The sequence below is a fragment of the Euprymna scolopes genome, chromosome 30 (assembly GCF_053919585.1).
Source record: "Euprymna scolopes isolate OS-2025 chromosome 30, ASM5391958v1, whole genome shotgun sequence".
Classification (NCBI taxonomy): domain Eukaryota; kingdom Metazoa; phylum Mollusca; class Cephalopoda; order Sepiida; family Sepiolidae; genus Euprymna; species Euprymna scolopes.
Genome location: NC_136511.1, coordinates 45,362,589 through 45,434,677, shown reverse-complemented (window position 1 = coordinate 45,434,677; position 72,089 = coordinate 45,362,589). Strand labels below are relative to the sequence as shown.

The 72,089-nt window shown below is 32.8% G+C and overlaps 1 protein-coding gene and 1 pseudogene across 2 annotated transcripts; one reads left to right on the top strand and one right to left on the bottom strand.

Annotated features, from left to right (window-relative positions):
* Positions 1-31,018: 31,018 nt before the first annotated feature.
* LOC145254781 (negative elongation factor B-like) lies at positions 31,019-65,789 on the top strand. 2 transcript variants are annotated; one of them, XM_080113558.1, is made up of 9 exons: positions 31,019-31,086; positions 31,197-31,373; positions 35,876-35,920; positions 40,677-41,568; positions 47,191-47,293; positions 48,578-48,673; positions 56,433-56,801; positions 58,937-59,059; positions 65,345-65,789. In XM_080113558.1, exons 2-9 carry the CDS (start codon positions 31,334-31,336, stop codon positions 65,468-65,470), a joined length of 1,794 nt encoding a protein of 597 aa, XP_079969684.1. In that variant the 5' UTR covers positions 31,019-31,086; positions 31,197-31,333; the 3' UTR covers positions 65,471-65,789. The 2 variants fall into 2 exon arrangements, with proteins under 2 accessions (XP_079969684.1, XP_079969683.1); XM_080113557.1 differs by having other exon boundaries at positions 31,019-31,373.
* LOC145255079 (5S ribosomal RNA) lies at positions 44,539-44,657 on the bottom strand (annotated as a pseudogene).
* Positions 65,790-72,089: the final 6,300 nt, after the last annotated feature.

The following is a 72,089-nucleotide window of genomic DNA, read 5'->3' as shown; positions in this document are numbered from 1 at the left end:
GTTATTTTAATTTATCTATCATCGGTAAAGCCATTTTTTTTCCATGTCGTCGCTTAGCAACAATGATAGATCAATGAGGCGTGAAAATTCTACAGTGGAGAAATTGATAGCATCTTTTTTGTTTATTTGGTTTTTTTTTTCCTTTTCATGGTGTGGTCTTTAGGTTCAAACTCCACACATAAATTTCTTAATTTTTTTTTCATTAACTGCAAAGAATTTTATAAAACTTGAAAAGTTACGTTTTTTTTTTTCGTTTGATTTTGCATGACGTGGTCTGTAAGTTCAAATTCCGCACATAAATTTCTTAATGTTTTTTTTTTTTTTCGTTTACTTGAATAAGTTTATATAAAATAATTTTATAAAACAAACAGGTTCTCTAGAGTGCAATGTAGAATAACATATTTTCAACTAAGTTACTGCATGGAGGCATGTGAAGCTTCCTCCCGGACGATTTTGCGGATTTTGATGAAAATAAAAAATATAAGAGCATGAAATATCGTTGATCATCATTCAATCCTGATCAACGTCGGGTCTTCCTGCTAGAATATATATATATATATATGGAAGTTTTAAAAGCCAAAAACAATGCGAAGAAAGACCGGCATCTTGAAAGTAAAGAAAAGAAAAACAAACAAAAGTAGACGGGTATGTTTGAGTAGAGAAATGTCTAACTGTTTATTCGTTATAAATATATATATATATATATATATATATATATATATATATATATATATATATACTACCAGGCTGCCCGGCATTGCTCGGTCGTAAAATATGCTTACCACTGAAAATCGAAACTCTATATATATGCATATATATATATATATATATATATATATATATATATATATATATATATATATATATATAGATATAATTTATGCAATATATATACACGTATATATAATAACTGATGAAAAAATATGTCAATTAGTGCTCCATAGAATTCTAGCTGGACGATTTCCTATGAAATGAAACGATAAATTGACGTATTGAGTACCATTTAAGTAAATACACAAAATATTATATCCCCTTCCTTATAACATAATTTCAGGAACGCCAGCAACCACTATAAAAGAGTAATAAAAAATGCAAGAGAGCTATATGCTCAGTCCATTAAATCCAAAGTAGCTGAGCAGCGGCTTGGTTCCCACCAGTTTTGGCAAATAGCAAACAGAATCCTGAACAGAAGCGTGTGCTCTATCCCAACTATCATCAATGGACCTGAGGTAATCTTGTTAGCATTAGACAAAGCCAAACTCTTTGCCAAGAACTTTGGAACTAATTCTACCCCTTGCGACCAAGGCCGCTAACCCCCAATATTTCCTCCTGTATTAGAAAACACGTTATGTGATATACATATATCTGTACGTGATGTTGCCAAGCTAATCAAAAACCTTGATTCCAGTAAAGTAACTGGCCCTGACGGTATTCCAATTATAGTACTCAAAAAACTTCAACCAGAACTAGCGCCCATACTTACAAAACTGTTTAAACATTGTCTTAAGGAGAATAGCTTCCCATCACCCTGGAAAATCTCATCAGTATGCCCTGTATTTAAGAATTCAGGTGATCACTCATCCCCCTCTTAGTACAGGTCAATAAGTCTCCTGTGCATCATGAGTAAGTTGCTAGAATCTGTGTTAAATAGAGAAGTAATCAACCATCTCAACAAAAATAACCTTCTTAGTGACACTCAATATGGTTTCCGTTCTGCTAGATCTACAGTAGATGTGCTTACAGTTATATCTCATAGGATTAGCAAATCTCTCGACGGAGGCAACCTTTCTAGGGCAATTGCTCTTGACATATCTAAGGCCTTTGATAGAGTATGGCATAAAGGTTTACTTCATAAGATCTCTAGCTATGGTATAGCTGGAAATGTCTTCTCAATTATTAAATCATTTCTTTCTGATAGGTTCATAAGAGTAGTAGTTGAGGGGCAAAAATCAGAAGCTCACAGTATTAATGCCGGTGTCCCTCAGGGATCCATCCTGGGCCCAACTCTTTTCCTGATCTACATTAATGATCTTCCAAATCACATCCTTACATCATTTGTAGACATTTATGCTGACGACACTACCATTTATGGTAGCACATCTAAGACAGTAAACGACCAAGTTCTCTCCAATTCTCTCTCTTCTGATCTTGAACACGTGGTACAATGGGGAAAGGAGTGGCTGGTTACTTTTAATGCATCTGAAACCAAGCTTCTCTCTTTACATCATCAACATTCTGATCCATATCTGACATCAATTAAAATGAATGGCTCTCGTCTTCAGGAGGCCTCAAGTTTTGAAAAGCTTCTGGGCTTGACCGTTACTCCTGATCTGAAATGGAACACGTACATCAAATCTGTTGCCAAGGCCGCTGGAAAAATGGTGGGATCTTTCTATCGATCCAGTAGATATCGCACTGCTGATGCAATTCTCTGTCTATATAAGAGCCAAGTACATCCAAGGATGGAATACTGTTGCCACATCTGGGCAGGAGCTGCTAGAAAGGACTTGTCCTGCCTTGATAGAGTTCAAAATAGACTTCGTAGCCTCGTAGGAGATGTCCTTTTCTCTTCCCTGCAACCTCTATCTCACAGAAGAGATGTTGTGAGTTTGTCTCTGATGTATCGTTACTTTCATGGAAAGTGTTCGACTGAGCTTCAGTCTATGGTCCCCCTTTGCCAAACTTTCACAAGAAACACTCGTCCAGCTGAAAACACTATCACTAATTTCCCCCACTCTTTATCTGTGCCTAAACCTAAAAGTAGATTCCGTGAACAAAACTTCTTTCTTAGAACTGGACGCCTGTGGAATTGTCTTCCATTTTCCTGCTTTTCGATGACTACAATATGGTTGTCTTCAAGTCTAACGTAAACAAGTTCTTGATGAGCCGTTCCATATAAGTTAACGAATTTACTGAATTTCCATTACTAATGATTACTATATTGTCCAATTTCTATTGTACACTCTTTAACCCTTATCCTTGAATGCCCTCCTGGCCTTGATAATGTGGTGATGCTTGTGTGTGTATATATATATATATATATATATATATATATATATACATATATATATATATATATATACATATATATATATATATATATATATATATATATATATATATATATATATATATATATATATATATATATATATAGGGTGGTTCACAAAACATTCATTTTCTGTTTATAATTTAAAAATTATTGTCTCACTGAAACTGACAAATTAATGTTTCACTTCCAAAAGTATTGGTTGGTTGATTACAAGTTTTATGTAACTGCTCCCCCCCCCACCACCACCACAAAAAAGGCGCCAAATCATCTCTGCGTGTAAAGACACAGTTTCTGCTTTTTAATTTGAGGCTTGTTCACATGTTCGTTGCACATGTAGTGTGTGTGTGTGTGTGTTTGTTTGTGTGTGTGTGTGTGTGTGTGTGTGTGTGTGTGTGTGTGTGTGTGTGTGTGGCTGCACGAATCGCACCAGTAACTACAACAAAAAAACAGGGATGGTTTAACCCACTTCTGTAGTCATATGCAAAACTGGGTTTCTATGAACTAAGCCCGTCTTTGCTTTCTAAAATCCAAAAAAGAATAGGAAATAAATAAATAAATAAATAATACTGACATAAGAAGAAGAAGAAGAAGAAGAAAAAAAAGCAGAAAAAACTGTAGCGGAGCGTCATACTTTGTGTTATGCTAACTGAATCGGCGGGAATTCCAACTGTCTATTTTTTCGGATGTGGGTGGAAAAGGGAAACGTGGGACGACATAAGAAAAAGGTCGTATCGCAAAGTTCTTCAAAATTGTGCCCTCCCTCGCGTTCTTTCATCTCAAAACAATCTATGTACTTTTGTACTACTGAAACTCTGTGGATCTTGTTAGTCATCGTGCGCACTTGGTGACGTCACTAAACGATAACGTCACAAATTATCCACTAAAATGAGCGTGGAAGACAACATGAATATCAGAGTGTAATATCTGTTATACTACACTTCACTTTTTTTCGGTTCTCGGTCAGTAAAGTAACGAAGTGTTTTGTGACGTCATCCAGTAAAACTGAGAGTGGGTGGAAAACATCAAAAAAAAGGATGACAACAATTAAATTATGTGCAAAGTAACCGTATAATAATAATGATGATGATGATGATGATGATGATGATGATGATTAATAAATAATAATAATAATAATAATGATAATAATAATTATAATAATAATGATGATGACGATGATAACAACAACAATAATAATAATAATAATAATAATAATAATAATAATAATAATAATAATAATAATAAATAATAATAATAATAAATAAATAAAAAACTAAACTAATGTAAACAAAAAAAATATCTCACTACACCTAGATTAGAACAAAGTCACATTTTAACGCACAAAAAACTATGACTAATCCTTTCCAAAAATGAGCAAAGAATAGATGAAATGGATACTTGTCTGAGAAAAGCCAGGCTATTGGTTGGTGTAAACAAAGGTGGGAATAACAAGGTATTGGTTAGCTAGAAAACGTAATACCACATTTATATATAAAAACATGTGATAACATCAATTCATGTATTAGCCTGACGAGTACTTGCGAGGATGAAGGGCAGAAAATTCTTTGTAGTTTAATTGACATGTATATATTTCATAGCTTACTATATATATATTTATATATATATAATAAAACAAAAAACAAAACAAATAAAACAAAAATAAATATATAAATAAATAAATAAAACAAAAAATAAAACAAAAAAATAGAACTAAAAAATAAAACAAATGCTAAAACAACAACAACAAGGTTTATTTTGATGACAGAAAGTGTTCGGGTGAGAAAAAGGAAGACTAGAAAGTTCTTTGGATGTTACAGGTCGACCAGCAGTTATCTTTCAGCGAAGATCGTTGATGCTGAATAGGGCCAGTGGATGGGGATAGGAGAGAGAGAGAGAGAGAGAGAGAGAGAGACAGACAGACAGACAGACAGACAGACAGACAGACAGACAGACAGACAGAGACAGCGTGAGAGACATCTGTCTGCAATGTTTATATGGTTCTCTTTGTTGACTGACCATGATCCTCAAAGAGACTAAAGAAGTTCCTTTGGAGACAAATGGAATCAGTGTGTCCTGCCAGCTGATTGGTTAGTGTGTGGCCAAATCACTTAGCATGGGTATTAATCTACGAGAGAAAATAGATCTTTATTTGTGACTCGCTCAGAAATCTGCATAAACATGGGTAAGGGAGTCTACCAGTAAAAATGCGCCACCCAACTCAATTCCATCGAGTGAAAACCTATGTGGGAAAATTCACCACATGATACCGAGCTGTGCGTGGGCTAATGGTCCTTATACTCCCTGAGCAGTGACTCCCTCCATTTCTTGCCTAAGTCTCTGTCACTTTCAAATGTTCAAAGCATACAGAAATTTCAGTACAGCTTGATTGCATGGGCAAGAGAAGACTGACTCAGTGGGGAATACAAGAATTCCAAAACCCAATAACAATATATCCTAGTTCCAGGCCCCATATTACAACTTCGCTCAGAAATCTGCACAAACATGGGTAGGGGAGTCTACCAGCGAAAATGTGCCACCCAGCTCTATCCCATCAAGTGAAAATCTATAGAGGAAAATCTCCACATGATACTGAGCTGTGTATGGACTAATGGTCCTTATATTCCCAAAGCAATGACTGGAAGTGTTAGTGGCAGATTGGTAAGAAGTATGCATATCAACAGCAGAGGAAAATGAAAAGAGAACACGAATCTGGAGTCAAAATTCTATTTTATATATTTTTTGTTTTTATTTTGTTTTTGTAGAAATCCACCAAGTAACAAAGAAGGAGAAAAAAAAGGAAGAAATGAATAATAGAGATATCACAATAATGATGAGGAGAAATGAGAGTCACTCAAAGTTTTTGATTATAAGATGCAATGTCGAGACGCAAGGTTCTTATGGCTTTGAAAAAAATATGCATCACCACATGGGCTGATGCATGCCAATTTTAAAGTCAATCAAAATTCAAATTATAATTTCAGAAGACAAGTTCTTCAAAACATCTGATAAAAGTATCCCAATTAAACCAAGAAAAAAGATAATTTCTTCAACAACATTTTCCCTGATTGTACATCCAGATGGATAAAGTCTTCATATGTTCGATTCTAAAATACATAACAGTTTGTGCCTTCTGTGTTGAATGTCTGATGCTCGAATTACATGGCCTTATACCTTCCTTGAATAAGTCGTATGCATGATGCTCAAATAATATGGTCTTATGCCTTCCTTGAATATGTGGAATTTGCAACGTTTGAATGATATAGCGAACCCACTGTCCTCAATGGATAATCTTATATTGCATTTTAAACGTTGCTCATTTTAAAAGGGTAGCACTCCCGTCTTTGTAGATTTTCAACGTTTTTGAGTAAAAAAAAAAAAAAAAAAATAGGAGACCTTACTTTTGGAACGACCCTCGTGCATAAATAAATATATGTAGTTCCCATTCCATCACACAAAAATTAGTGAGTAAAACACATGCCTTTTTAAATGAACATGAAAGAAATAAAAGAACGAATTAAAGTCAACAATTATAAAATGACTCTATATAAACAAGACGAAGCAATGGGAGTGTAAATGGCACTGTTGTTTAACTCTCTCCTACTGCAAGAACTGTGACACCAGGATCGGAAGGTAGGATTCAGAATTCAAAGCCACCAATGAGGACGGGTACTTTGATTGGCAAAAGTGCCTAGGCAGTTTCATCGACATTCCCCGGGAAAGGCGCGTTAGGCGATTAGCAATAAACCAACCACCTCTCAAAGAGAGAAGGCAAAGCCTGGGAGGGTGGACCTCTGAGAACTGCACATAACTGAACTCTCACTGCAAAATCAACAGGGACAGGATCATTACAGAAATTGTCTAATTGTTAGGGTTAATTAATAACCTGAGCTAATTGTGAAGTAAAAAAAAAGAATGTACCTTTTGTTATTTAAATTTGTGGAAGGCATATCTTGAAAATTGCAAAGAAACAAATAAATCATCAGCATAACATTTTATCTCAAAAAGAGACGCGTCTATTTATTTACAAGTTTACATGAAGAAAGCTATGCACCAAAGAAGAAAAAACACTGTGTCCCTTCTATAGAAAAATCAATCAAAGGGAGATTTAAAGTCCACGGAGATACTGAACAGCTTAAGTACATTAATACGCAATCATGCCATCCACCTCGTGTTTTCAAGAACCTCGTCCCCAGCATCAGCAGAAGAATCTCCAACCTTTCATCCAGCAGAGAGATTTTCCAACAAGCTGCGCCATATTATAACAGAGCGCTCCGAGAAAGTGGATACCAGGAGGATATTTCATATATGCCCAATCCACCCACCAGACAGCGCAGACCCAACAGATCCAGGAACATAATTTGGTTCACCCCTCCGTTCTCCCTCAACGTCAGGTATAATATAGGTAGACAATTCCTTCTTCTAATAGATAAGCATTTTCCACCCACAAACAAACTCCATAAAATCTTTAATAGAAACACCATCAAAACTAGCTATTCCTGCTCTCCCTCAGTCGGCTCTATCCTGACATCTAAACCCCCAATCCCTATTAACCCCCCTAACCCTTGCTGCTCATGCAGGGGAGGATTTACCTGTCCTCTGGGGGGAGGCTGCACAATCAAATCTATCGTTTACCAGGCCAAAGTCATTCCTGAAAACAACCCAGGTAAAGAAGAAATCTACATTGGAATGACTCAGGGTACCTTCAAGCAGAGGCTGTATGCACATAACTCCACTTTCAAATATCCCCAAAAGAAATTTGACACATCTTTAGCCACCAAGATTTGGTCGCTTAAAGAATCTAATACTCCATATAAAATAAAATGGTCAATCATGGATATTAAAAAATCTTACGACCCAACCTCCAAGACCTGCTCACTTTGCACTACTGAAAAATTTAGGATCCTTCAGGCTATCAATAACCCATCCATAGCCTGTATGAATATTAAAAACGAAATCTACAGACGATGTCCCCACAAAAGAAAATTCCTCCTCGCCAAATGGCCTAACAACAGCATAACTTAACCGATTCACACTCCATTTACACAAAGACTCCTAATTCACACATAGACACCTAAATACCACATTCACCTCTCACTCTAAACCTCAAACCATCTCTCTTCTAATCCTACCTCAACATTCCTCGCCACCTTACCTCCTTAGTATCACACACCCTATTTACACAAAGACACCCTATTCACGTATAGACACCTAAATTCCACATTCACCTCTCATTCTAATCTCCAAACCAACTCTCTTCTACTCATATCTCAACCTTTCTCACCACCTAATATCCTTAACTTTACCATATAAACCCCCCCCAATAATAAGGATAACCTTTATAGAGAAACTATTCCCCCCCACAACCTTCGCATCGGCATCTGATAGTTGTTAAGTCTTTTAATATTTATTAATTTCCTTTAATTATTTTAATTATCTTAAATTTCTCCATTCACTATTATTCTCTCATAATTAAAATATTAAAATTTAAAAAAAAATTAAAAATTCTTTTAAAGTTCTTATTTTTTATTTATTTATTAAATTTACCTTATTTATCTTTATCCTTATTTTATTTAATTTAATTAATTTAATTAATTTAAATAATTTTAAAATTTTTATAAATCATATTAATATATTCATGCCTTTCTCATTATTTATTACCGTTAATTGTCCTACTTTTATTTATTGATATGGCTTTAACAGGATCTTTATATTTTTTAGAGAGTTTTCCATCGCACCTCCTTCCCCGCTATGCATGCATGCACACACACACACACACACACACACACACACACACACACACACACACACACACACACACACATTCTTCCTTTCTTTCTTCTATAATCATAATCTATTAACGTCGGTTTTAAAACGATATTTTTTTAAATATGAAATTCTGAGTCTTAAACGCTCGTCTAGCGTTTCTTCTATGTTCGTTCATTTTGCATTAGTTCCAGATTTTTCTTTGTCGCCGAAGAGATTATACCGATTTTCCACAGTATATTATTACTGTTTTCGGTGTATCGAAACCAATGGTACGACCTTGAAATATGTATATATAGTGTCATAATAAATATTATATATATATATATATATATATATATATATATATATATATATATATATATATATATATATATATATATAGTCCAAATAATTAAATAAAAAATTATACAAATTACTCATCTCAAAAATAATTCCAAATTAATTCAATAATATATATATATATATATATATATATATATATATATATATATATATATATATATATATATATATATATATATATATAGGCACCGCCAAAAATGGCCGAAAAATGAAGTTGTTGTTGTTTTTTTAAAACGAAATTACATTTATTATAAACCATGATTTCTGAGTAACTTTTTTTTTTCCAGAAAGATACAACCCTGAATTTTATCATATAGAAAGCTGAATAATGTAAAACTTTTTCTACTATTTTTAATTAAATTTTAAATGTTAAAATTTCCCAAAAAGTTAACAATTGACATTTTTTGTCTTACACAAAAAGCATATATAAATATTTTTTAAAAAAGGTTTTTGAAAGAATTAAGTTGTTTATTTTTAGTCTAACTAAGATTTAGGGTGATTTTCTATGAATATATGCAAGAATATTATAATATAAGTACCTGGATTTCAAATAATTCCACTTATTCATATAGGCAACCAGTTACTTCGCGTCCATATAGAGTCCATATCGAGAATATTTACGTTTGTGTTTAATAAAAAGCAAACTATGGAAGACCAAACAGGCCAAATAAAACTTATTTTTCAGTGACGAAAATTTCAATGTATTATTAACGCTGAGGCTGGCCAGTACCAGATGGGTGACCATTTGTATGAGTTTGGTTTTTAATGTGTATGTGTGGGGGTTAGGCTCCCAAAAATGGAGGGGGGGGGGGGGTAAAGCAGAATAAAAATTAAAATTGACCCAGTTTAGAAAGATTTCTCCTTCATTGAACGAGGAAGAACTGTAGGGTTTTTTGACTACATAAGCAACCCCGAGGCTGGCCAGTAGTACCAGATGGGTGACCATTTTGATGAGTTTGGTTTTTATGTGTATGTGTGTGGGGGGTCAGGCTCCCCTAATGGGGGGGGGAATTCAAAGCAGAATAAAAATTAAACTAAACTACATAAGCAACCCTGAGGCTAGCCAGTACCATGGGTGACCATTTTAATGAGTTTGCTTTTTAATGTGTACGCGTGTGGGGGGTGGGGGGTGGGGGGGCTCAGGCTCCCCAAAATGGGGGGGGGGCTTCTTTCTGACAGGTTTTTCAAGAGATTCACGCATAATTCACAATTTTAAGTGTGATATTCAGTCATAACACCCGAAAACCAATTTAAATAAATTTTTTAGTGGTGAATGCTCTGATGAACTGCAATCACTTGTGCCCCCACGACGCGAGCACCCTCGACAAACCCGACAGGCTACTAGATCCCACCCCCACACTGTAGAGGTCCCTAGATGTAAAAGATCTTTTTACTCCAATAGTTTCTTCCCCAGAACCGCAAGACTCTGGAATTCCATTCCAGGTCCCTGCTTCCCCAACAGTACTGACGTGCAGAAGTTCAAGTGTAACGTGAACCGACACCTTGCTGCCCAAATCCCTACATAGTACCCCAGTAGATGTTGCCCCTGATAGTAGCCCCCTACACCAAAGTGGCAATTTGCCTTGTTTGGGGTGAAAATGTAATAAAAAAAAAAAAAAAAAAAAAAAAAAATCAACTTTAGAAAAACAAGTGCATCGTTGGACAACATCGGCAATTTGACAATAATTTATTCTAAGCTTCCTTTTGTGTAATTTTGACACTGCAAGTGTACGGGCCATACTAAAATAATAACTTTATTTAGAATGCCATTCTTAACATGGGGGGTCAACTATTCTGCACTTTCACCTAAGGTTTAACCATTTTTTTACGGTGCGTATTTTTCGCAGTATAAAAAAAGTACTGTTTCTAGTTTAAAATTAATTTTTCACTATAAAGTTTCGTTTATGGCAGACGGACGAACAAATGTCCGCTATAGTTTCGGTAAAATAAAAATAAACACGTGTAATAATAAAAATAAATTTTTATTTACCATCCATAATTTTGTCTCGCAATGAAAAGAGAAACGTCTCGTTTCTATGTGAGTGTTGACCAACATAAATTGTACTGATTCACGCTTGCACCGGTTTTGGCAGTCATAGAGATTCAACAAAATTATTTCAGCGCGTATGATCCACCGTAGTCGAAAGGCGGCAAACGTTATCAAATGGGATCGAAAAACTGATGATATTTTTTAACACAAAGGGCACAATATTTATCGATTTTTTTTTGTATCGATTCTTCAAAGAATTCCCTGTTTAATAATGGTCATGATGCATTATTCGGCTCGCTAAAAAAAAATTATTAATTTATTTATCAAAGATTTTAAAATGGCTTTTTTCGTATAAATATTTAAAAAAATTTTTTTTTTTTTTTGCTTAGCTTAAATTAATTATTTTACTTAACATATTCACCGAATTTCACACTCCAAAAGTCAAAAGCGGAATAATTAAACACAATCAAAGTTCTGATATTCAGACGTCAAAATAAGGTATGTAAATAATTGTTTTTTTTTTTGTTTTTTTTTAATCTATAATCCTGTCCTTTACAACAACGGAATATGTTTTGTTTAGTTTCAGATGATTATTTTAAGCATATTTGTTCCCACTTCAAAACAAGGGGGGGTTTGTAAGCAAAATATATATATATATATATAAATATCGTTTATGAAAAATAAGTACACTGTTATAAAGTTCATTCTTCCCTTAATAATCGCTGAAAATTTCGTATTGATTGGATAATTACCTGATTTTTGGTAGATTTTTAAAAAGACGGTCCGTCAAAAAGTACTTACCTGCCCCCCCCCCAGTTTTGGCGGTGCCTATATATAGAGAGAGAGAGAGGAAGGGAGGGGGGGGAGAGTAAACGTATTTCCTTTTATGAATGCAAAGCGCGAACAGTTCATAACAATGTTGTACCAGTTTTGTTGAAAATATCATGCACTTATCTAAGTTCCATGGTTTATGTACTTTTGGAATATATGATTATGTGAGTTTATCTACAAAACTGTAGGAGAAATTCGTGAAAAAATATCAGGAACTACAAATTTACTTGGGAAGAGATTTTAAGCTTTGAATGATAATTCAAGGTAAATAACTTATAATTCATATGAATACGAGTTACCTCCCTTAATAACTGGATCTAGGCACCGCCAAAAATGGCCGCAAAATCAAGTTGTTGTTGTTTTTTAAAACGAAATTACATTTATTAAAATCCATTATTTCTGAGTAACTTTTTTTTTCCAGAAAGATAAAACCCTGAATTTTATCATATAGAAAACAAAATAATGTAAAACTTTTTCTACTATTTTTAATTCAATTTTAAATGTTAAATTTTCCCAAAAAGTTAACAATTAACATTTTTTGGCTTGCACAAAAAACGTACTTAAATATTTTAAAAAAAGGGTTTTTGAAATAATTAATTAATTTATTTATTATCTAACTAAGATTTAGGATGATTTTCTAAGAGAATATGCAAAAATATTATAATATAAGTACCTGAATTTCAAATAATTCCACTTATTCATATAGGTAACCAAATATTTCGCGTTGACGTAGAGTTCAGATCGAGTCTGTTTACGTTTTCTTTTGATGATAAAAAAACTATGGAAGACCAAACAGGCCAAAAAAAACTTATTTTTCAGTGACGAAAATTTCAATGTATTATTAAGCTGAGGCTGGCCAGTACCAGATGGGTGACCATTTGTATGCGTTTGGTTTTTAATGTGTATGTGTGTGAGGGGCAGGCTCCCCAAAATGGGGGGGGGGGCAATTTAAAGCTGAATAAAAAAAAATTATTTCAGTGCGTTTGGTCCACCGTAGTCGAAAGGCGGCAAACGTTTTCAAACGGGATCGAAAAAAATGATGCTATTTTTAACACAAAGGGCACAATATTTATCGAATTTTTTTTTTTGGTATCGATTATTCAAAGCATGCCCTGTTTAATAATGGTCATGCATTATTCGGCTCGCTAAAAAAAAATTGTTAATTTATTTATCAAAAATTTTAAAATAGCTTTTTTCGTATAAATATTAAAAAATTTTTTTTTTTGTTCTGCTTAACTTAAATTAATTATTTTACTTAACATATTCACCGAATTTCACACTTCAAAACTCAAAAGCGGGATAATTAAACACAATCGAAGTTCTGATATTCAGACGTCAAAATAAGGTATGCAAACAATTTTTTTTTTTTTTTTTTTAAATCTATAATTCTGTCCCTTACAACAACACAATATGTTGATTTCAGTTTCAGATGATTATTTTAAGCATATTTGTTCCCACTTCAAAACAAGGGGGGGTTTTGTAAGCAAAAAAATATATATATATAAATATCGTTTATGAAAAATAAGTACACTGTTATAAAGTTCATTCTTCTCCTAATAATCGCTGAAAATTTCGTATTGATCGGATAATTACCTGATTTTTGGTAGATTTTTAAAAAGACGGTCCGTCAAAAAGTACTGACCTGCCCCCCCAGTTTTGGCGCGCTTGATCGGTAGTCGCCCTACAAGATTCCTAAATCATGTTTTGTTCGTTTTTTTTTTTTTTGCAAACGATAAAATTGTATACTTTTAAAATATGTATAGCAGCTTAGTGTATGTGTTTTATTCTCTGTAATATTTCATGAAAATACGACAAATGTATAAAACTCTAATAATGAAAATTCAAAAGACTACTCTGACTTTAGTTAATTATAGGGGTGAGCGCGAACGCAGACCCCACACTTAGAAATAGCGCACCCGAGTCATCCACATTTCGGACGATCGCAAAGAAGGGCCTCGCTCTGGGAGAACGGCCTAGATGGTCACCGTTAAAACTTTTCCAACATAAAACTACTATTTTTATACCATATTAGTCATCACAATCTCCTCTGACATTTTCAACTAACAAAACATCGTCAAAATAAAATTTCAACATCAACACCTTTCAACTTTTACATTCTGTAATAACAGCATTTTATAACAAATCATTTACAATCATTTAAATTTACCAACATTTTCATATAATATGAGATTTCTTTAATAAACTTATATTTTACACTAGATTTTGTAATGTCAAGGTCGTTTTGACGTTTACAAACAATTGTTTAACAAAACAAAGACAAAATAATGACTTCAAGAGTTGCTTCCCTTTGAACGTTTTAATTTTCAAATAATTTCTTTTCTCTTCAATTTTCATAACATTAACCAGTTCTAAATTAACTTGTTTTAATTTAGAAATATGTTAATGGACAGTCGTTTAGTATCTACAATAAAATGCGTTTCAGTAGGCTGTCATTACTATTTAAATCCATATTTTAGTCTACAAAAATAATTTATTTTTATAGAATCACTCCCGGCCAGATCTGTACGAGAGTGCCCACACCCTAAAAATGCGTGTTTCACACGTTTCTTTTAAGTTTTTTTTTCCGACGATTATTATAGATTAAAGACTTAAGTATCATATGAGCAGAAAAAATAAAATAATAATTTATGACTTTTAAGAAGGGGGTTATTACGTTTTACTTCATTGCTACCTTCAATAATAGGTAAATATTTCCTTACGCTACAACTGAACACTAGGGACTGCCAAAATTCACAGAATTACCCCACCCTTTGGTGGTGCCCGGAAAACTCGTCCCGGGAAAACTCGTCTCCGGAAAACTCGTCCCCTTTCGCTAGGTAGGAAAACTGGTCCCTTATTGAATAAATATCGGTTGAAAACACATTTTATGATCGGTCTTGAAGGAGATATTGTTTTTTAAAATAAACTATAGCCCCCCCCCCCCCTGATATTTTTAAAAAATATTTTTACTTGTTTAATATTTTTTTTTTTTTTTTAAATAAAATCGATTTTGTAAGTGTCCGGCTAAGTTCTTAGTGGCTTGACTTCACTTATTTTAAAGCGTTTATTATGTTCATAAACGAGACCGTATTTTTTTTATATTATTATAAAAAGAATTTACTTATTTACTGTTGTTTATAAAAGGGTAAAATCGATTTTTCTACCTCGCCGACTATGTTGTTTGTTGTTTAATTTATTTGGAATCATTTATTCGGTAAAGAAAAAAAAAACACAGAAAACAAACAAAAAACAGGGTTTGTATTACTGTACACATAGATTCGAAAAAGTTGTCAAAAAACAAATATATAACAAATAAATGTTATCAAAGGCAAGATAAGTTACTTTTCTACCAAACTGGATATATTTTTCGTGTTTTTATTCAATGTAACATATTTATTCAGCTCGAAAAACATACAGTGTTTACCGATGTATTGGAAAATTCAAGATGGCGTCTGGTTCTCTCTTTAACACGGTAAGTTTGGGAAAAGGTGTTATAAATAAAAAAAACTATACAAAATACTATTAAAAACCCGCCGAATATATGTCAACCTATGTCACGGTAACATATATTGAGCGTGTTTTTAATAGTATTTTATCTGGGTTTTTATTTATAACACCTTTTCCCAAACTTACCGTGTTAAAGAGAGAATCAGACGCCATCTTGAATTTTCCAATACATCGGTAGGTGTGTCAGAAATTTCGTGAAAATAGTGAATAATTCCACCCCATCTTTCCAAACTTATAACTCCTCGAAAAATGTAATTCAAGCCCTAATTTTTTTTTTCAATTAAAGGAGCAAGGACCAAGGTTTCATTAAAAAAAACAAAAAAAAAACGAGTTTTTTTTTTTTTAAAAACAGGTTTTAAACTTCGGACTTTACAGGTAAATTTCTAAAAAACAGTTCTTTTTTTTTTTTTAAATTTGAATATATTATTTATTGACCTTTTCTCTTCAATTTGTGATATATAAGACTTTGGTACATAAATTAATTATTTACTTTTTAATAGACATTTCAAAATTGATATCAAGTAGGCATAACCAAAAATGGTAGATAAATCAAGTTTATTATTTAATCAACTGGAATTCATATTAAGATGAGCAATTTGTATTATTTATTCATTTATTTATTACGAACTATTATCCTCATCTTTAAGTTGTTTCACGTTTCGGCCAACTATTCCTCTGGACTATGTCAGGTGATTAGGGATAGGAATGCTGAATCTCCTAACTGCATCCTCAGCAATTACTGCCTTCCATAGTTGTTGTTGTCTCACCACATTTTGGCCAACTAAGCCTCTGGCCGGCTTTGGGTAGAATTGAAATTGCTATCTTCAGACAACGCTCACCTGGAACCGTAGAGGTGTATCAGAATTTTTGTAGGCACCGCCAAAACTTTGGGGCAGGTAAGTACTTTTTGACGGACCGTCTTTTTAAAAATCTACCAAAAATCAGGTAATTATCCGATCAATACAAAATTTTCAGCAATTATTAAGAGAAGAATGAACTTTATAACAGTGTACTTATTTTTCATAAACGATATTTATAAATATATATATATATATATATTTTTTTTTTTGCTTACAAAACCCCCCTTGTTTTGAGGGGGTTCCAAATATGCTTAAAATAATCATCTGGAACTGAACACAACATATTGTGTTGTTGTAAGGGACAGGATTATAGATTTAAAAAAAAAAAAATTGTTTGCATACCTTATTTTGACCTCTGAATATCAGAACTTCGATTGTGTTTAATTATCCCGCTTTTGAGTTTTGAAGTGTGAAATTCGGTGAATATGTTAAGTAAAATAATTAATTTATGTTAAGCAAAACAAAAATAAATTTTTTTAATATTTATACGAAAAAAGCCATTTTACAATCTTTGATAAATAAATTAACATTTTTTTTTAGCGAGCCGAATAATGCATGACCATTATTAAAACAGGGCATGCTTTGAAGAATCGATACAAAAGAAAAAAAAAATTCGATAAATATTGTGCCCTTTGTGTTAAAAATAGCATCATTTTTTCGATCCCGTTTGAAAACGTTTGCCGCCTTTCTACGGTGGACCAAATGCGCTGAAATAATTTTTTTATTCTGCTTTAAATTGCCCCCCCCCCCTCATTTTGGGGAGCCTGGCCTCCACACACATACACATTAAAAACCAAACTTATACAAATGGTCACCTATCTGGTACTGGCTAGCCTCAACGTTAATGATACATTGAAATTTTCGTCACTGAAAAATAAGTTTTTTTTGGCCTGTTTGGTCTTCCATAGTTTGCTTTTTATCAAATACAAACGTAAACATTGTCTAGATCGACGCGAAGTAACTGGTTGCCTATATGAATAAGTGGAATTATTTGAAATCCAGGTACTTATATTATAATATTTTTGCATATTCTCATAGAAAATCATCCTAAATCTTAGTTAGACAACAAATAAATAAATTTTATTATTTCAAAAACCTTTTTTTTTTTTTATATTTATGTACGTTTTTTGTGCAAGACAAAAAATGTCAATTGTTAACTTTTGGGGAAAATTTAACATTTAAAATTTAATTAAAAATAGTAGAAAATGTTTTACATTATTCTGTTTTCTATATGATAAAATTCAGGGTTTTTTCTTTCTGGAAAAAAAAAGTTACTCAGAAATAATGGATATTAATAAATGTAATTTCGTTTTAAAAAACAACAACAACTTGATTTTTCGGCCATTTTTGGCGGTGCCTAATTTTTGGGGAATTTTTGACACCCCTAACACAAAACTGCGAATAAAATATAAAAAACTCATAATTTCTCTTTTTAAAGTGGGTTGTTTATTTTCTTTATGGAATATACTTCAAAAATAAACTATTAAAGTTGTTAAAAAAATAATAGAAATATTTTTTATTTAAAAAAAAACACAGTTTGCAAAGTGCCTGCGCGTGTTCATGCAGCCATTTTTTATGTAATGAAATCAATTGAATTTTATGAGTTAATGTTTTTTCAATTTTTAAACTTTAAAAATCTATCAAAATCTTTCTATTGGTTCAATTTTTAAGATATTCTGAGGTTCAATGTGAAATTTTATGCTCTTTCTAATAAACTGAATATAATATTCTAGACAAGCGTTTTTTTTTATTAATTCACCCCACCCATTTTGAAATGTCTATTAAAATGAAAATAATTAATTTTCTCACCTCAAATTTATATATCACAAATTGAAGATAAACGATCAATAAACGATCAATAAGCTAATTTAAAACAAAAAAGAACAGTTATTTGCAAATTTACCTGTAAAGTCCAAAGTTTAAAACCTTTTTCTTTTTTAAACCACATTGAACTTTTTTTTAAGTGAAACCTTATAATCTTGTTATATTGTTCAGAAAATTTCGTACAATTATGACAGTTTTTTCTATTTCATTCAATGTTTTTTTTTAGATATTTAAAAAAAAATTCACTCGATAAAGAAGAAATAAAATATATTAAATCAAAAACTCATGCATTTCTTTAAGAGAATTTAAAAAAATTAAAAATCGGTACAGTGTTTTTTTTATCGGTAAAATCTGATAAGTGAAATGGAATCATTTTCAACTACAGTGGCCCATATTTACTAACTTTTGTTTACAGCTAGCAATAGAAAGGGACATTAATTCTGGCGCTTAAGGCCACCAAAGTTCTCAGCTTGAAGAAAAGGCAGCGTTTGTCTTCCTTTATTTCAGTTGTGAAACATCTCATGTCGCTGTATTTTTTAATATTCGCTTAAAAAGTATTTTATTTAAATAATTATTACGTAATATAAAATATAAATATGGATAAATTCTTAACAATGAAGAATGGAAGCACCCATTGAATAGTATTTTTTATAGGTAAGTGAATTTTTTGGAATTTATATATATTTTTATATTCGAAGTAAGTTGATTTTCTTTAAATCTTTTTAAAGAAAACCGATTTTTAAAAATATAGCATATTTTGCTATTAAACCTGTTATTTTTTTTTTAATTTGGTTTTTGCTCCTTTAATTGAAAAAAAAAATTAGGGTTTGAATTACATTTTTCAAGTTGTTATAAGCTTCGAAAGGTAGGAGGTCGAATTATTCAAGTTTTTATCACGCATTTTTAATGGCGATTTCTGACACTGCTACTGCACCACAGGCTATGGTTAACTTAAAGATGAGGATAATAGTTCGTAATAAATAAATAAATAATTAAACCAAGTTTTTTTTTTTAACACAAATTAAAAACGAATTAAAATCCATTACTCTTGAGCAACTTTTTTTTTTCCAAAAAGATAAAAGCCTGAATTTTATCATATGCAAAGCAGAATAATATAAAACTTTTTCTATTTTTAATAGAATTTTAAAGTTTGCCCCCCCCCCCCCCAAAAAAAAACGTCATTCACTGCCATTTTTGTCTCGGTGGATAAAGCATTTGAATATTTCTAAAAGTTTTTTTTTTTTTACACCACTTATCAAGGCCCGGAGGCCACTCGGGGATAAGGTTATTGTGTGTACAGTAATCAATGAGATAATATCGTTGTAATCGTTAGTAATGGAGATTTGATAAATTGTCTTACTTAAGGGTGCGGTTTATCAGGAATTTGTTTATGTTGGGTTTGAAGATATCCAAATTGTAGTCAGGTGGGAAACAGGAAAACGGAAGAGAGTTCCACGGCGTGCAGTTCTAAGAGATAAACTTTGTTCATGGAACCAAATAAATTTTTTTTTGTCTAAATTAGATTTAGAATGATTTGCTATAAGAATATTCAAAACTATTATAACATAAGAACCTGAATTTCAAATAATTCCATCTTGTATATAGATTTTGTATGGCAAAATTAAAAAATCACAAATTGAGATCCAGGATCACTAAGATAAAAATAATTTTAAAAAAATGGAATTATTTCTAATAATGATTAATTTTAAGAAGTATGGCTAGGAAACATTGTAAAAAAAAAAAAAAAAAAAAAAAAAAAAATTCAGACAGGATTCGCATCTCATCCATTTTATTCTATATAATTATCAATAAACAATTGATTTTTTTATCTTTAATCTATTTTTTCAATGTATAAATTGCCAGTGAAATTCATGATTTTAATTGACATTTCCACACTTAAAATGCACATTTACTTTAATTAAAAAAAAAAAAAAAATTTAATTTATCGTTACAACATATTAAAGAATAAATTGAATCATCATGTAAAAAATAAATAAAATAAAATTGACGCTGTAAGCATTATACAAAAAGTTATTTCGGGTATGTTTTACAATTCACAGTGATTTTAAAAAAAGGTGTTAAAAACTCAAATATATAACAAATAAATGTTACTGTTATATTGTGAAATATAAGATCTCTATCGAGCCTCTAGCTACACGTAAACAAAACACAGATTGCATCAGCAGTGTACCAGCCTTTTTCAAGCCTCACACAAAAACACACATTCACATTTCAAGCTATGTCATATACATACGCGCACACAAACATACGCGCCCACGTCCACACACACGTACATTTATTCATGTTCGCGTACATACACTCACATTCACGTGTATATACACACACGCTAACGCACACATATGTACTCACACACGCGCACACGAACGCACACATGAACGACATCACTTCCGCTTTCTAAGGAAATATACACATGCGCAAATGACCACCGGAAACAAGTATAAAACAAAGAGCAACAACCGGCTTCTTCCTTTTTCGAGACTAGCCTCCTAGGTGGCTGGTCGGCGCGGGCACACGCGTACCTCACGCCCACTTACTACTATGTATGGGGCACAAGCTAACAGACTGTATGTACACATTCCCACTCTTTCTCTCTCTATCTACTACTGGTCCCTGAGAACACCTTCGCGTAGCTGACTACTAACTGATGTCAATTCTCATATCCTCTTCTTTGTCTACACGCTGGACTATCATTCTCAATTTTCACTACAACACTCATTTCTTTTCCTACGCGCGAACAAACGATAGTGACCCGAACTTGAGATGAACACACATTTCCTATTCAACGAACATTGGTTACACTCACGTGGATATGAACACATGTTATAACTAAAACGTTCATTCTTTCAACAGCAAATAAACGTTTATCTTATCCATCAATTGAGTCTTTGTTTCCTTCAATTCCATTCGTTTCATTATTTTCTTGTGGCGAGCTAGGGTATTATACCCTGGTCCGCTACAGCAGGAACGGAGACATCCAAACATCAGGAGCAGCCACTGATATGACAGCGTTGATTCATAAATAACAATGGCGCTGACCTGTGTTTAACTAATGCATTTGATCGATTGTTAATGACACATTAAGTTGTCAGAAACTATGCTTTTTGTACTCCACTATGATATAGCAAAGAATTATTGGGCAAAACACATTGCCCAAGGAAATATCTAGGGTAAGAGGGAGAATGTCAGGAGATTTTGATACACGAATATATATGATAAAAAATATTTATAACAAGGCGACAAGTGACAAACCTAGTCTAAAGTCATTCACAGACATACCAGGTTTAAATAGAAATAAAACAAACACAGAAGCAGGGAAACAAACATTTTCCTATGACAAGACTAACCGTATCATTACGACACATCTGACAGCAAAAGTTTTCCATTGTTCACACCTGAACTAGATGTCTAAAACTACGTCCGTGTTCGCAATATATAAGGGCTCGCCACTTCAGCTGACCGTGGTGGTGGAGGTTGATACAACAACTCGTATGCTTTACTATCTTCTAACAGCAGCAGCAGGTAACTTGAATGACTTTGCCCTTTCCGTCTCATAGTAGCAGAGGCTGTTTGCCCACTGACAGCAACAACAAACTTTAATAACAAGGACTTTGATATTTTCTTCTTCTCGGAAATACTAAAACAAGAGATATTTCAAATTATTCTCACCTTAAACAACCCTTAATAACAAGGATTTTGTTATTTTCTTCTTCTTGGAAACTTGTTATCAACTAGAGACATTTTCAACCATTTCGTTTCTTTTCAATAAATATTTAACTTAATACTCTGTCTATATAATATATATGTTGCTACCATACACTAAATTTGTGAACATCGTTATCGGGTTTTGAGATACAATACCTTGTGAGGATTATATAACATTAGCAAAATAGGTTACTTTTCTACCCAACTGGATAAGTTTTTAGTGTTCTTTACTTAATGTAAAATGGTTATTCGGCTCGAAAGTAATATAAATTGGTACACAAGCACAAGAAAAAATGGCCACGTAACAAATACACTGTGGCCATTTTTTTCTTGTATTCATGTACTGGTCAACATTACTTGCTTTTCGAGCCAAATAAACATTTTACATTAAGTAAAACTACAAAGAACTTATTCAGCTAGGTAGTAACATCTATTTGTTATATATTTGATTTTTTACAACTTTTTTGAATTCATGTGGATTGTAAAACATACCCGTTATTTATTCTAAGAAAAAAGCATTGATAAACAGATTTTATTAATATTTTCAGAATACTGAATCTGAGAATTTTTAAACAATAACTGTTGTTATTGTTAACAATGCCCCTGAACCTAAAACTCATCATCATAGTATTTCACTCAATCTCACAGTCTATCGTCGGACAATGTCCGAGGCATCCTTCAGGTTCGCATTAGAGTATACCTTGCTTAGAGGACAGTCTGTGAGGATGCACATGATCGTTTGCTTAGATCTACTTGTGTAGAGTGTCCTGTGTTTTGGCCACCTTACACTCGGGCTCCGTTGAGTGTTACCCACTCTTTCCGAGGGAGTTCAGAGCTAGAGTCATAACTTAAAACTAATACAAGGTTAAACCCAATCTTTATAAAATCTTAATTGTAAATATTGAAAAATATTCAGTATTTTTTATTTTTATTTTAAATGCAATTCAACATTCACAAAATTGACGACTTTCAAGGGTTTTCGGGTATGCTGAAAACGAATATCATATTTAATGTTTTTCCCAACTAAACAAGTATGCATGCATGTTACAAAACATCTCTTCCCCCTCTTCATGTTAAGAATGACAACGGCCACTGAAATTCATTAAGTAATATATTGGATAAAAAATGTCTTAACATTCAGAAAACTACTTGTCTGTCCCAAAATTTAAATGTTATATTCGTTTTCAGCAGAACTGAAAACGCATAAAAGTCATCAATTTAGAGGTGAGGGTAAAAGTAAACATTTGCCAAATATTCTAATCAAATAAACACTTTCTTTTTAGCACAACAAAATAAGTTTACCTAACTTAATGATATTTTTATAATCTTCAAAAATACAGGAATTAAGGTATAATAATGTTTCAATTTCTCTAAAAATTAATTTTTTTTTTCAAATGAAATTTTGACATTTAGGGCTTCCATAGAAATTTTATGCATCTGCTTTTCGTTTGTTTTTATCCAGCAAAATCCAATTTCTGTTGTGAAACTTGCTTTTGGGGGATTATTAAACAATTTTATTATTTTTTAATATATATATAAAATATAAATGGCGATTAAGCTACACTGAATATTCCGCGTTTCATCCACTCTAGGATTCTTCAGGCTTATGCGTGAATTTTGTGGTTGTCTGTCGTTTTTATATACACACCTTCTACTGAGATTTTAGCCAATCAGCTTTCTAGTACCCACCGTGCCTTTCCTATCAGCCAATGAACAGGACAAAGGCCCATTTGACCTCTGGTTGACTTGATTCTTTGTGTGCGCTCTATTTAGCCTGGATATCTAGTGTCTTGACCTGTTTTAAATCTAGGTTCGTTTTTTTATGTTAGTTTATATATATATATATATATATATATATATATATTGAGCTGGCATAATTATGATTCATTAAAATTGTGGGGTCTGCGTACACGCCTAGTCAACAAAGTATGGAAATAAAAAATTAAAAAAAAAAAGTTTACAAGTGTTTTTGATATAGATGTACATAATAATACTTTGATAAGTATGTTTTAACTTAAATAGGGATCGTATGATAAAATTGTGGGGTCTGCGTTCGCGCCTGGCCTCCATAGAATGGAAATAGGCACAAACTTTAATAAAGACTTTTCATATCTATCTGCGTAAGTATACTTTGATAATTATGTTTCAGTTTGGAGAAATATGGTATAAAATTATGGGGTGTTCGCTCGCGCCTGACCTCCATAGAATGGAAATATGTCACAAAGTTTAATAAGTTTTTTAATATAGATCTACAGAATATTGTGATAAGTGTTTCAGTGTGAACAGGTATGGTATAATAAATTATGGGGTTTATCTATTTTATTTTTACTATTATCATATTTTGGTTTGGTTTTGATACCTCCAAATTCGAAGCTATCTCTTTACAACCCTTCCTTTTCATAAACTATCATACTTTCATAAATCAGAGTCCATTTTCTGTAGGCTGTTTTTGAACCCAGTCAACAACAGGTACTTTTGCTAGTATATATATATATATATATATATATATATATATATATATATATATATATATATGTATGTATACATATCTCATAACAGACACTAATATTTCGTCTTCAAGTTATCCTTCTTCCCATCCTCCATCTGATATAGTTACTAATCCAATATACCACTCGAGCAGCCCCTCCATCTACAATCATACAACTAGCAATAATAATAATAATAATAATAATAATAATAATAATAATAATGAGAATAATAATATTTCTCCTTACAGACAACCTAACACTAACAACACTCATTATCCCCTCCAAAATAGTCCTCGTACAATCATTGCCCCACACTTTGTTGAACACAATGAAACAAAATCCAAACTATTTAACTAATACAAATCAGCAAATTAATATTAATATCAGACCTCAAGCTTTTAATAAAGTACATACATATATCGGTGCTACTTCAACTTTAATTAAGAAAAGAATATCAAACCACATTTCTTCTTTTAACAACCATAATTCTAATAATAACCAAGGAACTTCTCTAACCACTTTAATTAAAAAACTTAACTCTAATAATACCCCCTTCTCAATCAAATGGACTATCATAAAAAAGCTATAACTATAATTACTTCTCCTTAAAGTAACAATATAATAAATTCTCAAAACGAACTGATCTCTTTCTGTAAACATAAGTCAAAATTTAATTATGGTAATTTTGAAATTACATAGTTATTACTTTAACCTTTCAGATATATATAATTTTTCTTTAATATTATCGTTTATTTCTACATACTTTCTTAATACTTTATAACTTAATAATCCTTTATTTTCATTCTTTATTTCTTCTTTGCTTGGCCGAGTTTTTATCTGCAATTTTCGTTTTAGTCTATAAATATTCCTATCTATCAAATATATCAATCTACCTACACATTCATATCCTGCATATTTACTTATATTTTACTATATGCATTTACTTATTTGCTTTATACGGAATTTGCAGATACCGGCCATCCTCTACCCTTTATTTTTTTATTTTATATTTTATTGTTTTAATATTTTATTTATTTTTTATTTATTTATTAATTTATTTATTTTTTTTAATTTAGTGTCTTTTAATAACTCTTGCTGATATTTTCTTAAGTAATAACCTGTACATTTCAGTTGACCTCTTTTTTACTCTATATTTTTGTCTGGGTCATTTAGACATTTACTTTTCTATTTTCTATTTAATTCTATCACCATTTAATCTTTTTTCTTTTACTCTCTCTTCTTCTTCACTGATTTTTCTTAATTACACTTTGTCTTGGCAGCCATGTTAAACGCATATCTTATTTTTTTTTTATTAATATTATTGGAATTGTTTTTCCCCTTTTCCTTGTACATATTTATGAATTATTCCACGGATTTCGGCCTTTTGGATTATTTTGGACCATCTTCCAATAACGCGATTTCCTTGGATTTTATTTGTGCGAATGGAAATTTAATTAACTTTCTTGGATTTACATTTTTGGATTTTACTGTCATTGGATACCTTACCTTTAACTAGACTATCCATTCACGTGAAATCGCCTTTTTCTTCTCCATATTCCCTCTGCTTCACTTTTTGTTATCAAGTAAGATCTTTGACTTACTTGCAGTTTCATCAAATACTTTTGCATGCGAAATCCGATCCCGCATTTTGCTGATTCCTACCCTCTGATGAGAAGGAAAGTATTTCTTTAAAACTCCGCGGATTAAGGACTATCCTCTTATTAAGTGTTTCCTTTTCAGATTAAATATGTTTTTAACTCTTTTTCAAAGTGTTTTTTAACATGTTTTATTAACTATTTGCTCTTATTATAAGCTCTATCTCCTATTTGGTTTTATCGAGCTTTTACATCTGGCTGAGATAACTTTATAAATATTAATTCTTTAATATTTATAATATACTTTAATTTTACCATCTTGGATCATTTTGGTAAATTTAATTGTAATTTATATATATATATATATATATATATATATATTTATATATATATATATATATATATATATATATATATATTAGTAATTTATAAAATATATATGGCGATTAAGCTACACTGAATATTCTGCGTTTCATCCAACTATAGGATTCATCAGGCTTATGCGCGAATTCTGTCGTTGCTTCTTGTTTTTATATATGTTGAGGATTTCTAGTTGGCCAATCAGCTTTCTAGTATCCACCGCGTCCCTTCCTATCAGCCAATGGGCATGCATTTTATCAAACAAACGACAGAATTCGCGCATAAGCCTGACGAATCCTATAGTTGGGTGAAATGCAGAATATTCAGTGTAGCTTAATCGTCATATATATTTTATAAATTACTAACTAGCTCTACCTACGTATTGAGCACTTTTGAAGTAAATACTTAAAGTTTATGCATAAATCTATACTTTCGTATATTAAATTTATGTGAATAAATGAAGTAGTTATATATATATATATATATATATATATATATATATATATATATATATATATATATATATAAAAATCCGAACAGTCAGCGAGGTGGATGAGGGTAAGTGTTTAGGCTTCTTACCATGGGGTCCCGATTTCGAATCTCACTAGATTTAGCCACTCTGATGAGTCGTAGACGATGAAACACGGGTCAGTAGATAATTATGTTTTAAAAATTATATATATTATATATATATTAATTCAGTATTTTAGGACTTTAACTAATTATCTTGAAAATAATTCCAGAAAACTAATATTTATTTTTCCAAGGGTTTTTACAATTAAATATTTAACTTTCAAATTTAGCTGAATTCCGAGTTTTCGTAGCCAGCATGAAAACATTTCACGTGTGAAAACACATTTTTCCCCCCTTTGGAAATTAATTTATTGCTTTAATCTTCCAAACACAATCACAAAGTGGTTATTCCCAAAAATTCAGTAAGCAAAGTTAAGGCGTTGGAAGTGGACTCGGTTTATCTAAATATGGAATGAAAGTCAGTAAACATGAAACGAAATACGAAACCATATGGAAATTATTTATTTAAAAAAATTATTTTAGTTTTAACAGTTCTGGTGCTATCATGAAATAATAAAAAATAATAAACTTTCATTATTTTTACATTTCTATGAATATTTTTTTTTGTTTTAACATTTAGTTTTATAGGCACCTCCACAGCGATGTGTAAAACGTCAGTATTACACATATTAATAGTGACGTTATCATTTCGTGTGTTAGTGTTAATTTCTCTGGATAAGCGTTCGCGTTATAATTGTTAATGGAGTAACGTCGTTTTTGCTATGGATAAAAAATAATATAAAACTTACCTTTTGTAAAACAAATAAATTTTTATTAACGAACTACACAGACTAGAGTTAATAAAATAAAATTAATTTTAACGTCTTCTGTTGACACATGTATTTAAAGATAATGTTCCTTACAAGCCTCCATACATTTTTGAAAAAAAGTGCCAAACATAAGGACCACCCTCTATCAATTTAAATAATAAAATCCAAACGAATTTTTTTAAGACCGATTTTGGATTTACAATTTTTATTATCTCAATAGTCTTATATTCTTTTATATGAATATATATATATTTTTTTTATTGGAAACCTGTTATTAAAAAAAATCCATCTAAACTTCACATCGTGTAATATTTGAATTTAATATCATTTAAAGCTTTTTAAAAATAACTATTTTTTAGAATTGCTTTTTTTTGTTGTTTTAATTGGAATAATTATATTACCGAGAAAAAAAAATTACCAAGAATATATATATATATATATATATATATATATATATATATATATATATATATATATATATTACTATTTTTTAATTATTTGATCTTTTCAGCTTTAAAAAATGTTGAAACTTTTATCAACCCATATTTATTTTGTGGGCGTGGGATAGAACACCTAAAAAAATATATATTTCCTCTAATATATTTAATGAAACCTACTTTTAATATGTAAGTTTATTTAATAATGAATAAATATCGAAAATTTCAGGAAAATATGACTATTATTTGATTTTACTTGTACAAATGGAAATTCTTTTAACTTTCTTGAAGTTTTACATTTGGATTTTACCGTCACTGGATTTTTTATCTTCCACCAGACTATCCATTCATATGTAATCACCTTTTTCTTTACCATATTCCCTTTGCTTAACTTATTTTGTTTTCAAGTAAGATCTTTGACTTACTTGTTGTTTCATCAAATACTTCTGCATGCAAAATCCGATCCCGCATTTTGCTAATTCCTACCCTCTGATGAGAAGGAAAGTATTTCTTCAAAACTCCGCGGATTAAGGACTATCCATTTATCTAGTGTTTCCTTTTCAGATTAAATATGTTTTTAACTAATTTCAAAGTGTTTTTTTAACATATTTTATTAACTGTTTGCTCATATTAAAAGCTCTATTTCCTATTTGGTATTATCGAGTTTTTATATCTGACTGAGTTAATTTTATAAATATTAATTCTTTAATATTTATAATTTACTTTAATTTTACCATCTTGGATCATTTTGGTAAATTCAATTGTAATTTTCATTTTATATATATATATATATATATATATATATATATATATATATATATATATATATATATAAATATATATATATATATATATATATATATATATATATATATTACTATTTTTTAATTCTTTGATCTTTTCAGCTTTAAAAATTGTTGAAACTTTTATCAACCCATATTTATTTTGTGGGCGGGGGGGGGGGTAGAACACCTAAAAAAATATATATTTCCTCTAATATATTTAATAAAACCTACTTTTAATATGTAAGTTTATTTAATAATGAATAAATATCGAAAATTTCAGGAGAATATGACTATTATTTGATTTTCACTAGATTTTTAAAACATGGTTGTGTGAATGGGCTGTTCACTGAACGGCTTAAAAAACGTCACTACATAGGAACGTTGTTTTAAAGCGTCGATAATGTAAACACGATTTTTGTCTCGCATTTTCATTATTTTTGTATGCTGTAAAAAATTAAAAAAAATATCAGCAGTTTATTTGAAGCATTTTCTTTTAAATGGTATAAAAGTTAGGATGATAATATTAAATTGAATTACAATCACATCGTGTAACATATAGGGGGTTAAAACTGTGGCGCGTGTTGGAGGTACCTAATGTTTTACATTATTTATGACAAAATTATGTAATAAATTTTTAAAAATTTTTACTTATTTCTATAATAATTTCTATATATTTTAGATATTTTTATATATATATTAGATATCTATATATAATTTCTATATATTTTAGATATTTAAAAAATTATTTATAGAAATGTAAACCATGCAAGCTTAACTTACTTATATGAAATAAAATATTTCCACATGAATATATTTTAAATATTAAAAAAAAGAAGATATTTATACAAATGTAATAAATAAACCAAGTTTATTTATTTATGTTTTGTTCCATGATAAAACAAGAAGTGGTTCCATTTGGTTTCGTCTTTCGTTTCATGCTTAGTGATTTCCATTCCATATTTAGATAAACCGAGTCTACTTCTGGTGTCTTAATTTTGCATACGGAATTTTTGAACATAGCCCAAAAAGTAATTGAAAACTTATAAAAAAATATGATAAACCGGCTTTCAATACCATGGGATGGGCACCATCAGTTTTTTTTTCACCATTAAATTGCACATGCGATGCCTTCGTTCAGTCCCAAAAGATAATGTATACCTCTTGTAAGAAGTAGCTGCGCGTGAAATTGTGAAACAAGGGTTGTGCAATCACCAACCATACCTCTCCTGAATCGGCACTGCTTGCGTCCAATGGCAAGGAGAGGACCAAGACTGACTGGAAACAATGCCGAGATAAGCGGAGAGCACCTACAGCACCTGGAATTTCCAAATGGTCACCCATTTTAGTACTGACCAAGCTCAACGTTGCTTAACTTCGGTGATCGGGTTTGTATTACTGTACACATAGATTCGAAAAAGTTGTCAAAAAACAAATATATAACAAATAAATGTTATCAAAGGCAAGATAAGTTACTTTTCTACCAAACTGGATATATTTTTTGTGTTTTTATTCAATGTAACATATTTATTCAGCTCGAAAAACATGCAGTTTTTACCGATGTATTGGACAATTCAAAATGGCGGCCGACTCTCTCTTAAACACGGTAAGTTCGAGAAAAGGTGTTATAAATAATAAACTAGACAGAATATTATTAAAAAACACCGAATATATGTCAACCTATGTTACGGTAATATATATTGAGCGAATTTCTAACAGTATTTTGTCTAGTTTATTATTTATAACACCTTTTCCCGAACTTACCGTGTTTAAGAGAGAGTCGGCCGCCATTTTGAATTTTCCAATACATCGGTAAACACACTGCATGTTTTTCGAGCTAAATAAACATGTTACATTGAATAAAAACACGAAAATTATATCCAGTTAGGTAGAAAAGTAACTTATCTTGCCTTTGATAACATTTATTTGTTATATATTTGTTTTTTGACAACTTTTTCGAATCTATGTGTACAGTAATACAAACCCCGGTGATCAAATGGAACCTGTATCTAACCGTAATTATAACATATACATAAGAATGAGACTAAGAAATACAGTCTAAAATTAGCCGGTTTCGTTATGGATTATCTCCCTTTTTATTTGGAAACTCTTCAGTTTTTAGAGGAAAGATTCTATTCAGTTTGACACCGGCGCTTAAAGTTAGAAGTCAATGAAAATTATAAACCTTGTTATTTTTTTTTTCTTCTCTCCCCCTTGCTTATTTATTTACAATTGCAATAAATAAATGATTTATGTCCATTCTTAATGATAAATCCAATAATTTCTGATATTCTTCAGCCATTTCAGGTTTTTTAAGGAATAACACTTTTATCCTTGGAGCTGGCTGTTTTTTCTTGTGGGACCATCAATAAGAAATTCTTTTCGTTTATCAATAATTCCCCCCCCCCCCCCAAAAAAAAAGCAAAAACAAAAACATGGAAAATAATCGAAGATCAAACGCCAATAATGAAAAAGGTAAGAATTTATCTTCATTTTTTTTGCATGCATAGTCACACTTCATTTTCAAATTCCTTATTTATGATTTTACTTATATACCCACCCGAAAAAAAAACAACAGATTAATATTTCTGAAAATTTTAAAAATGTTTTTGAAGTTTTTCAATATATACCATAAATGATGTTCCATCCTTCCTTCATCCGTAAAACATTTTTGAATCAATCATTTTTGTTGTTGTTGCAATAAAGTTTTCTTGATACTTCTGCAGAATGTCTTTTTTTTTTTTAATCGGAGTTTCAAAATAAATAAAATTTTTACTGTAGCTTTTTATTAAATTGTTAGGTGAAAATACAGAATTGTCACAAAACGAAACGCCATCATCCACATTGTTAAGAATGGCTTTCTAAATAACGTTATTAATTCAGTACAGTCCGTATTTTGCATAAATACCAATTTCTTTTACAGATTATATTAGTCAATAGTTACCTAAAAGCAACATTTCTGACCACTCGTTTCTGCAATTCAATTTTGAAAATAGACGGAAATAACTTAATAAATTATATTTGGAGCTAATCAACAGTTAATTCCTGTTTCAGTCACGTAAATTGTTCAGAGTGGCATGTGTTTCGACATTAATCGCAAACAACTGATTTTCGCTTAATCCATGTGTTAGTTTAAAAAAAAAAAAAAAAAGGTTACTTATGCAAAACACTGATTGTGTTGAAATAAATGGTATTATTTAGAAATCCGGGTTTGTATTACTGTACACATAGATTCGAAAAAGTTGTCCAAAAAACAAAAAAAACAAATATATAACAAATAAATGTTATCAAAAGTAAGATAAGTTACTTTTCTACCAAACTGGATATATTTTTCGTGTTTTTATTCAATGTAACATGTTCAGCTCGAAAAACATACATTGTTTACCGATGTATTGGAAAATTCAAAATGGCGTCCGACTCTAACTTTAACACAGTAAGTTCGGGAAAAGGTGTTATAAATAATAAACTAGACAAAATACTATTAAAAGAACACCGAATATATGTCAACCTATGTCACGGTAATATATATTGAGCGAGTTTTTAACAGTATTTTGTCTAGTTTTATATTTATAGCACCTTTTCCCAAATTTACTGTGTTAAAGAGAGAGTTGGGCGGGCGCCATTTTGAATTTTCCAATACATCGGTAAACAATGTATGTTTTTCGAGCTGAATAAACATGTTACATTAAATAAAAACACTAAAAACATATCCAGTTAGGTAAAAAAGTAACTTATCTTGCCTTTGATAACATTTATTTGTTATATATTTGATTTTTGACAACTTTTTCAAATCTATGTGTACAGTGTACAGTAATACAAACCCAAATACCATTATTTATAATTTAAAATTGGGAAAAATGGCATTTTCCCTAAACGTGAACACCTTGAAGATTGTGTATACAGGGGGGTACTTATCTTCCCTTTTGTCAGTTTAATGGCTGACATTTTGTTTTAGCTGATAAACTTTCTTTTTACTAAAAACACAATAGTAGTTCTATTTTATGAATTTTCGTAACTTTTGGATATATTACTATTTTCAACACAAGTAAGTACTTTTGTTTTTCCTTAAAACCACATCTTTAAAAATCGATCTGTTGACTCTATCTTACAAAGCACCGAATTTAATAAACAAGATATCGTAAAAATTTAATTTAATTTGAAAATCCTTTCTAAGAAATAGCACGGTTTGTATTCTGCATAAGTCCCCCCCTCCTCCAAATAAGCATAGAACATAAACAAGAGGCTAGCTAAAGAGGTGCGATAACTCAAGTTTATTACCGTGTGTGTGTGTGTGTTTTTTTTTAACTAGAATATAGACTTGAGTTATCGACCTCTTTAGCTAGCATCTTGATTTGTTTATATTGATGGCAACTATATTTTTTCGGCTTAGTTTCTATTTTGGAGTCTCACGTGTACTTTGTTTTAATGAAGCGTGGTTTCAGTATAAACAGTAAATTTTTACCTTAATATTTTCCTTTAAAAATACTTTTCCAGGTTTTGGGGTATGCTGAAAACTAATATCGCATTTAAATTTTCTGCAAATAAGTTTTCCGGGTATCAAGCAAAGTCATTTCTTATATTATTGCTGGTGGTCATCTTGGTGTGCGCACGTAGTTCCTAGGGGTTGCATATTTACACACGGGTGTGGTCTCAAACGTATCAAGATGACCACCAGCAATAACATAAGAAATGACGTTGCTTAATATTTGGAAAAGTTGTCATTTGTGAGAAATTTTGTGGGCTGGTGCCGAGTTCTGGTGCCACACCCAGAGTCTGCCAGCAACCACCTGATTGTACCAGGAGATTACGATACTCTTCAGCACATCCAGGTACACTTTGATGTCAAGTTTCAAGCCAGCTTTGATGTGGCCCTCATTTGAAACCACACCAAAGACCATAATCATGGGTTGTCCAATGCATTGAGTTGTGCCCTTAAGCATTGAACTCTCTGGATTTGCATTTTGAAGGTGCTGGCAATGGTCCTGTTGTCAAAACTTGGATCAGTAGAGAGCATGAGTTGTACAGCGGTGCATCTCCGATCTCACTCGTTGAACATTTTATCACTTTCAGACAGGATCGAAACCTTATTGCTCTTGGGATTTGTACACAACTGTCCAACTAACTAGTAAATGGTCTGCAACAAAAAAAAGGAAAAGAAAACTGGTTTCCATCAAACGGAAATGGAATCATGTAGTCTTTTCTAGGGCGACAATTTTATTGTTCTACCCTGTATAAAGTATTTTATTAAAAATTATACATTAGTGTCTGTTTCATGTACCCAGATTTCATCGATCTGGTCAGTTTGGATCTGGTATAGGAACTGACTGATATGATCAGATCAACTCTTAAACCTGAATAATCTCTACTTTGGATCTGGCATGACCAGATTGATGAAACTCTAGTACACGCTACAAACACTGTAATATATAGTTTCTAATAAAATACATTATATGTATTGTGCATTTCTACTTGATTTGTATGAGGGTGATTCCAAAAGTAAAGCCTCCTATTTTTTTTGTTTTTTTTTTTAATTAAAAATGTTGAAGAGCTATGAAGATGGGAGTGGTACCATTAAACACAGTGACCTTCTGAGCACCAGAATTTATCTTTCTACATAGTGCATTAAGAATGGTGGTGACTATTTGTCAGGAATTCGATGACACCTTTCTGTTTCTGGGGCACGTCCATGGTAAGGGTTGCTTTCTTGGAGTCTCACACCGTCAATATCTGCAACACAGATGAAGCTTTCAGGTCATGAATGCATAAGTTGAGCCATCATAATAATGCAATTTGCAATCCGCTCTGGTCCATTTGGGCAGAATAAAATACATAGGAGACATTACTTGCAGAACATCCCTCATATTTAAGGTAATCGTTATTTAACCACAATAATCATACTTGAAGTTCAAAATTGTTTGAATAATTCAAATATTCCCAGTGATTTAAAAGTTGTGAGAATTTAAAGTTATAAAATTGTGGGTTCTGAAAGTACTCTTTTTTTTTTTTTAGATGGCAATCACTCCAGACAATGCACGAAGCCACTTGATGTAAGGAGCTAAAAAATGTATATATCATTTCAAGGTAAAAAACAAACAAACTAGCCAGTGTTAGATGAATAGATTCCAATCCAGAAAACAGCAATTCTTCTCTCTTTGTCAGAATCATTGCTCATGGAATGTGAGGACTAAACGACAAAAGGGAAGCAAGAGTTACATAATCGTAGACCAATTTACAGCAATAAATTCAATAATTTTGGCACGTTTCTTTTTATTTATTTATGGAACAATTTTGATAAAACTTGGCATTACGTAAAATTGTGTATTCTTTCGGATTCTGCCTTTAGATAGAGTCAAAGTTGGACTCCTAAGAACGCCAGGTGTTCAATTATGATATTTTTATCTTTGAAGAACAGACAGTCTGAATATTGAAAAACTTGAAAACAAAGAGTCTGAATTGGAATTCTTAGTTTTTGAATCCTAGGAGTCTGAGTCAGAGGGGCCGTACTCGATACATGACCATTGTTGTCTGTAAATATAGATTTTGTTATTACTTATTGATAGACTATTTGCTCCCCCCTCCTCTTTTGAGGCGTTCTGAAAGTAATACTGCTTTTTTTTTTTTTTGCTTGAATGGGTCAGAGGGAATTGCAGACTGCATTGCTATGATTGGACTTGAAAGTTACATTTCTCTGTTGCAGATATTGACAGTGTTAGATTCTAAGAAAGCAACCCTTGTCCTGGACATGCATTAGAAGCAGATGTATGATTGAATTCCTGGCAAAAGTGCATTGAGGATGGTAGCAACTATGTATAAAAATAAATTCTGGAACACAAAAGTCACTCAGTTTAATGGTACCACTCCTGTCTTCGTAGCTTTTTAACTTTTTGAATTAAAAAGACTTTTTTTTCTTTTTGAACTACTCTTGTAAAAGCTTGATTGCAGTAAAATTACTCTTGTATCATTTTCTTTTGTTTTAGTTGGCAAAACTGTGGTAAAAGATAAAAGTGCTGCTGCAAAGAAAGGTAAAATGTTTTCTATAAAAAAATTGGAAATTTAATTATTTTGCTTTTTAATTCCTAATTTTTTATGTTCAATTTTTAATTTAACAGTAACTTTTTTATATAAGTATTTCGGAATTATTTATTGTGGCTTTAAATTTTTAAAATTTTAAACATTCTTTTGTTTTTAATGAATAAAGTTTTATTTGTTTTATGGTTGAGAATGCCTGGAATTTATTGTCAGAACTTAGCTGTTCCCTTTCCATTTATTACCAGAGCTTGGTTGTCCCCTTTCCATTTATTACCAGAGCTTGGTTGTCCCCTTTCCATTTATTGCCAGAGCTTGGTTGTCCCCTTTCCATTTATTGCCAGAGCCTGGTTGTCCCCTTTCCATTTATTGCCAGAGCCTGGTTGTCCCCTTTCCATTTATTGCCAGAGCCTGGTTGTCCCCTTTCCATTTATTGCCAGAGCCTGGTTGTCCCCTTTCCATTTATTGCCAGAGCCTGGTTGTCCCCTTTCCATTTATTGCCAGAGCCTGTTGTCCCCTTTCCATTTATTGCCAGAGCCTGGTTGTCCCCTTTCCATTTATTGCCAGAGCCTGGTTGTCCCCTTTCCATTTATTGCCAGAGCCTGGTTGTCCCCTTTCCATTTATTGCCAGAGCCTGGTTGTCCCCTTTCCATTTATTGCCAGAGCCTGGTTGTCCCCTTTCCATTTATTGCCAGAGCCTGGTTGTCCCCTTTCCATTTATTGCCAGAGCCTGGTTGTCCCCTTTCCATTTATTGCCAGAGCCTGGTTGTCCCCTTTCCATTTATTGCCAGAGCCTGGTTGTCCCCTTTCCATTTATTGCCAGAGCCTGGTTGTCCCCTTTCCATTTATTGCCAGAGCCTGGTTGTCCCCTTTCCATTTATTGCCAGAGCCTGGTTGTCCCCTTTCCATTTATTGCCAGAGCTTGGTTGTCCCCTTTCCATTTATTGCCAGAGCTTGGTTGTCCCCTTTCCATTTATTGCCAGAGCTTGGTTGTCCCCTTTCCATTTATTGCCAGAGCTTGGTTGTCCCCTTTCCATTTATTGCCAGAGCTTGGTTGTCCCCTTTCCATTTATTGCCAGAGCTTGGTTGTCCCCTTTCCATTTATTGCCAGAGCTTGGTTGTCCCTTTTCTATTTAGCATATTGTCAGAGCATGATGTCCCCTTTTCATTTGTAACCCTTGCTGTAAACCTTTCAAATATTTAATGCAAAAAAGATAGATTCCCCCTACCAAGCTAGAAAACTCCTAACACCTGCTAGTATCTATTCACCCATGCGTGGAGTATTGTTACCACATCTGGTCTAGCGTATCAATTATTAGCCTCTTCCTCTTGATTGTCCCAATGTTAATATTACGCTACTTGCTTCTATACCTTTAGAATGGTTGTGTGATCAATTGTATACCGACACAAGGTACACGTTAAATGTAATGCGATTGATGTCACAAACTACATTCTTGGCAAAGTAATTCCACTTGAGTGTAATATCCTTTTCTTCTCGGCCGCACATTACTAGAAGGATTCTCCTGGGATGTCCCTCAGCTCCATCACTATGACTCTCTAAATTTGTCCCCTGATGATCCCCTTTGAGCTTGTGTGAAAAAAGTCACATGAAGCAAGATTAGGTGAATAGGAAGGTTATTCCGATATATTGATTTTCTTTTTATTTGGTGTTTTATTGTTCATAGATTTCTAAAAAAAGAGGAAGCATTAAAAAGAAAGCAATTGTTGCAGATATATATCCCTCACAGACTCCCTGCCTTCCTTGAATCTCTTATGCTACTCAAAATGCTCGATTCATGCAAGATGGTCCAAAAGCAGTCTGAAGCATTCTATACGTTTTCAAGTTTAAAACAGAATTTTATTGCATATCATTTTTCTAAAGTGTCCTCACGTCCAGATTGCATTTTTGAAATTCAGCAATTATGACAATGAGGCTTTAGTAAGGTGTATTCCAATTCCTGCTGTTGCTGTTCATTTGAACCTGAAATCATAAAAATTGATCAGTCATCTCATAATATGCATAGCAATAAGATACTTAATTTTCAAGAGTCAGCAACAATTTTAAATGCCTGTACACAAAAAAAAAAAAAACTGGAAACTTATTGAAGGCAACTCGTATCTTCATGATTTTGATTTCTTTTATTACTTCATGTCAATACCTTTTGCATCCTAATAATTAAACCAACGTTTCTACTTCATTCATAGCGGAAGTTGGGGAAAAAGCATGAATGCATACATTTCTCAAACTCTAAGTGTACGTCATTAACCGAAATAGATTTAATAAGATTTGAACTCGACATGGATAATTCTATTGGCTGCAACGGCATATACCCTTGAGGCCAATCACTCACGACTTCTGAAGGAAAAGAGAACCTTAATAGTTCCATCCCCTGCGTGTGTGGTTGGTAAGGTTGCTGGAGTATATGCCCTCTTACTCTTAGGTCCACAGGTAGAAACACTATCTCTGTTCCAGAGAATAATTTGGACGGTGATTTCTTTTCTGCTGACATATACGGAGAAAGAAAGTGAGAGAGAGAGAGAGAGAGTAAAAGAGAGAAAAACAGAGAGGAAGAGAGAGAGAAACAGAGAGTAAGAGGGAAAGAGAGGATGCTGGTTTATCATTTGAACATATCGATTTCATCTTTTACTTGCAAAGTAATTTATCAAGAATATATACTTTGGTTTAAAAAAAGTCACATTTACTGTGTTCATGGACTGGATGTTCAAAATGACTGGACACTTGTTTCTCTGGTTGATTTGGTTTGGTTGTTTTTGTTTTACGGCATATCAACTCTTTTTAGGTTATTTAATGCTGAATCCAGTTATTTCGAAGAAAAGTTTTTTTCAAGTCAGTTTCTATTTAACCCATAGTTGGGACCCTAACAAGTACTACCACTCCGGGTCAGAGTGGACCTGAGAGCAATGGCAATTAAAGGGTGGCTCCACACTCCCCAAAGCCCGCAAGCTGGGGCTTCACCATCGGATATAGTTTAAGGTCATATCTAGGACCTTTTCTGATTGAAAATAGCAAGCTTATGAAAGCTGCAGTTGAAACATATGCCGATGTGTAGCCATAAGTTTAGATAATTAAATTAAATCATGCATACATATCTGTATATGAATCTTAATGATATTTAGTTTGATTTCTTTTATTATTCCTGCCAATACCTTTTGCATCCTAATAATTAAACAATTACTTCATCTATGGCGGAAGTAGGTAACAGCATGAATGCATACATTTCTCAAACTCTAAGTGTACATCATTAACCGAAATAGATTTAATAAGATTTGAACTCTACATGGATAATTCTATTGCCTGCAACGGCATATGCCCGTGAGGCCAATCACTCACGACTTATGAACTAAAAGAGAACCTTAACCCGATGTATTAACTCTTTATGACCTGGTTGAACTAATTTATTCAGTCATAAATAAATGAATATAACGGCATAAATATAGTGAGAATTGATTAAACACGCCTTGTACGTATTAGTTCAGTATCTGGGTAGATGCCAGATAGCTCCAGATTGCAAGTGTCTATTGCTTACATTCAGTATGCCACCATCTAAAATTAACAATCAATATTTTTTTTAATCATCTACACCATCATTCTGGTCATAAAGGGTTAATAGTTTGATCCCCAGCATGTGTGCTTAGTGAAGTTGCTGGAACATGCGTTCTCGTACTCTTAGGTCCACAGATATAAACACTGTTTCTGTTCCATAAAAACTGGTCAATCAAACCTACAAGATGTATAGCAATAACATACTGAATTTTCAAGAGTCTACAACAATTTTTAAATGCCTGTACAAAAAAAGTCTGGAAACTTATTGAAGGCACCTCGTATCTAAATAGGACCAACCCATAGAGTGAATGTGGTATTTCAGTGAGTCTGGCATATGGTGTAACAGACTAATTGTATTACATTTAAATTTCTGCATGTTATTACAATCTCTATCCCATCGTCAAAACGTGGCATCCTTGTGCCTGTTTTACAAGTATTTCAATAACAAGTGCTCTAACAAACTCAAAGCACTAGTCTCCCCTCAACGACAAAGTCCTTGACAAACTCGACAAGCAGCAAAATCCCACCCCTACACTGTAGAGATCCCTAGATGCTGTAAAGCCTTCTACTCGAATAGCTTTTTCTCTCGAACTGCTTCACTTTGGAATTCCCTACCAGGTCCATGCTTCCCTGACTGTACTGACATGCAGAAGTTCAAGTGTAATGTGAACAGACATCTCGCCCAACTCCATAAATAGTATCCTTGAAAATCTGGTTCCAAATAGTAGCCCCTCACGACTAAGTGGCTCGGTGCCTTGTTTAGGATGAAATAGCCACAAAAAAAAAAAAAAAAAAAAAAATCAGGGAAACAGGGAGTTGGGAGGGAATTCCAAAAGCAAGTGGTTTGAGGAAAGACGCTATCAGAATAGAAAACTTTCCACCATGTGGGGACGTCTGTATTAAAAGAGGTTTGATTTTATTTTTTGCTGATTTTTGATTTAGTTGAAAAGGCACAAGTTCGGTAAGTTCGTTGGAACACATTCCATTAGAGTACTTGTAGAACAAGCATTGGGATGCAGAATTGTGGCGATCGGACAGGGATTGGAACTTAGTAGAGAGTGAGAAACTTATTGGATTAAATGTGACATGTTTGGTTGTGCATATTATTTGGCCATGGTACAACTAATTATTTCTATTTTGCAAATCATTGTAATTAATGTTTCTTTGTAAATTTATTACCATTACAGACAAAGCAAATGGTTTGGAGGATTTAGGAATGAGCGGAGGTGATTTCCTCCGCGAAGCTTTGACCAACTGTGCAGATCCACTTGCAGCCATTGAAGAATTTCAGTCTGAGAACGGCATCCTGCTTCCTTCCTTAAAACCGGCGCTACCATTCCTTGATTTGCACGATATCCGACGGTTGGATTTCCACACATCTGTTGTCGAAGAACTACGCGAAAAGTTGCTTCAACGGATATCCTGTCTGGCCAACAGCAATGACGACGAACGTTTCAAGAAACTGGAGGCCCTTCTACTTAAGTGTTACCCAGCCATCAAGGTGAACACGTTGCGACCTGTCGTGATGTGCATCTTGAAGCACCTACCCCAGATCAAAGAGGAGCATCTTGTCCAGATTGCTGCCAATAAGGAATATTATGACGAAGCCTCGACAGAAGTCAAGCGACAGATATGGCAAGACAATCAGCCGCTGTTTGGTGACGAGGTATCGCCTCTCTTTTCCCAATATATAAAAGAGAAAGAAAATACGGTTTTTGGCCATGAGAACGGAACTCTTATATTTTACGTTCCCTCACCCAGAGTGCGCCGGCAGGGTGAGGTTGTGCAGAAACTGGTGCACATGATTGGCCGTAGTCTTCAGCTGTACGATATGGTGCTGCAGTTTTTACGCACTTTGTTTCTGCGCACACACAACAACCATTACTGCACTCTCAGGACGGAATTACTTATGGCGCTTCATGATTTAGAAATTCATGAAATATGTTCAATCGACCCGTCACATAAGTTCACGTGGTGTATTGATGCTTGTATTCGGGAAAGATTTGTTGACACAAAAAGAGCACGAGAACTGCAGGGATTTTTAGATAATATCAAAAGAAACCAGGAACAAGTACTTGGGTAAGTGATGCATTTCTTTTTTTATTGCATTATCTTTTAAGTATTTTTTATTATTGTTATTTTCCCACAATTCAAAAACGTCATCTCCTCACTTTGTTTGAAATGAACATTTAGCCTTTCAACTTTCCGACATATTTCTGTACGTGTTATTCATCCATCCAAAGATTTTATTTGTTTTAAACCATTCTTGGTGTATGATTAAATCTATAAAAGTGAAATTGTCTGTGTGTCTGTGTCTACGTTTCTCTACCAAACTACTCTGTTAATTTTCAGTCTACAGACTCGAGATTTGACATACATAGTATTGAGATTTGGGAAAATCTTTTTAATCCGTTTTCGAACAGAAATTTGATCAAAGTTCAACAATTTTACCTTTGAAAACTCTACCAAACTCCTTCGCTAATTTTGGATCTAAACACTTGAAATTTTAGATGTAGGTTACTTGGACATGGATCAAACTTTTTAATTTGATTTGAGCCCAAAACAATAAATGTTAACGGGTCAAAATTGGGGTCAAAGTTTAAAAACATTTGACCTCTGTGGTCTCTACCAAATTACTCAGCTAACTTTTGTTCTAGACATTTGAAATTTTATATAAAGTGTATTCAGACATGGGACAAGCTTTTTAATTGGTTTTTGGCCGAAACTTTGGCTGCTAATAGGTCAAAGTTCAAAAGATTTACCTTTGTTGTAGTCTCTAGCAAACTATTCAGCCAATTTTGGGTCTAAACATTTGAAATTTTACGTAAAGGGTATTCAGACATGCAGCAAGCTTTTTAATCAGTTTTTGGGCGTAAATTTGGCTGCAAAGAGGTCAAAGTTGAAAAAGCTGACCTTTGCAAACTCTACCAAACTCCTCTGCCAATTTTGGGTCTAAACACTTGAAATTTTAGATGTAGGTTATTTGAACACAAGTCAAACTTTTTAATATATATATATACATATGCACATAAAGTTATGAACAGTACATAGGGCCTGAGCAAAGCCGGGCTGAACTGCTAGTCTTCTGTTAATTTCAGTGTTATGTGATCAATAGTTTACAGCCAATTGTTTTTAACTTTTAAATTCAAATGAACATATCTAAGCTCAAACAAAAATTTACTGAGCGAAATAAGCAAAGATGTCCAGAACTCCTCCTATATTAAAAAAACGAAAAGTAAATAAAAATCTGTAGGATGTACTCATGACAAAACGAAACTATCATATTCCAAAAATCACATTAATTGATTAAGTAGTTTTATTTTTAACTAGCGGGGAGCAGGGGCACCTGGCCTTGCGTGGTGATAAAATATGTTGAAATATATTTTAATTCATGCAGATTTCATGTTCATTATTATAGAGCCAATTCTCTATTGAATATTATACTATACCTAATATATAGTACTAATTCCAAATGTTTTAAAAAACATTTAGCACCCCAGTTGCATTCGCTGCCATTTGAGCTATTGACAAATAAGAAAGATTTAAAATTAAATCACTTCAAGCTATGAATGAATTTGCGCATGCATAAAAGTAATAGAAATATGTTGGCAAATTGAAATGAATATTTTGCATTTCAATTTGCCGACATATTTCTCTGTGTTATTCATCCATCCAAACAAAGATTCTGTTGGTTTCAGTGTTATGTGATCAGTAGTTTAAGAGTTTGTCAGTTAAATATTTTTATACAGACATGCATGCATACATCTATTGATTTTACATAGACTAAGATAATCATTTTTAAGTGATTAATGGGAATTTATAGGTGTTACAACATAAATTTAGATAATATGAATTATTCTTGAATTATCTCCCTTTGTTGTTTTTTTTTTTTTAGATTGTTTTCAAAATTGCAAATAAGGCAGTTGCTCTTCGATTATTCATAAAATTTGCTTTTCTTATTTAAAAATAAACCTACTTGATCAATGTACTTGATTTTTGGAAGATGATATTTTCTTTCTGTCATGTGTATATACATCATACAGAGTTTTCTTTGTTTTTTTTAAATATAGTGGGGAAACACACAATTCAGAACTGCATCTCCTCACTTTGTGTTTTAATTAGCAAGAGTAACCATCTTTTTTTTGGTGATTTGGTCAATATTTTTGTAAAAACATGGTGGAAAATAAAAATGTTTAATCCCATTTTAATCTATATACAATTAAAGCTGTGTGTTTTTTTTTTTTTTTTTTTTTTTGAGGTTATCTGTTTATACACAAATAGAAACCTGTAATTAGTTAAAAAAAAATAGTAAACACAAAACTCTTTCTATATATATATATATATATATATATATATATATATATATATATATTTATGTATGTGTATATTTTTGTCTAAAAAAGTTTGTCTACCAAACTCCTGTCAGTTTTTGGTCTACAGACATAAAACTTGATATATAGGGTATTCAAATCCATGCAAAACTTTATATTTGGGTTTTAGCTGGGAAAAATCGGTGCAAAAGTGTTAAAATTAAAAAAAATGAAATTTTACAGGTGAATGTTGAACGACAGCATTACAAATATGCATGCTTAACGTAATAGCTATTGGTTCATGTTCTAATTTTTAGTTTTGCAGCAAACATGTCTTTATAGTACAGTCATTAACGTCAAAGGAAAAAGTAAATTGTAAGCTAAACGTTTTACTAGTTTTGATTCTCTGTGGTGGCGCACAAGTCATTTTTTTATTTTATTTTTTTAAAAATCATTACTATATATTAGGTACGATATAATCTGTAATATAAAAGTGAAAATGTGTGTACGTGTGTGCGCTTTTTTTTTTGTATGTCCGGCAAAGGCTTTTGGAGGGGGGGGGCATTCTTACAACTTTTTATGTGTGTGTGCAGTCAGCACCAACCCTATTCAGGGTTTAACCGGCTTCCTCCAAAGGAGGAAGTTTCATGGGAGTATGAAATTCACAAGCGGTCCCCAGTCGCATGTATATCCCCGTTAGGTTTTTGCAACTTTTTGCATGGAGGTGTCGACGTCCTCCTACATGCAGCACCTGGACTTCCCAAATTGGTCACCCATTTTAGTAATGACCAGGCTCAACGTTGCTTAACTTCGGTGATCTGACAGGAACCAGTGTATCAACGTGATTATGCCGTATATAACTTTTTATATACTCCCTAGATTATAATATCTCCAATTTACGAAACGAGGTCGTCTCTATTTTTTTTTTTTTTTTTTTTTGAGCGACTTTTCTGTTACAAAATTAGCGTTGTGATTTCATTTCTCTATGACGTGATGCTTGACCTAGAAAAGCAGACGTTGACGTTTAAGAACCTGCATTTCTAACCATTTAGTTTCAACCATTCTCACTTCTCTGCCCTTTTAGCGTTGTGGTAAGTTATTAGGGCTTCTTTTCTGACTTCGCCTCAAGGCTTCAGGTTCGAGCCTACCTCCCTACTAAAACTTTTTTTTTTTCTTTTTCACCTCCAAACATCCAGGCAACGCCAGGCATCATTGCTAGTATAATAATAGATACAAAATATGCATTAATCAAAATATCATATTGAAATATATTTTATGACCAGGCAATGCTAGGCGGCCTGCTAGTAAATGAATATAATGGCATAAAGTGGGAATTGATTCAAACACGCCTTGTACGTATTAGTTCAGTATCTGGGTAGATGCCAGATAACTCCAAATTGCAACTGTATTGCTTACATTCAGTATGCCACCATCTAAAATTATCAATAAATACTTGTTTAATCATCTGCATTATAATTCAGGTCATAAAAGGTTAAAACTTATTTAAAATGCCCTGAAGAAGCTGAAGAATATTAATTGTTAAGATTTTGCAAAAATCTGACATTTTCAAGAAAGCCTTCTCTGTTGCCCCCCTCCCTTTGCATAAAACTAATTTAAACTAAATATAACTCTGATTACCAACTCTTACACCTATCAGCTGCTTCAGAATTCATAATGATCAGTTAATTAGTTTAGAAGTGAATCCTGTATATACACACATAAACATCATATAATCATACCAAATGTTATGTAAATAAAGGAAACAAACTTTTCCGACTGGGTCTCATGATTTTCTCTGTATTTCTTAAATATCTTCTTTTTTTTTTTTACAAAGGAGTCGCTGCTTATTAAGGCCCAGAGGCCACTTGAGGATAAGAATCCAGTGATCAAAGGGAACATGTCTTAGTAATTGTTAATTGTGGAAATTTGGTAAATTGGATTATTTTAGGGGATGGCTCCTTAAGAATTTGTTTATGTTGGACTTGAAGATGACCATATTGTCGTCAGTTGGAAAGCAGGCAAACGGAACAGAGTTCCATAGGCATGCAGTTCTAAGAAAGGAACGTTCATAGAATCTACGTTTAGGTTTAGGCACCGATAAAGAGTGGAGGAAATTATTAATAGTGGTTTCAGATAGACGAGTGTTTTTTGTGAAAGTTGGGACAGGAGAGACTATAGAATGAAGTTCAGACAAGTACTTGCCATGAAAATAATGATAAATCAGAAACATACCCGCAATATCTCTTCTGTGGGAAAGAGGTTGCAGGGAAGAGAAAAGGGCATCCCCCACTAGGCTACGAAGTCTATTTTGAACTTTGTCAAGGCAGGATAAGCTTTTTCTTAGCAGCTCCTGGCCAGATGTAGCAACAGTACTCCATCCTTGGATGTACTTGGCTCTTATACAGGTAGAGAATTGCATTAGCAGTGAGATATCTACTGGCGCGGTAGAACGATCCCACCATTTTTTCATCAGCCTTGGCAAGATTTGATGTAGTGTTCCATCTCCGATCAGAAGTAAAGGTCAGAAGTAGAAACTAAAAGCTGTTTTTTTTTTTTCTCCTACTATGTCACGAGACAGAAACCAAGTGAATACATTCCATTTTTATTAATGAAAATCCACAAGCAAGATCCCACCCCTTCACTGTTGAAATCTCTTCCTTCAAACTGCTAAACTTCAGAATTCCTGCCCTGTTCTGTTTCTTGCTTCCCTGACTTTACTAACCCACAGAAGTTTAAATGTAAACTAATATCTTGCTGCCGAAATCCCCACAGTCCCCTTTTAGATATGATCTCAAACTATAACTCCTTATGTTCCAAGTGGCAATATTCCTTATTTGTAGTGAAAAAGAGTAAAAGAAAAAAAAACTTGAAAGCGTTCTTCTTTAATGTTCTTTGTTCCAATATTGATTTAACTTACAATAATTTTTTCATCGTACGATTACAGTGCATATTAGTGTACATGTTGGAAAAAAAAAAAAAATTATGCCTTGCCATTATTTATAGAAAATAAAGTCTCAGTTGGCGAAATAAAAAAAAAAAAGAAAATGTTTTAATATGAATATTAATGCAAACACTGGCAAAACCATTTTTTTTGACATAATTTTTAACAGAAGTTACACACTTTATAATTTGTATTCATTATATTAAAAGTTACTAATTAGATATCCATTTGATTAGTATTATAAAAAATGTGACGTCCATACATACTTATTTCTTTTCTATTTGTCGAGGAAAATCAACAAGAATAATGGATCAAATGTATTTATTTTGGATGTTTTGTTTTTAAATGGATGAGGAATAATATATGTAAATTTTGTTTAAAGGAAAATAATTTTGGATTGTTTTTTTTTTTTTTTTTTTTTTTTTTTTTTTTTTTGAACACCTAAAAAAGTGACCTTGCAATGATTTTGCGTGATCCGTTTGCAATGCATACGGTGGCTTTGTCAGCTGTGAAAGCCTTACAACATTGCATCAACTGTGAAATGTTACCCAGGGTAAGTAAAATAACATTTAATTGGAACAACGTGCCCCCAGCATGACTCTTTACAATTTGCTCCTTTTTTTTTAATTTTTTTTTTTTTTTTACCTTGACATTTTTACTAATTTCAGCATGTGTTCATGAAAATAGTTTAACGGTTTTTCTTTTTGTTCAAAAAATGAAATGATGAGATTTTGGAGAACCAGTTTCATTAAAAAAACAAAACTAATGCACAAAACAGTTTGAAACGTGTCCAGGACATTTAGCTCTAAAAAGTCAGCAATATGTCCCCAACCCCATTCCCATTCGAAAACTTTGGAGACACCTGCTCTCGGCAATTCTGGAGATAGCTTGTTTCTTAACTGAGGTATGTCTCTGCTCTTGTGCAGTTCTAGTAGGTCGATACTCCCAGACTTTCTTTATTTCCTTGAGGTTAACTTATTGCTAGTCGTGTGAGGTGTCCCTACTGGGAAATGCTGATGCCACTGCCCCTGCATAAGTGCTATTTCTCTAGAATGTTGGCTTTTCAAATCTCACTTTCTGACCTTTGTGTTACATCATTTCGCCGTGTGAGTAGAGAGATAAATAACTTCAATGGAGCAAATTATCTCCCCTTGTTTTCTTAATGTATTGTGCACAGAGTACTTAAGTCTTATGTATTGTTCAGAGTACTAAAAAAGATGGAACACGTTTGTAAAATATCAAACAGGTTATGTGATCACATCATTATGTACCAAGAAAACAATAGTTTTCATAAAGAATTTTGTGATGTGGGATAATGACAATGAATAAACTGATTCTATTTAATCAAGTACATAATCGTGTTTCTACCGTCTAGCTGAATCCACTGTGAAAAATTTCCCCCACTCTATATCTGTGCCTAAGTCAAAACGTAGATTCCATGAACAAAGCTTCTTTCTTAGAACTGCACGCCTGTGGAACTCTGTTCCGTCTGCCTGCTTCCCACCAGACTACAACCTGGATGTCTTCAAGTCCAACGTTAACAAATTCCTAATGAACCGCCCCCTTAAGTAAACACTTCATTAAATCTCCACACTAACGTACTGTACTTGCAATAACCCTTATCCCTGCGTGGCTTCTGGGCCTTGATAAGTGGTGACCACCATGTAAAAAAAAAACAAAAAAACATCCTTTTGGTCATTGTTTATTTTAGGATGCTTGAAATCCATCATGTCTTCTTTTTCATCGTGTTACAAATTATAAGTTAATATTTGAAGAACGCTTCATGTAACGCATTACACAGAAATGTATTCGACAAATGTTATTTTTCTCTTATCAGGACAATACACATCTGCTGCTCCTTGTTCGACTAATGGCTCTTGGTTTGAATGCCTGGGACATGATAGACGGTCAAGTCTTTAAGGAGCCAAAATTAGTAAGACACATTGTTTTGATTTTCTCCTTTTCTTATTTGTTTTTATTTTAAAGCGTCAAATATATGCTGATATATATATTTTTATTTTTTGTCTACGACCGTTATTTTTAAAAGGGAGAAAGAATTGAAGGACATTGTCACATGTTAACAAATATGAAATCACGCAGACTTGTTTGTTGCCATTCTTTCAAGAAAACAAGTTGGATTTTAGTGATCGACTTGGGGTTTTCCCTTGGTACCAAAACTAACAGTGTAGAGCACTTTTTCCCTATTGGTTGAGATATGGCTGGTTTTGGTCCTGTGTCATTCGTGGAGGTTCACCCTCCCAGGTTTTGCCTCCCATCTCTCTGATGAAGTGAGTTTATTGCTTGCTGCCTGAGGCACCCTGACCAAGGAATGCTGACGGAGCTGTCCATATAATTTTGAATAAGCCAGGGTGCTCTTCTTTTAGGGGCACTGGTTTGACTTTCTAACCTTGTGTCACATCTTTCTGTGCAGTGAGAAGGAAATAAGTATCAGCTCAGCCAGGAGTTTCCCCCCAAAGCCAATAGTTTAGGTCGGGGGTCTTCAAACTATGCTCCACAGGCCAGGTCCAGCCTGCCAAAGTCTTTAATCTGGCGCGCAAAATTCTTATGGAAAATGTAAAAATATTCAGGAAAAATTAAAGAAATGAAAACGTGTGAAAATAGTTTGACTGTTTTTCTTTTTGTTCAGAAAATGGTTAAGAAGATGGAATTTTGGAGAACTAGTTCCATTAAAAAAAAAAAAAAGAAAGAAAGAAGCAAAACTAATGCGCAAAACAGTTTGAAACACGTCCAGGTCATTTTGCTATAAAAAGTCAGCAATATGACCCCCACCCCCACTCCTGTTCGAACACTTTGGAGACACTTGGTCTCCGCAATTCTAAAAATGGCTTGTTTCTCGTTAACTGAGGTATGTCTCTGCTCCTGTGCAGTTCTAGAAGGTCCATCCTCCCAGACTTTGCTTTCTTTCCTTGAGAAGAGGTTAACTTATTGTTAGTCGTGTGAGGTGTCCCTACTGGGGAAATGCTGATGTCACCGCCCCTGCGTAAGCGCTATTTCTCTAGAATGTTGGCTTTTTAAATCCCACTTTCTGACCTTTGTGTTGCATCATTTCGCCGTGTGAGTAGGGAAATAAATAACTTCAATGAAACAAATAATCTCCTCTTGTTTTCTTAATGTATTGTACTAAAGTCTTGTTATACGTATTAAAATGTATCACACTAAAGAAACTATCACCAAATTTAACGTTTGTAAAATATCACATGGGTTATGCGATCACATCATTATGCCACAAAAACAATAGTTTTTATAAAGAATTTCTTGATGTATGACTATGACAGTGGAGAAATTGATTCTATTTAATGTTTTTTTTTTTTATTACTGTATTACTTATTCTGGTACTTATTATGAAAATAGACCGTGCTGAAATAATATTATTTCAAAACACATTTTTAACATGGAAAGGCGTCTTTAAGTATTCTGTACTTTCACCTGACAAATTAAGGAACAGAAAATACTCTCAAAATTAAATTTAACTTGAAAATCCTATCTAAAAAAAAAAAAAGCAGCACTGTCCGTATTCTGTATAAGTATCCTTGTTCCTATTTACTTGCCTCTGGATGGGGCAGAGTTAGACACAAGGTCAGTTTTTAATGTGAGGAAAATCCAGCTGGCCAAAAAGACGAACTCTGGATTGGAACAAAAATAAAAATTTGCTCAGTATATATATCGAGGACAAAAAAATGATTAAATGTAGTATCAAGGCAGATAGTACACTTTTTGCCAAAAGGCCGACTGTTTTATTTGTTTTTCTATGGTAATGTTTTTATTTTTGTTTTACTATTTTTAAAATGAATAAATAGAATTGAAGATATGCTGTATATTGCTGTATTGTTTCTCTATTGTTTATACAAGTCATGTTGGCCCTGTCGGTGGGGCATTAGAATACGCCAACTGCCCCCCTGCAGAGGGTAAAAGTCCCTCAATGGGGGGTCTTGGATATGACCTTAAACTATATCCAGTGGTGAGGGCCCCAGCTTGTGGGCTTTGGGGAGTGTGGAGCCACCCTTTAATTACCATTGCTCCCAGGTCCACTCTGACCCGGAGTGGTAGTACCTGTTAGGGTCCCAACTATGGGTTCAATAGAAACTGACGTGAAAACAACAAATATATTCTATTAAAAAAATTTTTCTTCAGAATCTTTGGATTCGGCATTAAATAACCCGAAAAGGATTGGTATGCCGTAAAACAAAAACAACCAACCAACCAACAAGTCATGTTGATGTGTGATAATGTTAATGAAAGTGAATAAACTGATTTCGTTGCATGTGCTTTTGTATTGTTTTTTTTTTTTATATATTAGTGTATTGCTCTTATTTTGCTTTCTTTTTAAAGTGAATTAAAGTTAAAATTACAAAAAATATTCAACTAGCTACAACCACTATCAACAATCTCCCCCCAATCTCTATCTCTCCCTAAATCTAAATGCAGATTCCATGAACAAAGTTTCTTTCCTAAAACTCTCCGACTGTGGAACTGTTTCATTGGCTTCTTTTCTAGCTGACTACAACATGGTCATCTTCAAACCCAATGTAAAGAAGTTCCTGTTGAGCCATCCTCTTAAATAATCAAGTTATACCTAATTTCCGCCACTAATAATTACTATGCTGTTGTCCCACCGACCACCATATACTCATTAACCTGTATCCTCGAGTAACCTTCTGGTCTGGATAAATGGCGACTCCCTTGTGAAAAAAAAAAAAAAATCAATCTCGAACATGTGTTTCGTATTTCTGTATTACTTGTTCCTCTATTTTTGTTTAGAGTAACGATATTTTTGGATCAGTTTGTACATTTGAAGAAAATTAAAGAACAGATTTGTTGTAACAGGAAACAATCCCCACTTAACAATATATATATATATATATATATATATATATATATATATATAATGTAAAAGTGACCTTGTCTGTGTGTGTGCAGAACGGTCTCTATTTTCTCAATTTTTGGTCTACAGACTTAATATTAAAACCTGTGGAATGAATTCGATTTGATTTTTAGCCAGTAAAAATAGCTGCTAAGGGGTCAAAATTTGAACTTGGCAGGCATAAGTTGACTAAGTGTGTATCTTCTACACATGCACAAATATACATTTATACATTCAATTATGTTAACTTTTTAAGTTTTGATATGCATTTGAACTGGTGACGAATAATGCTTCGGTTTCAATTCTAGCTGATGACAACCAAATCATATCTAAATTTTTATTTATTTTTTTTTTAAACTTTTGAAATCATTACTATATATTGCATACAATATACTACTATATATTGCATACAATATACTACTATATATTGCATACAATATAATAATAGAGAATTGGCTCTAATACAAAAATTGCATGAATTAAAATATTTAAGCATATTATATGACTGGGCAGCATTGAGTGGTCTGTTGGTACATTAATAAAATATAGATGAGTTTTTGCTTTTTTTGTGTGTGTGTGTGTGTGTGTATATATATATATATATATATATATATATATATATATATATAATTTTTTTTTTAAATTTTTTTTTAAATTTTTTTTTTTATTACATTTTCACCCCAAACAAGGCAAATTGCCACTTGGGTGTAGGGGGCTACTATCAGGGGCAACAACTACTGGGGTACTATGTAGGGATTTGGGCAGCAAGGTGTCGGTTCACGTTACACTTGAACTTCTGCACGTCAGTACTGTTGGGGAAGCAGGGACCTGGAATGGAATTCCAGAGTCTAGTGGTTCTGGGGAAGAAACTATTGGAGTAAAAAGATCTTTTACATCTAGGGATCTCTACAGTGTGGAGGTGGGATTTAGCAGCCTGTCGGGTTTGTCGAGGGTGCTCACGTCGTGGGGGCACAAGTGATTGCAGTTCGTCAGAGCATTCACCACTAAAATACTTGTAGAAAAGGCAGAGGGATGCAACATTTCGTCGATGGGACAGAGGCTGAAGCTTAGATGCCAGTTCAGGGCCTATCAGGTTTGCGACTCTCTTTTGAACCTTGTCAAGGAGCGAGAGACTAGTAGCAGATGCACCAGCCCAGATGTGGCAGCAATACTCCATACATGGGCGAATGGTGGCCTTATAGAGGTACAGGATACTTTCGGGTGTTAGTAGTTTTCTAGCACGGTAGAGAGAGCCCACCTTTCTTGCAGCGGCCCTGGCAATGCCTTCAATGTAATTGTTCCAACTCATGTTTCCTGTAAACGTTAGGCCAAGGAGTTTGAAAGATGGACTCTCAGATAAAGAGTCGTTGGCCATTGCTATGGGTGGTAGAGAGGGTTTCTTGTAATTATATATATATATATATATATATATATATATATATATATAATATATTATATTATATTATTATTATTATTGGTCCCCCGACAAAAGGAGGGTGGACCTGTAAATTCGCTCTTGTCCGTTCGTTTGTCCACACTTTTCTCAATAACTATGCCTTGGAATTTTTTGAAATTTTGCACAAACATTAAAAATGATAAAGGTAAAATAGTAACGGAACGGATTTTCCGGGAAAACTCCGGTTGCTCCCCTAAGGGTGCCTTTTGGATTGAAATGGCTAAAATTGACAGTTTCCTGCTTATTAAAGAAAATTGATGCCTTGGATTTTTATAAAAGTTTCTGAAAAGTTGTAACTGATTTCTATATACTTTTGTTTGTCTATACTTCGTGATAATTCTTGGGTGTGCCCCAGGGGCTCTTTTAGGGCTAATAAAAACTATTTTACCATATTTGTCCCAAATTTTCTGTGTATGTCTATTTAGTAGTTTTGCATAGTGCTGGACTCAAATTTAAATATGTTAAGGCCTTGAGGACTTTTGGGGCTAAATGAGTGAGGGGCAAATGATGGACTTGGTCATTTCTTTTTTTGCACGGTGCAGAACTCAAATTTACATATGTTAAGGCCTAAAACTGCACCATTTGTTCATTTTCACCAGGGTTTGACGCCCCCAGGGGACTTTTGGGGCTAAATGGGGGGGGGGGCAAATGCTGAACTTAGTCACTTTTTTTATGCCTTGTTCACTGTGCACTCACGGGCCACAATGCATGCTTCACTTGTTTCATATATATGCACATATATTATAGGCTGATATTGTGTATAGATTTCCAGTTTTACTTCAACTGTGCTCAATATGTAAGTAGCTTAATAGTATGAAACCATACCTATGATAAATAAGCTACACTGTAGCATCCATTTTTCATCCCTGCAGGGGCTCATTAGGCTAAGTGTTTGTATTTTTTGCCAGTGATTTTTTTTATATATCTGTGTTTAGTCTAACTTCTAGCTAACCAATCAGATTCGTTGTTATTCCTCCCCCTCTCTTCCTCATGGATTGATGTTTTCATTGGCCAATGATTAGGCTTCTCTCAAACAAAGGATTTTCTAACCTTTGCCTGACATCTTTTTTTTGTGTTGGTAGAGCACCACGTTTGAAAGTGTGTCAGATATATATATACACACACTCACTAGAATGAGTAAACATTATGTGAACAAAATAGTGATGCACAATGTGTCTACTTATAAAGATTAAAAGATGAAATGCTATTAAACCTTATGTCTAGAATCCTTTAATTTTGATCAAAACCCATTTCATTATTTTGATTCTAGAAAACGTTTAAAATTTAAGGCTTATGTTTAAGAAGAAACTAAAATTCAGTGAATTTTGCTAAATTGGTTTCTAATAACTATGGATCAAATTCAATGCAAATCTGAAATATTTGAATTTTCAAATGGAGGTTGTACACATATTATACCCCCTAGAGAGACTTTAAAATACCCCAAAGACTGAAAATTTGGAAATCTAATACTTCTGAATTTTTCAAAATTTGTATCTGAAATTTCTTGAATGCCTTTGCAATAAATCTAAATTAAACTAAATAAAACTTATATTATTCACTCTTAAATCATTAAGTAAAAAAATTCAGTTCACAAAGTTAAGATGCCGGAAGTGGACTCAGTTTAGCTAAAATATGGAACAGAAGTTACAAAACCGTATGGAAATAATTTATTTCAAAACATTATTTTAATTTTAACACTTCTTGTGTCATCATGAAATACTAAAAAATAATAAACTTTGATTTCGTAATTCAATTGAAAGTAGCTACCTTGTTTTATGATGCATTATTATTGACAAAATTGTGATAAAATTTTAAATTATTTCAATATGAATATATTTAAACTATTAAAAAAATATTTATAGAAATGTAAACTATGAAAGTTTAAATTACTTTTTTGAAATAAAATATTTTCATCTGAATATATTTTAAATATTAAAAACATTAATAGAAATGTAATAAAGGTTTATTTTTTTATTATTATTTCAGCATAAAACAAGAAGTGTTTTTATATGGTTTCGTATTTCATTTCATGCTTAGTGACTTCCGTTCCATATTTAGGTAAACAGTCCATTTCCAGTGTCTTAACTTTGTGTACTAAATTTTTTAATTTATCCCTTAAATCTAGCAGCTCTGTTTCAAATTTTATTAGTATTAATTAGTTTAAAAGTGAATTCTATATATGATTTTTTCAAGTTTGACCACCCTTCGGAGATTTTTCATAGTTTTGTTCCTGTGTTTAAACAGCAGAATAAATGTAAAAAAAAAAAAAAAACCCAAAGACAAATGCAAACTCTGAAAAGTGCCTGTGCTTAACTTTCTTTACAGTGGAATTGAGCGTACACAGCATGCAATCCACTTTTTGATTGAGGTACAGAGGGTCCATTAGAACATTGAATTAGGCGATTGGCCCCTACCAGACTCTCGGGTTTTTAGTCAAAGTGTACTTTCTAGAAAATAGGTTGCCTTCGTACAGCCCAGAAGGCCTATCTGCTATGTTCCTATTTACAATGTCTCCCCACGGGACAGAGTTAGACACCAGCGTCGTTTTTTAATGTGGAGAAAAGGAACAAAAATAAAAATTGTCTCAGTCGTGAAGGATTTCTCCTCCACTGACAGAGAACAAGAAATTGAAGTACAGCATCTGAAGAACAGATGGTATTTATTTGCTCCCCCACCGAGCAAATTAGGCACAAGGCCAATTTTTAATGTGAGGAGTGAAGGGAGGGGGAAGGGAAAAGGGGACCAGCTCCCGAGAAGTGGGAAATGGGAGCTGGTTAAAGGTCATGCATGTGGGGTTGCCCCCACATCTGGTCTTTGCTAGTCATAGCTAGTCATAGCTTGCAGCATCTGAAGAACAAATACTACACTTTGATCTTGTCCCCGAAGGCCAAGAACGTTTCCGTAATCATTATAGCTCTGAACTGATGACAGTAGCAGTCCTGAGAACTCAGCTTTTTTGTCAGTTTTCCTTCTCTTATATGAACTGCCTTTACCATGGCCAAGGAGCCCCAACTACCTCATGGATCCTTTACAGGGAAATATATAAACAGTCATACCTAACATGTGTATATGTTGATTTATGTGTACCAGATTCACTTCTAAACTAATTAACTGATCATTATAGATTATAGAACTAGGCATGAGGGGTCTTAATGTAGACTATACTTAGTTAATTTATTTATTTATTTTTTTAAAGTAGTGTATTACTTTCATGAAATTTTAACAATAAATAAAAAAAATTATGTGTACGTACATATTTTGAACAAGAAACTTGTCACATTTTAGAAGTTTGTTTTTCTTTTTAACTTTTAAGTATTATCTCAAATGTCAATTGCTTTTGTTTTAATCAACTAGGGTCCTGAATTATTCAGCAAATTCCTGCCGTACGTTGTGAACATGCTGGTGGATGATCAGCTTAGGAGTGTTTGCTCTCGTTTCCCCGATGCGGCTGTCCCGACCATCAGTCCTCCGCCTGACCTCTTCCTTACGGTTCTCAAACTGACCAACATTGGAAGTGTCATTGTCATGTATTACACATTGCATGTTAGTCGGCAGAAGGATAAACTGGCCACGATGACCATCCTGCCGACGCTTGTTCACTGCGAAAATGAAAGAGCCTTTGATGAAACCTTTCTACATACCCTCGTCTCTTATCTTATTATAATGGCGGAAGATTTTGGGCAGGAAGATTTTTGTATCGCTGTCTTTGATGAATTCTTTCTGGTAAGTCAAGGATCGCCGTTTCTTTTTGCTTTTCATTGGAATGATTTGTTCACTAAAGAAATTTGGTACTTGTCCAGAATTTCCCCTATGTTAAAAAACAAAAATTAAGAACATTCTAAATTTGAAATTTTTAGAAAACTGAATAATAGTGTATAATTTTTTATTAAAAAGATAGGATACAAGTTAGAAAAGCATTTCATCCAAGGCATGAAAATTATTAAACAAAATGTTTTTACTATAGGCTTTAAAAATAAAGGTACAAGATTCAATTTGAAATTTATTTATCTTCAAAGTGTACTTTTATAAATTTTACAAAGTAAGGTATGCAAATTTACCTTACTTTGTAAAATGTATAAAAGTGCACTTTGAAGATAAATAAATTTCAAATTGAATCTTATACCTTTATTTTTAAAACCTATAGTAAAAACATTTTGTTTAACAATTTTCATGCCTTGGATGAAATTCTTTTCTAACTTGTATCCTATCTTTTTAAGATTATATTTTATTTAATTTATTAATTTGGATTTAAAAAAAGATTAATGTGATTTTGTATGTATTTATAAAAACTCTCCTACTCTCTATTTCAGATTGTATTTCTCCTCACACCACAACTCATTTTTGCAACCCCCTCTTTGTATTATTACAGGTCTGAATATACTCTCTGTTTCAGTTTGTAATTCTCCTTACTCCACAACTCTTTTTTGCAACTCTCTCTTTTTCATACATGTCTGAATAAGAAAATCTGAATTTTTTTTAACAAAAACTTTAAAATAACATTTTTAGATTAATTTTTTTAAAACTTCTTTCAGAATAGAAAATCTTTAAAATTTAATAAGGAACATATTTCATATAGGTTTCATCAAAAATATTCAGTACTTAACGAAAAAAATAGAGATGAAAATTTCAAAAGGAGTGTATAACTGGTTACGCTCAATAGTAGTCCTCGCTAGCGAAAGACTTTGTTATTGTTATTCTATTATTATTATTTAAAACATTTTGTGTCCTGCGCTTTTGCACGAGGACTAATTAAATGAAAAATAATTAAAAAGAATTTTTTTTTATTTTAATTTTTTTTAATTATTGGTTTTTCTTATGTTTTTTTTTTATTGTTTTTCTTATTTTTTGTTATTGTTTTTTCTGTTTGATTTTAGTGTTTGTTTTTATTATTGTTTTTGTTTTTTAATTGTTTTTTTTAATTATTGATTTCTTTTTTAATTATTTTATTCATTTATTTTTTATCTGAGACTTCTAGTGCCATCCATCCTTGTTGAAGAAAACTTTTAAAAATGTTTTATTTTTTCTACATATTTTTAGTATTATTAAGATTGGTGTGGGAAGATGGCCCCTAAAAGAGAAATACTGTATGTCTCATTTTGTTCACGATTAAAATTGATTTTCAAATTTAACCCCTGTGATCCTAATCAAGGGTCATAAAGACTCGAACAATGCCTTTAAATAGAAAAGAATATATTGTACAAGAAAAGGTTGTCATAACTTTCTGACTATTAAGTTAAACAGTCTGTAGTCTTGCATTGTGTTGTGATAATTCTCCACAATGAGAATAATAGGTTGGAGTGATGGGGGGGGGGGTATAATGATTAGAAGAGTCCATTATTAGTGACTGGGTAAGTCACCATAATATTAACGTTACGAAAATGTGCTTTCAAAAGATGTGACTCTTATTCAGTTTTTTGTGCCAATCACACGGCACACATCAGATCAGACTTGATAACAATAGTCAGCGAGATCATAACTAGAACTTTTTTTCTTCTTGGGGCTACCACCCCCGAACTTAACAACACAAACAAAATGAGGAAAACAAATTACAAAGTTTTCTTTTATGATTAAGATGGATGCCACTGAAAGTTTCAGAAAAGTTGGAGTAAAAAAACAAAAACAAAAAAAAAAAATTTCAAATTAAAAATGATTTTCATTTAAGAAAAAGATTATGCAGAATTTCATGGTTTGTTGTAAAATTTTCAAATTTAACTTTACGAAATAATGCTAAATAATTGGATTTGTTTCCATATTAAAAATCTTATTTTTTTTGTCTTCATTCAAAATGTTTTTAAGTTTTTTTTTTTTACAAAGTTACATTGGTTGTCTTTACTATGTCAACTTTATTTCTTTTGCAGTTGGGAATTAAGTCCAAACCTTGTGTCGTCCGTCACATTCTACGTTTATTATGGTACATTCATCACAGACTACCACCCACGAGACTCAAGTCACTCCTGCAGATGATTAGTCCAACCCCAGAGGTAAGAAATTCTGGTGCTTATCCAAACCTCCTCTCCCAATAAAAAACAAAGATCATTTTTTAGTTTTTCCAATGCCCTCCACCCCTCAAGAATTCCTTTTTCTAAATTATTTGGAGTTCTCTCCTTTGTCACTTCAGCCTGATGTTGTGAGATTATCACGTGTAGTTTAGCCATAAAATTTGATTTTCTTTATGAAAATAAAACTATTTGATCAATTTATGTGATTTTTGGTTTAAAATATTTTCTTTTTATCACTGGTGTGTACATCATACAGATTTTTTTTTTTTCTTTCATGGACTGGTGGTGGGTTCTGTACGAGCGTCAAAATTCTTGTGTAAAAGTATTGCATACAATACATGATCCATTATAATCACTACTATTATATAAAAGGAAGTTTGTCCGTGTATGAGGTCGTTTCCTATGGACTCCGAAATGTATCGATAGGTATCGATAATTGAAAAATCCGATGAAAGAAGGAACAGGCGATTTTTACCAAAGTTAACACTTTATACAGTCTAACAACACAAGGGCATTTGAGAAGTTTTATTTCCACACAAGCAGAAGAGTCTGACATATAAAATCAGCAGTAGGTTCTTTGAAATGAATGTTTCTGTTTAAAGTACAACTGGACCATGATACTTTTTCATTTTAAACTTGAATTCAAGCTATTATCACCATACAAGGAGAAAGGCCAGGCATATAAAATTTTTCGATATGACAGTGGCACATTCAAAATGAATGTTTGTTTAAAGCAGAATTGAGCCATGATTTTTGCATTTTAAACTTTAATTCAAGCTATTATATATATAAAAATAATTTTATAGAATCAACGGTAGATTCTCTACAGTGTAATGTAGACTACAATGTATTGTGGATTGTCATTGTGGGGGAGGCATGTTAAGCTTCCTCTCGGTACACCGTGATGGGTCCCCCAACTAGACCGGGCAATCACCAATTTCGATGACAATAAAAGTATTTGTTGATCATCATTCAATCGCGGGCAACGCTGGGTCTCCCTGCTTTTTTTTTTTTTTCCACTGTGATCACCACTTATCAAGGCCCGGAAGCCACTCAGGGATAAGGGTTATTGCAAGTACATTACGTTAGTGTGGAGATTTGATGAAGTTTTTACTTAAGGGGGCGGTTCATTAGGAATTTGTTAACATTGGACTTGAAGACATCCAAGTTGTAGTCCAGTGGGAAGCAGACGGAACAGAGTTGTTAATTAGATAAGACAAATGCAGTGATCCAATATTGTCTCTTATAGAAGTAAGATTCCTTCTTCTGTGTCATGTCGCAACATAAACTGTGCATACTTGGTACATCAGAGCTGCTGCATAACTTGGACAGTTTAAAAAAAAAAATGCGTAAACTTGAAAAAAAAAAGAATTGATGTGAAAGCTATTTTTTTTTTTTCTGAAAAAAAAAAAAAGAATTGATGTGAAAGCTATTTTTTTTTTTTCTGAAAAAAAAAAAAAGAATTGATGTGAAAGCTATTTTTTTTTTTTCCCTGAAAAAAAAAAAAAAGAATTGATGTGAAAGCTATTTTTTTTTTTTTCTGAAAAAAAAAAAAGAATTGATGTGAAAGCTATTTTTTTTTTTTTTCTGAAAAAAAAAAAAGAATTGATGTGAAAGCTATTTTTTTTTTTTCCCTGAAAAAAAAAAAAAAAGAATTGATGTGAAAGCTAATTTTTTTTTTTCCTCAAAAAAAAAAAAAAAAAATGCTTGCAAATTAGAGAAACGCAAAAATCTTTGGAGAAAGAAGATAATTGTTTTTCTCATGGTGTGAATAGGTAATTCTGATGACAAACGAGCCAGCTGACTTTGTGACTGGCACGGGTCATGTACGGTGAATGGATGATAATGACTAGGGCTAGGATAGCAGCATATTCTTTTCATTGTTTTGACTCTCGAGTGTGTATCTGTTAATATGTTATATGCTTTTATATAGAGTGATGTGGTTCTCAGTTGATTAACTGTGTCGGATATATACTCGAGAGTCAAAACAATGAAAAGAATATTCTGTTGTCATAGCCCTAGTGATGACTGACATAGATTCCATTTTGAGAAAAATGCATTGCTCATGTTATGGTGGGGCTTGGTAAGAGAAGAGAACATCCCTCTGATTTTGGTAATGGTAAGAGTATAAAATAAATGAACAAGAAGAGAGAAAAGCAGATCTTTGCTCCAGTTGAGGTAGCAATTAGAAAATTAAATGAAAAAGAAAGGGGGGGGGCAGGCCTCTGCCCCAGTCGAGGTGACAATCAGAGGTAGAAAATCCATTGACCATCCTTAAGTCATAAAGAGAAATCTCTACAGCTTGAAAAATGAAAATCTTGTCTGAAAACTTAAGATGACAATTGTTAATTAAATTTTATTAAAAGCAACTGGTGATTGCTCGTGAATTAGATATTCCAATGAAACTTCCTCCTTTGGAGGAAGCCAGTTTAACCCGCCTAGAGTGAGTGCTGCTTTGAGGACTCCATTCTGCTTTCTCACTGAATCCACATAGTTTAGAGACAGTAAATAAACTAAAATCACTTAGAACTTGAGAATCAAAACTTTAAGTAGAAAGTGCTTTTAGAAGTTGTTTATTTTTTTTCTACACAAACCTTTCAGTCAGAATAAGTATTTGGTGTTTTTTCATTATAACTAATCTATCTATATATATATAAAAGTAAAAATGTGTATGTGTTTGTGTGTTCACTTTTTGTGTATGTCCAAGAAAGGCTTTTTTCAGAGAAGCGGTCGGTCGCCTAACAACTTTTTAAAACTTTTTATATCACATGTAAATCATAATATCTCAGAGTTAACAACGGAGCTCGCCTGTCTATTTAATTTGCTCGACTTCGGGAAGATAAATATTCAACAGTTTTTGCTCACCGCATGTGGGTTAATAAAAGCGACACTAATTGTCTAGGCATTTTTCCGGTCTCGATCGCCGGAAATGTCCGAAAGCAATGAGCTTTACTCAATGTGGAAATATTATTTCCTTATATCAGAAGACAATTGCTATTCAATTTGGACAAGTGGAGCTGTTTCCCCCTACCCCCAACATCTTGGAAAAAAAAAAAAAAAAAAAAAAAGAAAGCGTTCCGCACTAAATGATACTCCGCAGTCAAAAGTTGACCTCATTAAGTCATTAAAACGTGCACCTGCTAATTTAAGTAATTAAATAAATTCAAACGTGTTTCCGTTAGCATCTCGCGGTGGCCCAATGGTTAACGTCGCACTCTTTTTTTTTCACACTTTAATTTCCAACTTTGCCTCAAGGGTTCGGGTTCGATCCTCATACTTAGCTACCAAAACATTTTTTTTTTTTTTTTATTTTAACTCCCCCACGGAGTTTTGATCTACCCAAAACCACACACACCTCCAAACACCCGGGCAACGCCGGGTACCTTGCTAGTATAATATAAATCCCACCTGTCTGTTTAAATGTATTTATGTATGTTTGCCTAAAACTTTTGACAAAGGTGACGGATTTTCACGAGATCAGTATCGTTTTGAAGCTCAACCCTTTGGACGACAAATATTGAAAAATTGGCTAAAAACATTAATTCATTCACCCTCAACTGGGCGCTTTTCTACAAAGAGGGATCACTTTTTTCGCTGATATTTTTTAAAGTAATCCCCTCTTTTCCATTGACTAGCCTTTGCCACTTCCGGTTTGGCGATGGACGCAACGGCAAAGATGTCACTGTTTTTTTACGTTCTTTTTTCTCCTTCGTGGTACGGGTTCGAGCCTGCCTGCCTACTACCACTTTTTTTTTTTTTTTTTGCTCAACACACACCTCCAAACGCCTGGACAATGTCGAGCACCCACGCTAGTTTCTAATGAAAAAAAAAACTTATGAAAAGAATCAGAGGGCTTTTTCATTATTAGAGTAAAATGAAAAAATTGAATTTCAAGTAAAACCAATGATATCTACTTAATTGTTGTGTCATAGTAATGAACATATCCCAAAATTACGAAAAACGATAAGGGGAAAAATTATTAATGCAAACAGTTTTTGAAAACAGCGAAAATTGAATTTTGCTAAAAGAAACTGGAGCGTTTGACTCGTAACAAGGGAGATAAGTATCTAAACTTAGAAAAATTTGGCAAAACTCAATTTTCACTAATTTTCTTCTAAAACAGTTTTCATTAATAATTAATTTTCTACCGTTTTTTTTTTTTCGTAATTTTTGGATATGTCCTTACTACGACATGACAATTAAGTAAATACCATTGGTTTTACTTAAGATTAAATATTTCGAGTTTTGAATTTCACTATTATAGCAATAAGTGCCGATTTATACAAAAAGAACCTGATGACTGACGCCGAACGATTACGCTCTTGATCTTAGATGATGTGGGGAGAGTGGTAATCTGACGGATGTGAACCCTTCGACATCTGTGATCTTCACTAGAGTGGTAATCATTTTTGCGGGCAGGTATCAAGTGATCGAATGGAACCCAGGAACATTTGTGAAAATCCATTGATTTACAAATATCTTACTCGCCGAGATATCGCAGAAGTGCACTAGCCAATTGACCAACATTAAAGAATCTTTTTTAATTGATGTTTAATGCTAACAAAAGGAGATAACTCATATATTTTTTGTGCTTCTTCATTATTGGAGTGAAATTTGGAAATCGAATTATATGAATTTCAAGTGAAACCAATGGTATCTTCTTAAATTTCATGTCACAGTAATAAATATGTCCCCTAAATTACGAAAAATGTTAAGGTAGAAAATTAATTATTAATGAAAATAGTTTTCGAAGACAATTGGCAAAAACTGAGTTTTGCAAAAAAAAAAAATTCTAATTATAACAAAAGAGGTGAATCTTTTCTGAAAACTGAAAATGTTTGGCTAAAAATTTAGCAAAACTTAATTTTTGATAAATTGTCTTCGAAAACTGATTTTATCAAAAATTAATTTTCTACCTCATCATTTTTTTCATAATTTTTGGATATTTTAATTACTGCGCCATGACAATTCAGTCGATGCCATTGGTTTCACTTAAAGTTCAATATTTTAATTTTCGAATTTCGCTACACTTGGCCTTTTGGCCAAGATCAAAGTGTAGTATCTGTTCTTCAGATGCGGCACTTCCATTTCTCGTCCTCTTTCAGTAGAGGAGAAATCCTTCCTGACTGAGAATTTTTATTTTTGTACCTTTTCTCCACGTTAAAAAACGACCCTGGTGTCTAACTCTGTCCAGTGGGGAGGCATTGTAAATAGGTACAATAACAAAGAAGAACCATTTTTTTTTTCTTTTTTTTTTTTTTAACTTTTAAAATTTGACAAAGTAATTGTCAGTCAATGAGCAGCATATTTTGCATTTGGGTGTTTTTGAAAGAAGATGGGATGATGTTGCTATTACTTTCCTGAACTGCATTTAAAGGTCAGTCATTTTGAATGTGGCATATGACAAAAAAAATGATTCACATATGAAACATCCACACCCAAACAATCAAAGATAAAATTGCACAAAATAAACATTTTAAAAAAATCAATAAAATTAATGAATAAAGACTAGTTAACAAAGATAAATAATTAACCCCTTCACTTCTTAGGAAAGCAAAAATCAAATACAAATAAGCAACTGCTTATATCGTGTAAAAAAAAAAAACTAATATACATGCAGCAGATCTTGTATATGTATATAGATAGCAAGAGTTACGAGGCTGTCAAAGATAAACCCAAGGTCAACTTTTGCACTCCTTAAATTACTGAAAGTTGCAGATATCCTAAAACAAAAATTAAATGATAGCAAAACTGTTGGCAAAGATAGCTTACGAGCTGAGATTTTTAAGTGCTGACTTCATCGAATGGAAAACAAGCTTTTTTGGAGAGGAAAATTTATGCAGATTTTAAAAATAAAATCATGACGTACAATTTCTTTTTTATCTTAAGTCTTATTTTAACAATTTTTCTTTTACTTGTTTCAATGTTCATGCTGGAGCAATTGAACTGGCTCTATCCAGAGAATTTTTCTTGTCTTGAATGATTGCTGATGAAGTGCGACAATTCACGGCAGTATGGCGAACTCCATAGAGACGACGGCTCAGGATTAGCTCGCTATCATGTTTCACTGTTCTGAGACAAGTTTTCTGCATCGGATTTTTCAACACTTAGGAAGGGCTGGTTCAATGACTTAACAATCTTTTCGCTCAAAAATTATTCTAATTTGGTTAATTTTTTGTCGAGTTAAAAATAATAAACAAAAAATTTTATTTAAAAAATAAAACTTGCTTATGTGATCTTTTTTTTTTTTTTTTGTTTTATTTTCAGAATTCCGAAGTGACTCCTGCCATCTACAAACTGCTTGAAGAGAGAATTTCTGCCCATCAACCCAGCCCGTCCCAACCAGAACCTCTTGAAGCACCCCTTATTCCATTGCCGGCACTCCCCCATTAATATGATTCAAGTTGCCACTAGAAGAGACTGAATTGAAATCTGTTGGAGTTAAGAAAAAAAAAAGAAAACTTAAAAAAAAAAAAAACAAAAAAAAAAACAAAAAAAAACTAGGGTGAGTGGGCGAAAGATATTGTTAGGTGTGTCTGCTACATGGAATGGTGTGCGTGCGTGCGTCTGAAAGCAAGCTGACTGGACAAATTCATTTTTTCATTTTCATACATTTTTTTCTGATCAACTTTTTCACAAACGGACGAAACCGAAACATTTTAGGAAGAAAAAAAAAATGTGATATTTCTTTATCTAAAACAATAACATAACATCATTTTCTTTTGTTGTATGTTATTTTCATTTTCAGTATTAATATTAATGTTATTTATCTCTCTCCTATGCAGGGATGATGTGACACAAGAGTCAGAAAGTGGGATCTGAAAAACCAGCTTCCTAGGGCTACTTAGGAGATTAATGACTTCGCATTTAGAATTCAACTTAATAGAAAGTAGATCTTGGGTTTTCTTTTGGCTACCTCATAACTCTCACTTCCCTTATTTTATTCTTTAGTCCTTGCATTCCAGGAGAGGAGCAATGTTTCTGACAAAGGGGGAAGAATTGCTGTTTTCTGGGTCAGAATCTATTCCATCTAACACTTACCGATTGCAAGTTTTTGACCTTGAACCTTGAAATAGTTTTTTTTTTTTTTTTTTTTAGCTCCTTACATCAAGAGGCTTGGTGCCTTGTCTGGAGCAATTTCCATTAAAAAAAAAAAAAAATGCAGACAAATCTGTATGATGTACGCACCTGTCATTGAACAAAGATGTCATATTCCAAAAATCATATAAATTGATCAAGTAGTTTTATTTTTTCTTTAACTAAGAAAATCAGATTTTATGACTAGCGAGACAGGAGCCATCATGTTGTTTTAGAATGTATTACATTTCAAGGGCGACAACTCAATTAGACTACTGGGATTTTGTTTGTTTTCAAAAAAACTTTCCGTATATTAAAAATCATAAATTTTGATTTTTCGTAATAATAAAAAAAAAATTACTTGATCAATGCATGCGATTTTTGGAATATGACATGACAAAAACTTGCATCAGAAAGATTTTTAATCAAGTTTAATCTCTACTATAAGAGTTACTTTGTGTGTGTGTTCCTTTCTCATAGGTTCCGACACAGCTGAGTGTATAAAGCTAATTTATATGCCTGGCAGTGTTCTTAGTTGTTTTGTACAGAAATTCATCCACTTTCATTAGCTTTTCTCTCTTATAAATAAAAATAGAATAATTTTTACAAGGGGAATATTTTATGTTATACCAGCTAAGGGAGATAATAAAATTTGAGCAAATCATTTCTTAAACAAAAAAAAAATAGATTATTATAATCTGGAGATATAGCTTAGTGATAGAGCTTTCGACTACAGATCGAATGATCCCCTGTTCAAGTCCGAGTGTACCTCACCATTTTATTTTAATTTTTTCTTTATTAATGAGTTCAATTTACGATAAAATAAGAGGTACCATTTAAAATTGCTGCAAATCATTTCTTTGTTTACATATTTTAAAACTAAACATTAATCAGAAATTACTTTTCCAGGGCATTCATCGTCAGGCCCAAATATCAGCTGATGTGATATTGTAAACAAAACAGATGGAATTTGATGAACGACATTATCATTATTTTTATTTATTTACTTTATTTTTCAAATTAGTCCACCAGGCAAATTATTCCTCGTAATATATAATAATCAATAGAGGATCGATTCTATAATAATACATATACAATCTGCATAAATTAAAATATCATGTTTAAGTGTATTGTACGACCAGGTAGCGCCGGGCTGGCAGCTAGTTCTAACTAAGAACTGATTGATGTTGTCCAACATATATGCTGCTTCTTTGAGACCTGTTACTCTCTGTCTGTCTTCTCTGTTTATAATTATTTTTATGTACCTTAAAAATGAGTTATTCCCCCTGATTAATCTGATTTTTCTAGTGGTAGTTGAAAAAATTTGGTGTTTGTGTGGATTGGTGATATTTTAAACCAACACATTGCAGGTTAAAACATTATTACGTACTTGCGTGTCATGTCTAAATTCATAAAAATTTCAAACATCACGAAAAATGATCAAGTAGAAGAATAATTATAAGTAAAAGTAAAACTTATTGAATTATAGTTTTATTGCATGTTTTAATGTAAAAGAGTTGTGCGACCAGTTCAGTATCAAAACAAGGGAGATAACTCTTGACTTTAAATTGATTTAAATTTTAATCATTCTATCATTTATTATTGCCTTCTTCTCAACGTCAATTAAGAATAGAAAGTGGACCTTAGGTTTACTTTCAGCAGCCATTTAACTTGCGCTTCCCTTATTTTGTCCTTTAGTCCTCACATTCCACGAGTGATGTTTCTGATTAAAGAGGGAAGAATTGCCGTTTTCTGGATCGGAATCTATCTATTGGTTCTTTTCTAGGAATCCACCTATATCAACATAGAAAAATCTGTATGATGAAACGAAAATATCATATTCTAAAAATCATGTAAATTGATCAAGTAGTTTTATTTATTTATTTTGCAATGTTTGATTATCTGAGGAGTGACTGTCTCGTTCATTATTTTGAAAAATAAAATTTTAAGAAACAGATAACTCAACAATAATTCATACTAGATTTACAATTCATTTTTGTACAATCATTTTTTCTTGTTTAAAAAAAAAAAAATTCTATTTTTGTTCATGCCCCTAGACAATGCCGGGTAACCATGTTCGTATTCAATATCGATTATAAATACATCTACCCTTTTAAGTTGGTAGTGCTGCTTTCCCCAAATCCAATGTTTTCTGTGTCGTATTTGAGTTATCGCCCTTGTTCCAAACTCTACATTCTTGACTCATCATAATCCTTAGCGTCACCATAAGAACGATTAATATACGATTTAACGGCCATTTACAATTCATCTAGATCTACAATTTCTTATTAATCACTTAATTCAGTTTATGTAATTTTTTGTTTTTGTAATATGATCTGGACATCCACCTATCATGTATCTGGCTGAAACTTTGTGATGATAAGGTGCAATGAACAAGGTATCCGTTTGATGCACAGTTAGGGATTAATTAATATCTAATGCAAAAATGAGCATAAAAAAAAAAAGGTTGGAAATCACTGACTTAAAATTTATACAAAATTCATGGTTAGTTACATTTAAGTAACTAACCATGAATTTTGTATAAATTTTAAGTCAGTGATTTCCAACCTTTTTTTTTTTTTCTGCACCCCTTTTTCCAACCTTTTTTTTTTTTTTTCTGCACCCCTTCAAGACCCCCCCCCCAATTTATAAAATTCACGTTTAAATACATGATGGGATTAAATCTACTCAGCCATGTATTTAACAGCCACTTTAATAACACTGCTTAACTCTAAAATAAAAGCAAGAAGTACATTGCAAAAGCAAAGGAAACAAAAACACAAAAGAATAACAATAGCCTAATTTCTATCTAAACTTTTTCCGCACCATCTGAAATATCATCTTGCACCCTCAGGATTGTGAGCACCCCAGGTTCGGAACTCCTGTTCCAAGTCAACCGGCTATCACTTATGTCAGTTTTTAACAGTGTAGGTGCTTGGTATATATTCGAAAATCGATTTTTAAAATATGTTGTTCTAAGCAAAAACAATATTACGTACTTAATTGTCATGTCAAAAATAGTAATATATCCAAAAATTATGAAAATTCATCCATTAGAACAATTGCTGTTGTTTTTTGTAAAAAAAAAAAAAAAAAAAAAAAAAAAAAAAAAAAAAAAAAAATGCCTGTCTCTATAGACAACAAATATTACAGCCATGAACAAGCAATCTAAGATATTTGTTGCGAGTTATGTCCCCTGTGTGTGGACTCTTACAATCTACTTCATAGCATCTAAGAAAAATGCAATTTTACCCAATTTTCCATAAAAATTACTTTTAACTATAAATAACTTTTTAATCAATGAATTTGCGTAATTTTTCATTATGTTACTATTTTTGGCATGACAAAGACCGTAATATTACATTTGCTTAAAACAACATATTTAAAAATATCGATTTGTCGACTTTATCTTAAGAAGCACCCAAATCTAGTATAATTATATTATTATTGCTGTTATTATGGAATCTGTGAGAGAAAGAGTTTACTTTTCTCTTTGAAAAAAAATTAATGGAACATTAAGCCTAAGTCTAGGGTTATTGCCAATTGAATCAAGGTAAGCTTTTTATTACGTGGGTTGTTCCAAGAGTAAAGCCTCCTATTTTTTTCAACTCAAAAGTTGAAGAGTTATGAAGACAAAAATAGTACCATAAAAACGAGCAACCCTTTGTGCTCCAAAATTTATTTATCTACATAGTCACCACCATTCTCAATGCACTTTTACTGGGAATTCAATACCGCATCTCTGCTTCTGATGCACATTCAGGAAAGAGATTGCTTTCTTAGTCTCACACCGTCAATATCTGCAACAAAGAGATGCATAAGTTAGGTCATCATAACAATACAATTTTTAATCTGATTTATTCTGATGGAATAAAAATAAATAGCAGGTATTACTTTTGGAATGCCCCTCATTATCTTTTATGCCTGAAACTAGGATCAGTTCCAAAAAAAACTTTGCCATCATGTTGGAACATGACTTGGACGATAGCTTAAAGTGACACAAACAAATTCACAGATGATAGAACTCGCAATCAGTAAACACGCATGAAATTATACAGGTAAGTAGAAAAGTGAATTTTCTGGCCTTTGTTGCCCAATTGTTTGTTTTTGTTTTTATTGTTGTTAAATATACTGTACAATCATTTTTTCTTGTTTAAAAAACACTTCTATTTTTGTTCATGCCCCTAGACAATGCCGGGTAACCATGTTCGTATTCAATATCGATTATAAATACATCTACCCTTTTAAGTTGGTAGTGCTGCTGCTTTCTCCAAATTCAGTTATGTTTGAGTTATCGCCCTTGTTTCAAATTCTACATTTTGTTTTAATTATCTCCCTTGACTCATCATACTCATTAACATCACCATAAGAATGATTAATATACCATTTAACGTCCATTTTATATATTCGCATGCGTTGTACGGCTTTAAGAAATTGACTTTCAAAGTAACTTATCTCTGTCCAGGTCCTGATTTATCCCTCTGGCCTATTTTTTTTATCTCTTTGTCGCATGTTTTTCTAACCCAAGAACTCGTATCTATTCTTTCATTGTGACCATATCATCAAAGTCCATTCTTCGGTACACATCTTCCTATACTTTACAAATTTAATTTTCCTATAAAGTCATCAGATCTAAGCCTGTCTTAATAAAAACTCAATACAGTCAAACTGGCATTTAGTAAAAAATATTTTTATTTATTTATTTTTTTTTTTTTTTAAATAATGCAAAAAATCTTAACAATAAATTTATCAACTTATACTATTGAGAACTTTGAGATTCAGTATTTACTGCTTAGGAAATCTTCCCAAGCGAAACAGTTGTTTTCAGTTCATATTATAAAAACTGACTGCATACTTTTGTAAGATCAAGCTGTCAACTTCACCACTTGTGTGCTCTGATTTTTTTTTTCTCCATCTTCTGTTCTGGTCATGTTGTCTTGGCGATTGTTGAAGGTGCAAACACTGATTTACAAGTATGCAAAAAGAACAAAACAACAGAGACTCACAAGAGAAAACACCACACTGACACATTATGTATAGACCAGCTGTGCTTGGGTGAATGTGTGATACCGTCAGCTAGGGAGTTACCTCAACTCCAAAGCCAACAAAATATTAGCCATTTTTGAAAATGGTTTTCCCTATTGACTGGAACCGCTGATGTCTTATGCAGTTCTTGGAAGTCTTTGGTCCAAGGTCATTGCCCCCCATCTTCCAACGGAAATAAGTTTATTGTCTGATGCACTTCCAATCTTGTATCGCATCTTCCCGTTGTGAGAAGTAAGTAAATAGTACCGTCATGCTAAATGACCCCCCAAATACCAACGTTCACATCCTAGTTAAGTTTCAGTGTATTAACTAAGACATAATTGAAATAATTCGTTGAGGCCATCACTGTCGTTTGAAGTCAGCTCATCTCGGGTCTCCTAAAGTTCTGTCCAATCTATTCCGAGCTACAAACTGTAATCAACAGCTATCCCTAACTAACTGAAAACTTTGAGGATAGGAAATCCTATGTCTGGATCTTTTCTTATTCAGCCACTCCCAGCTGGCTATCCATCCTTTTTCAGATATTCATCCTACCACCTTCGTCTGCTAAGGTGAATAATTTCTCACCATTTGAACATTTTTTTTTCTTATCTATTTCCAAGAACTTTTTTTATGAATCACTTCCTAACACACCCTGGGACCCTGGCTCTAGGTAAACACGTCCGTAGCATCATTCTTTGGCATTACTACTTAATATATCTTTTGAAGAGTTTTTCATCCCCAATACCAAGCTGTATTTCTGCTCTATGGAACAGTTTACCAGAGGAAGTATTGATGATGTTGACCATATCCAAGTTTTCAAGTCACCTTAGGCAAACATTCAAACGCCATCTTTTGTCATTTTGCATGGCTTGGTGCACTTTCAAATTTTTTTGCCAATAAATTTGAT

Excerpts from the sequence above, each read along its gene's own strand:
- LOC145254781 (XM_080113558.1), top strand. The coding sequence starts at position 31,334 with ATGGAAAATAATCGAAGATCAAACGCCAATAATGAAAAAG. Across the intron at positions 35,921-40,676 it reads AAGTGCTGCTGCAAAGAAAG|ACAAAGCAAATGGTTTGGAG; the intron begins GTAAAATGTTTT and ends TTACCATTACAG. Across the intron at positions 59,060-65,344 it reads TGATTAGTCCAACCCCAGAG|AATTCCGAAGTGACTCCTGC; the intron begins GTAAGAAATTCT and ends TTTTATTTTCAG.